The sequence below is a fragment of the Zingiber officinale genome, chromosome 2B (genome assembly GCF_018446385.1).
Source record: "Zingiber officinale cultivar Zhangliang chromosome 2B, Zo_v1.1, whole genome shotgun sequence".
Taxonomy (NCBI): domain Eukaryota; kingdom Viridiplantae; phylum Streptophyta; class Magnoliopsida; order Zingiberales; family Zingiberaceae; genus Zingiber; species Zingiber officinale.
In genome coordinates, this window is record NC_055989.1 from 104,882,894 (window position 1) to 104,954,982 (window position 72,089).

At 39.0% G+C, this 72,089-nt stretch overlaps 1 protein-coding gene and 1 long non-coding RNA gene across 2 annotated transcripts; both read right to left on the reverse strand.

Moving 5' to 3' along the window:
- Positions 1-31,603: 31,603 nt before the first annotated feature.
- LOC122049375 lies at positions 31,604-32,657 on the reverse strand. The gene is made up of 3 exons (XR_006130940.1): positions 32,309-32,657; positions 31,980-32,224; positions 31,604-31,663 (listed from the first exon to the last, which is right to left on the reverse strand). It is a non-coding gene; the product is annotated as an uncharacterized LOC122049375 (long non-coding RNA).
- Positions 32,658-66,529: 33,872 nt separating this feature from the next.
- Positions 66,530-67,577, reverse strand: LOC122049376 (transcription factor MYB93-like). Its single transcript, XM_042610764.1, has 3 exons — positions 67,429-67,577; positions 67,226-67,355; positions 66,530-67,148 (listed from the first exon to the last, which is right to left on the reverse strand). Exons 1-3 carry the CDS (start codon positions 67,559-67,561, stop codon positions 66,611-66,613), a joined length of 801 nt encoding a protein of 266 aa, XP_042466698.1. The 5' UTR covers positions 67,562-67,577; the 3' UTR covers positions 66,530-66,610.
- Between the last annotated feature and the right edge of the window lie 4,512 nt (positions 67,578-72,089).

The following is a 72,089-nucleotide window of genomic DNA, read 5'->3' on the forward strand; positions in this document are numbered from 1 at the left end:
AGGGCTATTTTTTTATCTTGTCAAATCTCATGATATTCCAAATTTCAATTCATTGAAGACTTGATCCAAGGCACAGAATTCCAGCAACAAACTAACTTTTGAAATGCCAATTCCTGAACATATAGACTCCCCAACAGCTTCAATTAGGAAATCCACATTTTAACTCTTTTTAGAATAGATATGAACCTTCTGTACTAAGTTTCAGACTTCAGATCCAAAAAGCCAATTCAGAAATAGAGTTCTGTTTCTTGATCTCCTATCAATTTCTGAATTCAAAGACTTAAATTCAGCTGGATCTTACAGCATTGAAGCTCCATAGGTTTCAGGATTTCAGAAATCAAATTTAAAGTTTCAGGTTCTATAGCTTAAAAAATTTCTGCATTGCTATGGTTCATTTATTTAATAGGTTTACAAATTCCACAATGGCTACAACACAGAAACAACAATTACTAGAAAATAGAAGCCCATCAGTATCTGGAATACTAATTCTGATAAACTGCATGACAGAATTCTGCAACTGCATTCCTAGTATAGTTCTTTGTACAATCTTTCACACCAATGATATACATTGAGCTTCTCACTGATTAGGAACAAGTTCAGAATTACCACTCCTGCTTTGATCACAGAGTTCAGCAATATCTGAATTCTGAGATTTTTCTCTTATTCATTTTGTTTGCTTTCCTTAGTTTCTTTTTTATTCCAAAGTAATTTTAGCTTAGGTCATGTACAGTTAAGTTTGTAAGAAGCTATCATTTATCACTGAATCAATAAGGAATCAAATTCAAAGTATTATTAAAAGCTTGGCACTTTGTTAGTTTTGCTTTTCTGCTGATTCAATTTTAGAATACATTGTCGAATTCTTTTTTCTGTTGTTCCTTTATATTCCACTGTCAAAGAACTCACTTCACTTCTTCTATCAAAAATCCAGAACCTATCATAATGTTTCACTCAAATTTCAATAACTATGATGTCCTATCAAACTCTTTGAGTTGCAACTTTCACATTGGTTGCAGTCAACATTCCTACATCTCAACAGCCTCTAACATGTGCCAAATTTTTTTTCTCTACAATTCTCTGATCCGATTTTTTAGCAACATATTTTTTTTCCTGCCATCTTGAAATTCCATGTCATTCAAGAAATCAGAATTAGGATTTAAGCTTAATAGAGTTCCAAAATCCTCTTAACATACCCAAATTTAGTTCAAGTATATCTCTTTGTGTGCCACTCAACTTCTGCAATTTTTCACAGCCCCTAATTTTTTTCTATTCTTTACTGAGTTCACTAGTCAAAATGATCATTGCACAACCTCTTCAATTTCCTCTTAATCCTTCAGATGCTTAGAGTTACATTGTTGTTCAAATGAAGAAATTTCTGACTGAAAACAAGATGCTGTAAATTTAGTTTAAGAATGCAGCATCCAGTGAACTATTGGGTTTGCCACTGATTAGAACTATGTAACCACTTGGCACGCAATATATCAATAGAGATGTGGATCTCTATTGCATTGGTGGAAAACCAAATCAAGCTTCATTGATCTCCTATAACAGCCTTGATCACAGAATTCAGCTTCAATCAACACAACTCCAAAATCAGCAATTTAAATCTATTTCTGCAACTCACAGTTTTTCAGAGTTCACCTACTGCAGTAACCATCTTCTCTATTTGAATTCAAATTCTTAACCAACAGCTCTTTAATTCAGAATTGATTTTAGAATTCTGGTTTTCCATAATTCCCAATTTCAGTGTTTGTACAGTTAACTTCAGCAAACTACAGCTTACTGCAGCTACCAGTTGGCACTTTCAGAAATCCAGAACCTAGTCTTAAGTTTCGGAATTGTGATTCTAAGATAGCTCCAGTTTAAATTATACAGAATTCATCTTAGACAAGGATAGTATTTGATACTAGGCTAAAAGGATTCAAACTCGAAGTTGTTGCTGGTAAGGAACTTCAAAATAATTGGCATAAAGCAGTAGCTCTGAGAATTGAAAATTCAGTATAAAGCAGTAGCAGAAACCTACTCAGATGCACGTCTTCAACTTGATTCCAAATGTCAATGATAGATATAACACTTAACTGTGACATAAGACTGAATCTTCATAGGAGCACATAACCGAAACTTCCAAGTTTAGCATTGTATTCAAAAATCATCTTCAATTCCTGTGCAATTTTATTACTATCCAGATTATGTATCAGTGCAAATTTTTGGTACACACATTGCCACATAATGCTGTCTTGGTTACTCCCTTCCAGATACTAAACAACAATCTAATTCTAATCAGCTTTTATGTTACTTCTTCTCTATTATTTCAGAGTTCATTGCTAATGACCTAATGCTACAACTCTAGTTATCAATTCTAAAATTGACAGGAAGACAATTTCATGTTGTTATTGGTCAAAATCAACATTTAAAATTGGCACAGTGCATGTGTGTTGAGGTAAATACAGACTTTACTAATCCAAAAACTAATTGCTAGAATTTGATTCAGAATTCAGCAGGAAATTAAAGAGTTGCAGCTCCCAAAATTCCAGGGTTTTTGTCTTCATATTAAGGCTTCAGCTCAAAGAATTAATGCTGCCAATTTGTATCTTATGCAATGAGTTGAGGATCTTATTTCTTTTAATTCATCATCACAGACCCTTGTAACACATTCCCAGTATCACTCTTCTTTCCTTTCTTATAGTGCTCTTCTATCAATTTTAGAGTTCATCATTTTGATGAACTCTTTCAACTATAAAATCTGACCAGGAGCAGATAATGAATTGCTTAAAGCACCACATTTTTTTTTTGAAATTTAGAATCCAATACAAGCTTCCAATTTCAGAGCTTTGGTTTCTGAATTTGTAAACACAAGAATCTTGCCTTGAACCATGAAGAGTTAAGCTTGGTTAAGGTTTTCATTAAGCATTGAAATGACAGAAATTAAAATTCATGTTGCTCCTAATTAAAGAGTGCATGAATATTTGGCACAAAATGTTTAATGGCTTAATCTGTAAGTAGTCTCTTTTTTTTATCCTTGGACTTAGGTTTTAGAATTCAAGAGCTAAGGTAGCTCAAGCTAAAGTTGTGAAGATTTCAGATTAGCAACCTTGAGGATTGACATTAAACAAAGGTTCTTCAATGGCCCAAGTGATACCATCTACATGTCCATAGTCTTATGATCTTCATATGTAGATCATGATAATTTAGTTTGGTTCTCAAATGCTACATTGCCATCAAACAGAATACATTTATGAGGAAATCATAATGTGATTTGTTAAAACATTTCAGTACCAACTGCTTCTTTGTTTCTCAGATACATGAGTTACTGAATTAAAGCCAACTTCCATATTTTAGCTTCAAAAATCAGCTGCCAGAATTCCCACATGATAACATCTTTAATTGCTGATACATTACACAATTTCTTCCATAATCTCAGCTCTTGTGAATATAGCACTGTAGTAATTAGCAGTACCTCTAACCCAAACAAAACCAAAGAACAAAACCTTCAAATTCCAGCCTTAATTACTACACATTATATGCATCAAACATCAATAGCAAGGGCATGAAATCATCTAAAATCATCAAAATCTCCAAACACATGCCATTCTCTGAACATACTCTTGCAACTGATACTTGGCACAAAATAGTTCAATCTAATGCATTTTTAACAGCACTTCTGAGATTTCAATCAACCTGAAATAAGAAATGAAAATTCTGCTCAAAATTGTTCAACATCCTTTAACCTCAAGCAATGCGACCATCAACTTGAATTCACAACTTCAGAATTTCCAAACAAATTGAAGTAGGAAACCTCATGATTCTCAAGCATATACAATTCTCCCCCACACTTAAATCTTTGTTCATCTAGTCAATCCAACTCATCAAGAATTCAACCAAAACTCCCAATGAAAAGAAGGCAGAGCAAAGTGATCAAGAGTTAGAATGCTAGATGAAAAATGTTTTAAGAAAATTATGGGGAAAGAAATTGGAAATTATGACGGAACAAGAATGACAAATATCCTTTATTTCCACGCATACATATGCTATTATGATTTTAAAAAGAAACAAAGCAAGTTCTAGAGTTCAATTGTTATGAGTGCATGCCACACAAAAAGAAACAGAGTATATGCTTAAGGTAGTTCTCACTAGGTAATTTTTTGGCAATCAAACTTAATTAATCAAAATGGAATCCACCACCACAGTAACCAATATCATGTAAGTAGAGCATCCAATCATGTCAAATGACCTAAAATTGATGGTCAAATTTAAGAAGTTTTTACCATCTTAAAAATATTACTAGAACAATTCCATGTCGAATTTATTCAAAATGTCATGCTATGTAGACTAAACAAAATGCAAATGTAAAGTTTGAAACTAAAGAAATGTATAAAGCAACAAGAAAAACAAAGAACAAACTCCCCTTATTCCAGACGGTTGCAAACGATTTAGAAGTAGCATCCACATCGGTAATGGAGTAATCGTGGTTACAATCAAATTCTTCTTATTAATCACTTTTCCCTTGAAAACTCTTTCTGGAGGTATGAGGTGGTTCAGTTTAAGCATCCACTCTGGAAGCTTATATTCTCCTACAAAATCAATAAAAGACAACACCTCCCACACGCATATGGGATAAGAAGAAAATAGGAGAATATTGTTTTAACAGAAAATTTCTCAAGAAATGAATCACATCTAATAAAGTCAATGAATGATACCTCTATTAAATTTTCTGATAAATCACAAGAAATACTAACCTTGTCATACTGAAAGGTACCTGTGAGTTTTAAATTAGTGATTGTTACCTCCTCATCATCAAGTAATCTCTCAGGCTCTGGTTCGGGTGAATGTACAACCACAGGTAGTGATCCTTGGGTCCTTGCCTCTATAGCACAAGTCCCTACACTCTCATCATCAACATCTAGTTCAGGTGATTCTTGAGGTATTGCTTCCAATGTGTAATCCCCTACACTTAAATCATCTTCAAGTAAATTTTCAATTCCTGCATCATAAACATGTACAGCAATAATATCAGTAGACTCATCATCACAAAAAATACTAGAGAAATTTTGTGAAGTAATGGAAGTAGGGTAAAGCCTGATAGAATCTCTACTTTCCATCTTTCCACTAGAGTTTTGTGTTTATAGATGATTGATATATGATGTAATTTGATTTAATTGAATCTGTATATTCTATATCCTTGCAAATTGTTGCTCTTGATCCTCTTTCATTTGTTGCATAATCTCATTGACTCTCCATGTTGACTCTTTAATTTGAGAATAGTTCTGTTGAAACCCATATGAATTTTGGTCGGCTAGATTTGGCTCAAAAAATAACCCTTGTGCATTTTCATACCTGAAATGTGAATGATCCACCCAATTAGAATTGTAAGCATTAGGAAATGACTCATACCTATTATGCTGCTCCATAGGTGGGTAGTACTGAAATTCAGGCTAATAGAACTGAGTTTGAGGCTGATAGTAATGACTCTCCCTCCTACCTCCAAAATGTTGATAATATGGATCCATGGTCAAAGAAATTTCCTATTCTTAAACTGACAATTAGCAAATAAAATCAGAAGACTCAGGAATATATAAAATCAAACACATGGATATACGAACATGAAAACAATTGAAACATTTTTTTTAAGTTTTCAAAATAAAGAACAATCTTAAGATTATCAAACACCGCTATAGTCCCCGGCAACAACACTAATTTTTTATAAGCCCTAATTTTGTCGCACAATGAGTATCAAAAGAATTAAATGATTGAATTCATTCTACACTAATGTAGCACAGAAATAACTCGAGTCGTCTCCCAACGAATGTAAAAATAGGATGATATCTTAGGATTGATTTGTTATTGCTTTTGGATTTTTAATATGGAATTGGGGTTTTAATTTTGATTCTAAATTTAACAAATTTAAAGCATAACAAGTAGGAAACTAATCTAATGCTTGAATTAAATCTAACTAAGTGCCGACAATTAATCCACAACGCATTGTCACTCTACGCTATGAGTTTCACCATCAACACATTTAAACTAAAATATAAAACAATAAGAAAATTAAATCTAATCTAAAGCAGTGATTAATCTATGGAATGAAAGAGCAAGACATATAAGAAATCTAACTATGTAATTAAATACAACAAACACTAAAAGTAATCTGTTCTAAGCTACAAAAGTAGTGAAATAAACCGATCCAATCACAACCAACTACACAAACAACACTTCTTACCGTCACACAAGAAGTCAAAGGCGAGAATGCCCAACTCCGGTTGTTAGTGAAGAACCCTCAGCCGCAAATCAGTTCCAGAATTGCTCAGCAACACCGGTGGAACGCCTCCATCAAGCTAGAAACACTTTAGAACCTGTAAATGACTGAAAATCTAGATTTCTTCAAACCATCATCTCTGAATCTGGATGGGAGCTACGGATGGTGGATGATCATCGGATGGAGCTCAGTAACATCGGAGGAATGCCACCAAATGTTGCTGATGGGAACTGGAATCGCAGATCGGAGGAACGCCGCCTCATCTATGGCGAAAACAGAGAATCGCAGAAAACAGAAATGCGCCGGAAAGAACGCTTGCCGGCGGCTCCAGATGATTGGGATCTTGGTCTAGTAGCTGCATTGAAGATCTCCACTGAGGACGTCACCTGAGAAGATGATCGAAGTTGGAATCAGGGTCGGAATCATCGGAGAGGCTCGCGCCTCCCTACTGCTTGACGCAAACACTGTGGAGATTTGATGAATGAAGCCAACACTATAGCTTCTCAATTTAAATCAGATCAAATCTGTGATGGATGGCTCAGAATGATTTGGATCTTGATCAATGGTGAAAAATTGCTTAAAATCCGATTCGAAGGTGTTGATCTTGATCAAGGGTCTTGATCTACTCTTCCTTAGGTTAGATGGACCAAATATTCAATGGATGGTTCAGATCTCTCTTGTTCTTGATGAATGGTCCAAATTGGTTCTAGATTGGTTATCCTTGATTAGCCCTAGATTTGAGCCCAAATTTGATTTGATCGATCGGGTCCATGATCCTTTTGATGCCCATAAATAATATATCGAATATTAGCTTCAAATACCATGATAATAAATAATTTGCAATTAAGTCCAAGATAATTGTAATGCATGAAATGTGATGTAAATATAGGTTTCATCTATGAAAATAACATCAAACCATGCATGTATGAATCAAAATTGTAACGACCCGCCTTCTACTGGCTAGGCTGTAAGGCCGGACCGTCACATTATGCTGTGCTAAGCTATATCCATGACCATTACTAAGTCTAGGTGCGGAAAGCTGTACCAATTTAAAACTTTGCTAAGCTAATACAAGTTCTTGGTCCTACATGTGCTAAGGGATGCAATCTAAGGTATTCATGGCATACCCTACATCCTCTATGGTCAAGGAGCTGAATTACAAGGTCTCTTGGTCGAAACCCAGCTTCCTAATCGATCCAGATTGAACTCAATCGATTGCAAGCTGTTGAATCGATCCCTGGATCGATTCCGATGGCTACTGTGCTCGGGTTAATATTCTGGATCGATCGGCTGATCGATCCAGACTGGTCAATCGATCCAGTGATCGATTCCAGCGCTCTCTGTTCGTGGGAGCGATTTCCCGATCGATCGAAGGATCGATCCCCGGACTCACTGTTTGCGACAGAATACGACTGGATCGATCGGCTGATCGATCCAGAAGCTTACTGTTCGCGGAACCAGGCTCCCAATCGATCCACTGATCGATTGAGGGCCCCCAATCGATCCGCTGATCGATTGGGGTTTCTGATTTCGCAGCAAACTCTGATTTCAGCACTGATTCGTACCAAACACACCTACAAGAGTTCTATAATAGATGAAAACATACTAATAGCAAACAACTAGCATCCTAAACATGGTCACTGACAATCTAAGCAGATTTTCTATAATTCCATGTGTTGGTGCAGCGGAGACTGGCAAGAGGGGGGTGAATTGCTGAAAACAAAAACAAACTATACCCTCCTCGGATTTCCAACTCAGTTAGTGCAATAGTTAACAAAATAATAAAACAGTAAAAGAAAGACACAGAAGAATTAACCTGGTTACAACCAAGGAGGTTGTTAATCCAGGGCAGTAGAAGCGCACTAAAAGAAACTCTCCTTTGCTGAAGGCAGAGAAGCCTTTTACACTTTCAAAAGCTCAGAACTATTGCTAGGAAACACTGCCTTTATATAGCCCCTGAAAATTCTATCCTGAGGGTCCAAGGCGCCTCCAACAAGGTCCAAGGCGCATCCAGCTCGGTGAGTGGATAGAATTCTATCCGGTGCTTAAACGGTCATTCTGACCTGGCTCAAGGCGCCTTCAACAAGCAATGAAGGCGCCTTCAATGCATGTTTAAGGCGCCTTCAAGTTCCTACTACAGTAACTTCCTGCTACAGTAATTTTCAGCCTCTTTTGACTCCTTTTCTTCTTTGCTTTGGCTTCCGAAGCTCCGTTCTTTTGGGTGATTGCGGCCAAACGGAATAGGGCTCACCCGAACCCAATTCCCGGCCTTCTCCTCGATCAGCCTTCTGTCCCGGCTTAACGTCCCTCGAACGCCGCACACGCTCTTCACGCACACCGGAGTACTCTTCCGCAGCTCTCTCGTCCTTCGGACGCACCGAGCCCGTCGGCTCCCTTCCCGTGCCGTCCTTCTCGCTAGCTGCGTCTTCCGCTCGACTTCCTGTGCTCCTAAGCTCCTGCACACTCAGACACAGGGATCAAACACAGCAGGACCTAACCAACTTGGTTGATCACATCAAAACTACCACGGGGTCCAACAATCTCTCCCTTTTTGATGTGCATCAACCCAAGTTCAAGTTAGGGTTAAAAATAGACAAAAAAATAGTAATTTTAAAGAGAAATTACTAAACTAACAAGTTAAGAATAATTTTTGCAATTAGTAAAATTGCAACACTTTTTTAAAAAAATAAATTTTAAGTTTTCTCTAACTCCCCCTAAACTTGTACTGTACTTTTCTCTCCCCCTTTGATCACAGCAAAAATGGGGTCTTAAGAATATTCAAGTAATTTTCTAAGTTAAAAATGAATTTTTGAAAAAAATTGCTAAGTTAAAATAAATTTTCAAAAAAAAATTCTAAGTATAAAAAAATCCTAAGTAAATATTCAAATGTTCCCAAAAACAATTTCTAAGTCAAGTGAATGAACTTTTAGAATTTTCCAGAAGAAAATTTCTAACCCAAAAAATTAAGTTAGAATTTTTTAAAAAAATTATAAGGAATTTTTGTTTATTTTAACAAATATTTGATAAACTTTCAAAGCATTATTTAATTTTTATTTAATGCTTTTTCAGAAAGTTAATTAAACATTTTCTTTCAATATTTTAGCTTCCAGGTCGTGGCGAGGCACTAGGCCTTCTTGGTTATTGGAGCAACAACCACTTCCTTAGACAAAGCTTCCATAAAGAATTTCAATGTTTAATTTTCTCATTGTAAGCTTTTAATTTTTGAAAAATTAATTAAGCACAGATTTTGGAACCCAATAGAGGTTCCTACCTACAGGGTTATTCAGATACTTAGGGGTACATAATTTTTGGGTATTCTTCTAAGTTGACCCTGATGGTTTCTAATGTACCAGTTCAATTTTCCATAAACTTTAATTTTTGAATTTGGAAATCTATTTAAACATGTATTATTTCTTAACTTCTCAATTTCTAATTTTAGATTTTTATTTTCATATTTTAAATTTTCATTTTCTTTTTCTAATTGAGCTAATTCTTTAGACAAAGTTTTAATAAACTCAAAAGACTGTTTAGAGTTTAGGGAACGTACCTTACTTACCTCATCTTGCGATGCTCCCCCTTCATTATTGCTTTCTCCTTCTGATGTTCCTCCCCCTTCATCTATGCTCATTTCTGAGCTGGACATTTCTTCTAGCTGATGGTTGGCCATCAGTGCTAGTCCCAAGAATTCTTCGACTTCGGAGTCGGAGGACAACGAATCATCCCACGTGGCCTTTAGATTGTGTTTGGGTCGAGTGGGCTTCTTGCTCCTTTCCTTACTTTTGCTCTTCAGTTTTGGACAGTCATCTTTGATATGTCCTTCTTCGTTGCAATTGTAGCAACGAACCACCCTTTTCTTTCGCTGGAGCTTTTTTGACTGCAATCTAAATTTGTTAGAATTTACAAATTTATTAAACCGTCTTACCAGTAATGCCGCTTCGGATTCGTCGATCAAAGCTTCGGAATCGGGATCGTCCCTCCTTGCTTATAGGGCGACGTCGAGGTTTGACTTCACTACTTCTTTAGGCTCTGCAATCCGAGACTCGTGAAATTCAAAGGTAGAAAACAAACTTTCTAAGGTACTTACCTCAAGGTCCTTAGAGATGTAGTAAGCATCTACTAAGGACGCCCATTCCGGAGTCCTCGGGAAGGCGTTGAGTGCGTATCGGATGGAGTCTCGGTTCATTACCATTTCACCGAGATTCGTCAGTTGTGTTATCAGCTCCTTGATCCGTGCTTAGAGTTGCGCTACCTTCTCGTCGGTGTTCATTCGGAGATTCGTTAGTTGTGTTCGAAGAATGTCGCGCCTCGCTAGCTTTGCTTCCGAGGTGCCTTCGTGGAGCTCTAGGAATTTCTCCCAGAGGTCTTTTGCGGAGTCGTAGCTTCCGATCCGACTTACCTCTTGGGGCGGAAGAACGCTGAGCAAGTGAATCTCAGCTTTTTCGTTCGCCACAAAATCCACCTGCTCCTTCTTCGTCCATTAGAAGTCTTCTTTGTCTTTAGGAGCTGAAAAACCGTATTTCATTGTTAGTAAGATATCGAACTTGGTTTTGAAGAATACCTCCATTTTTCGCTTCCATGTAGCGAAATCTCCGTCAAACTTCGGGGGATGGATGTTCGCATCGGCCATTGTCTTGATCGTAGTGCTTCAGTTGGCGGTTAGTCCTTCTGAGGCGATCAGACTCTGATACCACTTGTTGGTGCAGCGAAGACCGGTAAGAGGGGGGTGAATTGCTGAAAACAGAAACAAACTATACCCTCCTCGGATTTCCAACTCAGTTAGTGCAATAGTTAACAAAATAATAAAACAGTAAAAGAAAGACACAGAAGAATTAACCTGGTTACAACCAAGGAGGTTGTTAATCCAAAGAAACTCTCCTTTGCTGAAGGCAGAGAAGCTTTTTACACTTTCAAAAGCTCAGAACTATTGCTAGGAAACACTACAGGTTGACTGCTAGAGTTGTTGTTGAATTCCTAGCTCCAGGGGCCTTTATATAGGCCCTGGAAATCTTATCCCGAGAGTCCAAGGCGCCTCCAACTCGATCTGCAGATAAAACTTTATCCGCAGCGCAAACGGTCAGGCGCCTTCCATGAAGCTTGAAGGCGCCTTCAAGCTTGTTTAAGCGCCTTGACATAACTTCGCACTTTCCTTTTTTGACTTTTTCTTCGCGGGTTACGTTCTTTTGGGTGATTAACCCAATAGGGCTCACCCAACCCACCCCGCCTTCTCCTCGAGCAGCCTTCCGTCGGCTTAACTTCCCTCGAACACCGCGCACGCTCTTCACGCCCACCGGAGTACTCTTCCGCAGCTCTCTCGTCCTTCGGACGCACCGAGCCCGTCGGCTCCCTTCCCGTGCCGTCCTTCTCGCTAGCTGCGTCTTCCGCTCGACTTCCTGTGCTCCTAACCTCCTGCACACTTAGACACAGGGATCAAACATAGCAGGACCTAACCAATTTTGTTTATCACATCAAAACTACCACGGGGTCCAACATCATGCATTTAGATAACTAACTAAGCAAAAGTAACATGGTAAGAAACACTAAGTTCTTAAATGTTCTAGTTCTTCCAAGGTCTTTATTCCAGGTTCCATCCACACACATCTTCATCGCATTAACCTCCAGCCTCCGCTAATCCATCTTTCCTTTACCTTTATCTGCAGTATAAGGAAAGAAGTATCTGTAAGCTTTACGCTTAGTAAGAAACTATCTACCTCACTAAAACATGCATACGATGTAATTTATGTTTTTAAAACATGCTATTTGAAATATATGCTGAACAGGTAAAAGCATAGCATGGCATACAAACAAACTGGTCATGGCAACAAGTGCTAACATAAGCTATCATATTGTATCAATAGAAAACTAAACCGATACAAAAACTGAGCTGAGCAAATTCTAAACTATGCTAAAGCTATATTGAATTCACATAACTATTTGTGAGAGTTCGAAAACCATATATATAATAGATGAAAATACTAATCATGCTGCTGATGGGCTCGACAACTGTACTTGCTGTGCGCGCATCCCTAACTAAACCCGGGGTTGCAAATTCCGAATCTATTAGGGTTTACTAGGTTAGCTGAACCTAGGGACGACTATGGGAGTCCAACCCAATGGATATCTAATCCAGTACAGTGCCACTGATAAAATAAAATACTGGTTATAGCTGAATTTTACTGTTCTTGCTATTTTTAGGTTATCTGGACCCAGAGCTAGGTTATCTGAACCTAGAGGCGACTATGGGAGCCCACCCATTGGACCGTAGTCCCATATAAGCTGTAATAAAGCTAAACATACTGAATGAATGCTTCTATCGCATTTAGCTAAGCTAGTAAAATACTTAAGTTGCATTTTAACCGTGCTAATAATTTAATCGAACACTTGGTATGCGCTAATTCGCATCCTTTGTGCCGAAAATATACATACTACTAAATTGAAGCATAAAATTCACACGGAAGCTACTTATACTGCAGGTGAGGGGTTTCTTACATCCTGCGCTAGATTTCCTTACGATCTGATCGCTAGATTTCAGACGATCTTCTCGACAATTTTCTCGCGTCCACACGTTCTTCTTGCGGAGAGAAACGTCCTCGTGTCGGAGTCGTCGCCGGAAGGTGCTCCTGGAACCCTTGAGACGGAACCCTAGCCCTTGGGGCTTGGTGCGCCGAGAGAAAGAAGAGGAGAAGGGGGCGGCGTGACTAGGGTGAGGAGAAGAGGTAAGTCACGGTAAAATTAAAACTCCTCACTTAATTCCCTATTTATATTAAGGAGTTAATTCACCCAACTCTAACTTAAATAAAATTGTTCCCCTTTCCTTTCAGCACGGCCCTGCTGGGTTCACTTGGTTACTAGAGTCCACTATAAGTCGTAGGACCCAATAGGTCTCGGATTCGATTCCCGCTTAAGCTATTTTACATTTCTATTTATTTTTGCTACTTCCGCTACTCTAACAATTCTATAAAAATATTCTAAAATTCCAGAAAAATCATAGAATATTTCTAAAATAATTTTGAGAATTTTTGGACGTTACAATCCCTCATACCTTATAAAAAGTTCATCCTCGAACTTAGAACAATTCTGGGTACTTCTGTCTCATACTAGCTTCTGTCTCCCAAGTTGCCTCTTCTGCTGTGTAATTTTGCCAAATGACTTTTACTAATGGTACCTCCTTGTTCCGTAATTTCTTAACTGCTCGGTCTATTATCTGAAAAGGCCGACTATCATAGCTAAGGTCTTCGCGGACTGGTACCGATTGGGGCTCAATCACCTGGGTGGCATCTGGGATATGCTTCTTCAGCATAGAGACATGAAATACATTATGGATGGCTGACATCTCCTGTGGTAGCTCTAGCTCATATGCTACCTTGCCAACTCTTCTAGTGATAAGGTATGGTCCCACATATCTGGGACTCAATTTGCCCTTCTTCCCAAAACGCATTACTCCCTTCATGGGAGCTACTCTGAGAAACACTGAATCCCCACTGAAAAACAAACCTCATACAAGTATTTCTTCCCTCAAAATGAACTGATCAATTAGCCCTGCCGTGCTAGACCACTTAGATTCTTATGTAGAACCGATTCTAATAGCTCTATTCATATCCAATTGACTAGTACAAGCTCGAGTCAACTGTTTAGGCAATTCTAGTCATTGAGCAACCAATGACTTTCTGGACAATCAACTAGAGCACAAGTCCAGTCTCAACCTGATCAACTGGATTCAATTCCAATCGACCAATGTCCAAGGATGAAGGTTATTTTCTATGAACTTAGTGCCCAATCGACTATACACTCCAAGTGACGGAGACTCACCTCCAATCGGAGATAGTCCGTGGAGAGATCCGAACGATCTCCTTGAGATACAACTGAGCTAACTGCTTCATGGAGTAGGATATCCTGATAGCTAAGAAGTGGGCTGATTTAGTTAACCTATCGACTATCACCCAGATGGCATCAAAACCATTCGTGGTTCTGGGTAGTCCCACTATGAAATCCATAGAAATATCCTCCCACTTCCACTCTGGAATCTGAATAGGCTGCAGAACTCTCTGCCTTGACCCTCTGGCAGGTCAGACATGTGCTAACATATCTAGCGATGTCTCTCTTCATCCCGGCCCACCAAAATCGTTTCTTTAGATCTTGGTACATCTTGGTGGAACCTGGATGCATCGCATAAGGAGTCCTGTGAGCCTCATCTAAAATCTTCCTCTTTAGTTCCTCCTGATCGGGAACACAAAGTCTGTCACCGAAGTATAACACCCCACTATCGGACACTCTGAATTCTCTACTTTCTGATTCTGCTAACCCTTGCTTGATTTTCTAAATTTCAGGATCCGGTTCCTGAGCTGTTTGGATGTCACCAAGCAGGGTAGATGCTAATGTCATAGTAGAGAGCTGTCCCACTATAAGTTCGAGACCGAAATCCGTGATCTCCCTCTGTAGGGGCGGTGACATGGCTGCTAATGATAATAAGGTAGCACTGGATTTCCTGCTAAGTGCATCTGCTACCTTATTGGCTTTTTCTGGGTGGTAGAGGATATCTATATCGTAGTCTTTGACCAGCTCAATCCATCTGCGCTGTCGCATATCCAGATCCTTCTGAGTGAAGAAGTACTTCAAACTCTGATGATCTATATACACTCTACACTGAGCTCCATACAAGTAGTGTCTCCAAATTTTGAGAGCGAATACTACTGCTGCAAGCTCAAGGTCATGAGTAGGGTAATTCTTCTCATATTCCTTGAGTTGTCTTGAGGCATAGGCGATCACCTTACCATTTTGCATCAGTACTGCTCCTAGTCCCAATTTAGAGGCGTCACTATAAATATCAAAGTTGTCTGTGTTTTCTGGTAGAGCTAAAATGGGAGCACTGGTCAATCACCTCTTTAGCTCACTGAAGCTGTTCTCGCAGTCCTCTGTCCACTGAAATTTTCTGTTCTTCCTGGTGAGAGTCTGTAATAACCTGCTAGTCCCAAAAGGCTTCTGATCTCACTGGCGTTCTTGGGTCTTTTCCAGTTACTCACAGCTTCTATTTTACTAGGGTCTACCATGATACCATCCTTTGAGATGATGTGACCCAGGAATGACACCTGAGCTAACCAAAATTCACATTTCATGAATTTGGCGTACAGCTGGTTTTGCTGAAGAGTCTGCAATACTATTTTCAGGTGCTCTGCGTGTTCTTCTTGCGTTCTTGAATAGATAAGAATGTCATCGATAAATACAATAACAAATCTATCTAGGTAGTCCCTGAATACTCTGTTCATGAGGTCCATGAAAGTAGTTGGAGCATTTGTCACGCCAAAGGGCATGACTACGAACTCGTAATGTCCATATCTAGTCCTGAATGTTGTCTTGGGTATATCCCTTTCTTTAACTTTCACCTGATGATAACCTGACCTGAGGTCTATCTTAGAGAACACCGCTCTCCTTTAGCGATCGAATGTGTCATCTATTCGGGAAGAGGATACCGTTTAATCGTAACTTGGTTGCTCGTAATCTATACATAGCGCATGCTCCCTCCTTCTTCTTCACAAACAATACAAAGCGCCCCCATGGTGAGTGACTAGGACGTATGAAGCCCTAGCAGCTCCTGTGGTTGCTCATGAAGTTCCTTCAGCTCAGCTGGAGCCATGCGGTAGGGTGCCTTAGAGATAGGATTTGTACCGAATGAGGTCTATCTCAAATTCAATCTCCCTATCTGGTGCTAGACCGTAACTCCTCGGGGAAGATTGTTGGTAGTCACATACGACTCGGACCTCTGCTAGCTTTGTCCTGACCGGCATTGACTACATGTGCTAGGAATCCGTACATCCCGAATCCATTAATTTCGTGCTTTTAGAGCTGAGAGAAACTTCTTCTTTGGTTCTCCGATGTACTCGAACAATACGACTTTCTATTTACGGCACTCTATAGAGGCACCGTATCTGATCAAGAAGTTCATTCCAAAGATGACATCATAATCAGTCATATCTAGCACTAGCAGATCAAAAAAGAGTTATCTGCCTGCTATAATATACCTCTGGAGGCATTGCCAACTCTTCGGTGAACGCCCTGGATATATATGAATGGGTTGCCCCAGTATCGAATAAGACAGTTGTACTTTGCTGTAAAATACTGATCTGACCTGTAACAACTGTCGAGGCATTTGCTACGTCCTCTCTGGTGAGTGAGTAGATCCTCGCATTGGTCGTAACTGGAGGGGCCTCTAATCTGCCCTAGCTGATGTGTGGACCATCTAGAACGGCCTACATCTGATGTAGCTGTGCTGGCTGGCCTCCGTACTGAATCGGCTGTGGTTGAGGAAGAACTATCTTGTTTGGGCACTGCTTAGCCATATGCCCTTCCTGTCCACATTCAAAGCATCCTCGTGTGCCCTTACGACAAATTCCAGGGTGGAATTTCCCACAAGTAGCACATTTGGGATAACTAGGCTGTTTACTAGCTGGTCCTCCTTTCGGGTAACTCCCTGATTTGTGCTGGAGTTCCTTTCCGCTAGAGTCTGGCTCTGTTTCGAGTACCGAACCTCCTTGTCCTCGTGACTCGAGAGGACTTGCACGCTTGATATTGTTCTCGTAGTGCTCGGTCAAAGCATCGCTAACTAGTTCTTGGTGGTTTTGCCCATGAACGCCACCACGCTCATTGCTATTTCGGCCTCAACATCTTGAGCATCAACCGAACTCGTTCTTTTCGTGCCGACTAGTTCAGGCATGGCGAGCCAACTGCTGAATTTATTCACGCCTCCACCGAAAGGTTACCCGGCGAAACTCGTGAACTCGTCGTAGTGGCGGTTTGTGACCCGCATGTGAAAGAACTCCTCAAGAATTCTTTCTCAAGTCGCCCATGTCATCTCGGTTTATCGCCGCCTAATTCTCCCACCACATACGGCGCCTCCGTTAGGCGTAATGAGGCGCACTTCACCTTCTCGTGTTTTGGCCAGCTCCAGTGTTTTGAACCAGGCTTGAGCATCCCATGGTTCACTGGTGCAGAAGTTCTCGCTTGAGTCTCCCATCGATCGATAGGCTTTCTCTTTGCCTCGCTGTCGTGCCGAGGGTCGGATCGGTGGAACCTCTATAACCACTGGGGTTTGGTTCCGGGTGACAGTGGGAGTATTCTGATTAGCCTTTAAGGTGGCTATGTCTGTTGTTGTTCACCAATCGAGCCACTAATGTAAGGTCCGGGGAGGCAGAATCACCTCGTCTTGGGGCTCAGTAGCTGGTGCCCTTCTAGCTGGGCATCCTCTTGCCATTTCTAAAGGAAGAGAGGACATACATAACTAATACTATCACATTTAACTAATTACTATAATCAACCATGTTAAACACTATCATATATCAACATGCTTTAGCTATCTATAAACATGACAGTAAGAGAACATAAGTAAGAGGAGAGGTGTTCTTACTTGGAAGCTGCAGGTTCAATGCTGATGTGTGTGAAGGAAGTATGGAGCCTTCTACTGGCTAGGCTGTAAGGCCGGACCGTCACATTATGTTGTGCAAAGCTATATCCATGACCATTACTAAGTCTAGGTGCGAAAAGCTGTACCAATTTAAAACTTTGCTAAGCTAATACAAGTTCTTGGTCCTACATGTGCTAAGGGATGCAATCTAAAGTATTCATAGCATACCCTACATCCTCTATGGTCAAGGAGCTGAATTACAAGGTCTCTTGGTCGAAACCCAGCTTCCCAATTGATCCAGATTGAACTCAATCGATTGCAAGCTGTTGAATTGATCCATGGATCGATTCCGATGGCTATTGTGCTCGGGTTAATATTCTGGATCGATCGGCTGATCGATCGGCTGATTGATCCAGACTGGTCAATCGATCCAGTGATCGATTCCAGCGCTCTCTGTTCGCGGGAGCGATTTCCCGATCGATCGAAGGATCGATCCCCGGACTCACTGTTTGCGACAGAATACGGCTGGATCGATCAGTTGATCGATCCAGAAGCTTACTGTTCGCGGAACCAGGCTCCCAATCGATCCACTGATCGATTGAGGGCCCCCAATCGATCCGCTAATCGATTGGGGTTTATGATTTCGCAGCAATCTCTGATTTCAGCACTGATTATTGCCAAACACACCTACAAGAGTTCTATAATAGCTGAAAACATACTAATAGCAAACAACTAGCATCCTAAACATGGTCACTGACAATCTAAGCAGATTTTCTATAATTCTATGCATTTAGATAACTAAATAAACAAAAGTAACATGGTAAGAAACACTAAGTTCTTAAATGTTCTAGTTCTTCCAAGGTCTTTATTCCAGGTTCCATCCACACACATCTTCATCGCATTAACCTCCAGCCTCCGCTAATCCATCTTTCCTTTACCTTTATCTGCAGTATAAGGAAAGAAGTATCTGTAAGCTTTACGCTTAGTAAGAAACCATCTACCTCACTAAAACATGCATACGATGCAATTTATGTTTTTAAAACATGCTATTTGAAATATATGCTGAACAGGTAAAAGCATAGCATGGCATACAAACAAGCTGGTCATGGCAACAAGTGCTAACATAAGCTATCATATTGTATCAATAGAAAACTAAATCGATACAAAAACTGAGCTGAGCAAATTCTAAACTATGCTAAAGCTATACTGAATTCACATAACTATTTGTGAGAGTTCAAAAACCATATATATAAAAGATGAAAATACTAATCATGCTGTTGATGGGCCCAGCAACTGTACTTGCTGTGCGCGCATCCCTAACTAAACCCGGGGTTGCAAATTCCGAATCTAGTAGGGTTTACTAGGTTAGCTAAACCTAGGGATGACTATGGGAGTCCAACCCAATGGATATCTAATCCAGTACAGTGCCACTGATAAAATAAAATACTGGTTATAGCTGAATTTTGCTGTTCTTGCTATTTTTAGGTTATCTGGACCCAGAGCTAGGTTATCTGAACCTAGAGGCGACTATGGGAGCCCACCCATTGGACCGTAGTCCCATATAAGCTGTACTAAAGCTAAACATACTGAATGAATGCTTCTATCGCATTTAGCTAAGCTAGTAAAATGCTTAAGTTGCATTTTAACCGTGCTAATAATTTAATCAAACACTTGGTATGCGCTAATTCGCATCCTTTGTGCCGAAAATCTACATCCTACTAAACTGAAGCATAAAATTCACACGGAAGCTACTTATACTGCAGGTGAGGGGTTTCTTACATCCTGCGCTAGATTTCCTTACGATCTGATCGCTAGATTTCCGGTGGAGACGATCTTCTCGACGATTTTCTCGCGTCCACGTGTTCTTCTTGCGGAGAGAAACGTCCTCGTGTCGGAGTCGTCGCCGGAAGGTGCTCCTGGAACCCTTGAGACGGAACCCTAGCCCTTGGGGCTTGGTGCGCCGAGAGAAAGAAGAGGAGAAGGGGGCGGCGTGACTAGGGTTAGGAGAAGAGGTAAGTCACGGTAAAATTAAAACTCCTCACTTAATTCCCTATTTATATTAAGGAGTTAATTCACCCAACTCTAACTTAAATAAAATTGTTCCCCTTTCCTTTCAGCATGGCCCTGCTGGGTTCACTTGGTTACTAGAGTCCACTATAAGTCGTAGGACCCAATAGGTCTCGGGTTCGATTCCCGCTTAAGTTATTTTACATTTCTATTTATTTTTGCTACTTCCGCTACTCTAACAATTCCATAAAAATATTCTAAAATTTCAGAAAAATCATAGAATATTTCTAAAATAATTTTGAGAATTTTCGGGCGTTACAATCCCCTATACCTTATAAAAAGTTCATCCTCGAACTTAGAACAATTCTGGGTACTTCTGTCTCATACTAGCTTCTGTCTCCCCAAGTTGCCTCTTCTGCTGTGTGATTTTGCCAAATGACTTTTACTAATGGTACCTCCTTGTTCCGCAATTTCTTAACTGCTCGGTCTATTATCTGAATAGGTCGACTATCATAGCTGAGGTCTTCGCGGACTGGTACCTCATTTACCTATTTGCCATCTGGAGATGTCCTTTCGCTGCTTAGCCCCAAACAGAACCTCGTCAAAATACCTCGGAATTCCGAATCGAAAAATCAACGGAATCTGTACAAATCTGAAAACACCCATATAAACTCGTAAACTCCAGAACACGAGAAACAAGTATCAGAAATCTGCTCTGATACCAAATAAATTGGTATCAGATAAAATCCCAAAAATCCAGAATGCCTAGCAAGTATCATAACCTGCTCTGATACCAAATAAATTGGTATCAGATAAAAAGAAAATACAGAGCATCGAAACCCATGCTCTAATACCAAATAAATTAGTATCAGATAAACCTCGAAAATCTAAAACGAAGAGCAAGTATCGTGAGCCTGGCTCTGATACCAAATAAATTGTCACGGCCCAGGTAATCTCTGCCAGAAGAAATTTCGGCAGCATCTCCCCTGTACGGCGGACAATATGAATCTCAGTATATATATATCTATACCTCAGCCACACACGGCCGAAACAATACAATCAAAAGTAAACAAACCACACAGTTACATTCAACATTTCCACACAGATATAATAGGAAAACAATATGAAAATCCTAAACGATATATGTAAAACATCCTCCTCCACTACAACGAAGAAAACCAAATCCACGAAGTAATGAAAATATCCGCAGTCGAAAACCAAAAGTAGTAAACCCAATGTTCGTCATAAAGTCCACAATACAACCCCACATCACAAGTGTACGTATAAAAGCGAATACAGAAAACGATATCTAGAAATCCTCGCGACCAAGGGGCTAGCGACTCGAATCTCTCCGACGGCCTCAACCTGAAAAATAGTAACAACGGGGTGAGTTCAAAGAACTCAGCAGATAAACCAATAGACATGTACAGCAATATATATCCACTAGTAATAACCTAAGGTACAGTCTCCTAAACCATAGGATCAATAGTATAGTTCTCTAACCATACAACCTACGGTATAGTCTCCCAACAGTTCAACAGATATGCAGAGCTGAAATAAACTGTAATAACCAACAATAGGCATAAAGCACAATCTATAGCAAGAATAATAAGAAAATGCATAACTGTAATAAACTGTACTCACCTGCGAGGCTTGGGCAAATGACTGTGGACATACATAGACAAAGATAGTCAAAGCAAATAAGCATGTATCCTGTATGCATGTCAATCATATGCAGTCACCCAAGTGCATCATCCAATATGCAACAATCACAATAAATGCAATATGTGCATATGATGCAATATGACATGGTCACCCCTGACGCTAGTCAGCCGTCTCACACGCGATGGCGACACCGAGTAGGTAGGGTTGTGACCCCATGCACTTTGTCGTCACTAACCCTGATGAGTGACCGAATTGACGGGATGCTGTCGGAGTACACCTATCCTCCTACCTCAAACATAGTGAGGGAGCGTAACGCTCTTAACTCCCGGTACACAATGACGGGGAGGGATCCCTGTCTGCTACCACGCTGCAGTCACACTACCCATGAGCGGATCAGCGGAGCACTACAGAGCTACTGCCATACACACCCTACTGTGCTATGCCACTACCCATGCAGTGAAACACGTTGTGTGCAGGCCTATGTAGCCGGCCGATGAGCTCAACAATAATGGAGTCGTCAATCGCCCAGCATGCAATCATGCAGGATGGTGCATGATGCTACAATATGTCATACCTGAACATAGCCTCCTCCATATATGTGTGTGCCCAAAAAGGTAAACGCATATATATAACCATGATATAAACAGCATAAATCCAAAGACATCACATATAACAATGATGTTGTTGGTTGCTACTCGGAAAACCTAGAGGTTCCACTGTACAAAAATTTTGTACAAAGGTCTGAACCTTTTCCTAGCTACCATGTGTTCTTTTAAATTAAATTTTGGATCGCCTGCGGAACTTAACATGTTTGATCCAAAACTTAATCTATATGTTCTTTTAGGTTTTGACTTGGATCTCCTGCGGAACTTAACACGTTCGACCCAAGTCACCTTAAGTTATTAATTTCATTAAATATTAATTTCCATAATTGGTTCCCAGTACTGACGTGGCGAGGCACATGGCCTTCTTAGATATGGGAGCAACCACCACCGACTAGACAAAACCTTTTATAGAAAGCTAATATTTAATTTCCTAAAATAACTTTAGGTTAACCGAAAGGAACAATCAAATCACAAGGAAAAGAAAAAATAAAAGAACACAACATCGAAAAATATATTCGAAATTCTAGAATCGTAAGCCTCTTGTATTTGGTATTATTTCCATAAATAACTAGTATGATGCGGAAAGGAAAAATTACTAGTTATACCTTCTAGAAAGACCTCTTGATCTTCTACCGTATTCCTCTTCTAACCTCGGACGTTGTGTGGGTAACGATCTTCCAAGATAAGAAACCACCAATCACCTTCTTCTCCTCCTAGCTAGGTTCGGCCAAAACAAAATAGCTTCACCAAGGAAGAAGAAAAACACCAACCAAGCTCCAAGGGATGCAAGCTTTCTCTCCTTCTTCTTCTTCTTCTCCAAGTAGTATCCGACCAACACAAGAACTCCAAGCAAGAGGGAAGTTTCGGCCACCACAAAGAGGAAGAGAGGGAGAGGATGTTGGCCGGCCACACCAAGGAATAGGAGAGGGAGAATAATAGAGGTTGTCTCCCATGAAGGCATCCCTACCCATTCTTTTATATTCCTTGGCTTTAGCAAATAAGGAAATTTATAATAAAATTTCCTTAACTTTCTTTGACAATAATTAATTAAGAAAAATTTAATAAAATTTCTTAATGAACTAATCATGGCCGGCCACCTCAAATAGAAAAATTAGGAGAGTTTCAATCAACAATTAAAACTTCCTTATTTGTCTTTGGAAATTTTAAAAAATAAAATTTCCTTTTAAAATCCCTTCATGGTTGATAAAAAGAAATTTCTATAATTTTAATTTTCTACATGTGAATAATTTTCAAAGAGAAAAAATAAAATATCTTTCCAATCTACAAATAAGGAAAGAGATCTAATCTCTTTCTTTTAATCTTTTGTAGATCTTTTAAAGAGAGATGTTTTAATTTTAATTCTCTGTAATAAATTATATCTTCCACATAATAAAAATTAAAATTAAAATTCTTTTTTAATTTAATGTGGTTGGCCCCCTCTAGCTTGGGTTCAAGCTAGGGCCGGCCACCCTAAACCATGCTTAGGCCGACCCTAGCTTGGTTCCCAAGCTAGCTTGGCCGGCCCCTTTAGGTGGGTATAGAAGGTGGGTATAGGTGGGTATAGTACTCTATAAATAAAAGGCTACGATATGGACCGAGAGGAGGAATTGGTTTTGGTCTCCCGATAAAATTAAGCATCCCGTGTTCGCCCCGAACACACAACTTAATTTTATCAATAATAATTCATTCCACTGGAGAACTATTATTGAACTATCGCACCAATCCCAAATTACATTTTTGGGCTCCTTCTTATTATGAGTGTGTTAGTCTCCCTGTGTTTAAGATGTCGAATGCCCACTAATTAAGTGAGTTACTAATAACTCATTTAATTAATATCTTAATCCAAGAGTAGTACCACTCAACCTTATCATCATGTCGGACTAAGTCCACCTGCAGGGTTTAACATGACAATCCTTATGAGCTCCTCTTGGGGACATTATCAACCTAGTATCTCTAGGACACAGTTTCCTTCTATAATCAACAACACACACTATAAGTGATATCATTTCCCAACTTATCGGGCTTATTGATTCATCGAACTAAATCTCACCCATTGATAAATTAAAGAAATAAATATCAAATATATGTGCTTGTTATTATATTAGGATTAAGAGCACACACTTCCATAATAACTGAGGTCTTTGTTTCTTTATAAAGTCAGTATAAAAGAAACGACCTCTAATGGTCCTACTCAATACACTCTAAGTGTACTAGTGTAATTATATAGTTAAGATAAACTGATTCCTAATTACACTACGACCTTACAATGGTTTGTTCCTTTCCATTTTGGTCGTGAGCTACTGTTTATAATTTATAAGGTACTGATAACATGATCCTCTGTGTGTGACACCACACACCATGTTATCTACAATATAAATTAATTGAATAACTACATTTATCATAAATGTAGACATTTGACCAATGTGATTCTTATTTCTAGATAAATGTTTATACCAAAAGCTAGGCTTTTAGTATACATCCTAACAATCTCCCACTTATACTAAAAGACTAAGCTGCCATATCTGCTACCATACATCTGATTCCCAACCCTTCAACATGCCCATCAAAAGCTCTTGCCTTAAGGACCTTAGTGAAAGGATCTATAGATCATCACCTGATGCAATCTAGGGGGTAACAACTTCTCCTCGTTTATACGATTTCTCGTATTGGGTGGTACTTGCGCTCTATTGTGTTTACTTGCCTTATAGACTTATGGTTTCTTCGAGTTTGCTACTGCACCAATATCATTACAATAAATTGTAATAATCTTTGGACAAACCAGAAATCATATCTAAGTCTATCTTGAGGTTATTGAGTCATGCAGCTTTTATGGCTACCTCAGAGGCTTGCCATATACTAAACTTCTATGGTAGAGTCCAGAAAAACACCTATGCTTATCACTCTTCCATAGTTATGACTTTACCTCCTTAAGTAAACACAAAACCCCGAGGTCGACTTATTATTGTCCCTATCCAATTGGAAGTCAAAATCCGTGTAACCCACAGGGACCAAATTAACTGCCTTGTAAGCTAGCATATAATCTCTAGCGCCTTTAAGGTACTTTAATATATGCTTTACTGCAGTCCAATGTCCTTGTCTAGGGTTACTTTGATATCTGCTAACTATGCCCTTGGCAAAACAGATATCTGATCTCGTGCATAGCATACATTAGGTTGTCTAACTACCGAAGCATAAAGAACTGCCTACATGTCCTCAATCTCCTTTGATGTCATCAGAGACATCTCTTTAGATAAAGACACTCCATGCTTAAAAGGTAAGAAACCTTTCGAGGAGTTTTGCATGCTTAAAACGAGCAAGGATTTTCCGATGTATCAAGCTTGGGATAAGTAAAATATATTTTTTCTTTCGATCCCTTATTACTTTGATCTCAAAAATATATAGATTCTCCCAAGTCCTTTATATCGAATTATTTGGACAACCATACTCTTACTTCTGACAACATTTTGATATTGTTTCCAACTACCAAAAATGTTATCTACGTATAGTACAAGAAATACCACCACGTTTCCATCACACCTTTTGTATACACAAGACTTATCCGTTTACTCAATAAATCCATAGGTCTGGATTACTTTGATAAACTGGATGTTCCAAGACCTTAAAGCTTTGCATCAGTCCATAGACTGATTGATCTTGCACACAAGATGCTCTTAGCCCTTTGCAATGAACCCTTCTGGTTGTTTTATATGGATGCTTTCTTCAAGACTTCCATTAAGGAATGTTGTCTTGACATCCACTTACCAAATAGATGAAAGAATCCGGATAGACTTAAGCATGGCTACCGGAAAAGTTTCCTTTTCATCAAGCCTTGCTTTGAAAGTTACTACCTTCCTTTCTATCCTCTTTCCTATTATAGACCTTTTACACCCTAAGGCTTTTACACCATTTGGTGGTTCTACAAGCTTCAGATTTTATTAGAATACATATATTCTAATTTCGTTATTCATTACTCTTTGCCAAGATGTTGCATCTTTATCTTGGAGTGTTTCATTATATGTCCGGAGATCATTCATGTCCTCCGGGATCGAGTCCAAAACTCTCCCATAAACATGAATCTTTTAGGTTGCCTAACAACCTCCCACTACGACAAGGCACTTTCGCAATTGTGTATCATTTGTGATACGTGTTGCGCTTGTGGTATCTCATCTTGTACTTGGTACTAGATTATACATGCCTTTATTATTTCCTTAAGAACAAATTTTCTTATGGGCACATGGTTTATTACATAGTCCTTTTCTAAAAATCTCATTGATGCTAACAATGACCTTCCGATTTTTAAGACTATAAACCTACTTTCATTTTACTAGATAACCCACAAACAAGTGAATTCTGTCCAACTTATCATTGTCTCTCTTCATCATATGTGCTGATCCGAATATGCTTCAAATAGGCTTACGCCTATTCAGCAATTCTATATGAGTAGAGAGTTCTGACTTTAGAAGGTACTATATTCACTCCCGTTTCCAGAGTATATCCTTAAAATGATTTTGATAATATTCTTAATAACTCATTAATCTACTTATTTCCATAAGAGTCCTATACCTTCCTTTTCCTACACCATTCTGTTGGAGTGTACCAGGTGCAGTTAGTTTGGATTGAATCCCTACTTCTGATAAATGACTCCTAAATTCTCCCAAGAGGTACTTGCCACTACGATCTTACCGTAGTGTCTTGATACTTTTACTTTGTCGTTTCTCCACATCAGTCTCGTACTCTTTGAACTAATCAAAGCACTTAGACTTGAGGCACATCAAGTAAATATATCCGTATCTCAAATAGTTGTCTATAAAATAGATGAAATATTTGAAACAACCTCTTGCCTGGATGCTCATAGGATCACACAAATCAGAATGAACCAATTCCAATATATCTTTGACTCCATACCCCTTAGACTTAAAAGCTTCTTGGTTATTTTTCCTTCCAAGTAAGACTCGTAGGTTGGAAAGATTTCCACTACTAATGAACCCAAAAGTTCATCAGCTACCAATGAATCCTACTCAAGTTAATATAACCTAGCCTTAGAAGCCAAAGATATAATTGGTTCATTTTCGAAGGTTATTTTCTCTTAAAGTTAGAAGATGTGTTAATAATTTCCATTTGTTGCATCGTGAGAGTTATTGGATTTATAAATTGCCAACCAACGTACTAGAACAGATAACTTCCCTCTTTTTCTTAATAACAACTTTGTTATTAAAAGAGGCAGAATATCAAGTTCTTTGAATAGTTTAGAAACTGAAAACTAGTTCTTTCTAAACTTGGTGCGTAAAGACAATTACTCAAAAATCCATGTTTTATTCTTATCAAAAGATAAACATCTCCCACTGCAACAGCTACCATTTTTACAATAGTGCCCATGTAGACAGTGTTTTAATTTTCATTTAGTTGCCGGGTTTCCTGGAACCCTGCAATGAATTACGGACATGATTAATGGCATCTGTATCTACACTCCAGGTTCTGGTAGATAGCACCACTAAACATGTTTCAACTAATGAATTAAATACACCTATATTGCTCTTAGTTCTAAGAAGACAGTTTACCTTAATGTCCAAGTCCTTATTTGCAATCATTACAATTGGGATTACTAAGTCTTTCTTATAGTATGACTACTAGGGGATTGACAAACATTTTAAATCCTAAGAATCACAAAAATACTTGGTCAAGATCAACTCCTTAAAAATCCCCATGAATTTTGTATGCCATGATAGTGTGGACGTATACAAAATCGAAGAGGAGATTTTATTCATTAATTTTATTATCTCGTCAACTTTACTTTATGACGAATAAAATTAATAGTTGATCTGTCTTTGATCAAATATTTGGTCAAAAACTTTTGAATTTAAAAAATATTGATTCCTCAAACAATATTATTTAAATTCACCAACACCTCAAACACCGTGAATTTTGCATGCCACGTTAGTGTAGACGTATACAAATTCAACATTTGTAAAAGGAGGGTTTTAACCCATTAATTTTATTATCTTGTCAACCTAACTTTTTGACAAATAAAATTAATAGTTGGTATCATTTGGTCACACAAATAATAGTAGTGACTCCGATGGGGAGGATACTATTAGATGTGTCTAAGTGTATACCATTACTTGACACTAAGTCCATTAATAAGATTATGCCCCTTCCGTTGGGGAAGATCACACGCTCTTAATTAACTTCCTATAGTCATCCAAAAATGGAAGTCTGTTCTAGTGATCCACAAACAAGCTCATCCATTATGGAGGAAGGCACTCAGAGCCAACGCGCAAGCTTGTTTGCATCACTTACAAGCCAGTAATGGAGACCATGGGATTTACTTAAAAATCTCTCTCCCACTTAGTTATTTATAAATGAGGAATTTTAACTATGCTAGCCTACTAAATATGTAAACTAACATGCACACACAGCACAATATAAAAGCAATAAATAGAAAATCTAATTTTCAACTATTATGGCTTTTATCTCTTGTTGTCCTCCGTGTGTTGTCATCCCAAGCTGCTGCCATATTTGGTCACTGCCACCGGGTCTAGCTGTCGCATCCATCTTGTTCCGCTGCGCCTCGGTCCTTAGAAGGTTCCACGCTTTGCAAGATTCGATCCGCGACATAAATAGAATTTTACATTTTGATCCTATATTCCTCGAAGGAATGTACATGTAAACTAGATAGAACATAAAATAAAATTTACATCCATCGATCCTATATTCCATAAAAGGAATGTACATGTAACTAGATCAAAAATAAAATCCTAATAAAACTAAATACAGCTCCTGCAGAATTTTATAATACAATCATGCACACACAATAAAATTCCCTTGACATGTCCAAGGGTCCAATCACACACATAATAACTATAAGCCATAATAGTTGGATCCTGCATCCACAAAGTTAGCACATCCTACTATTAACCTGCCTAAATTATGTATGACATGTGCATAATTAAACTAATAACAAATACACAGAGGCAAAACCCTAGCTCTGATACCAATTGTTGGTTGCTACTCGGAAAACCTAGAGGTTCCACTGTACAAAAAATTTATACAAAGGTCTGAACCTTTTCTTAGCTACCATGTGTTCTTTTAAATTAAATTTTGGATCGCCTGCGGAACTTAACATGTTTGATCCAAAACTTAATCTATATGTTCTTTTAGGTTTTGACTTGGATCTCCTGCTGAACTTAACACGTTCGACCCAAGTCACCTTAAGTTATTAATTTCATTAAATATTAATTTCCATAATTGGTTCCCAGTACTAACGTGGCGAGGCACATGGCCTTCTTGGATATGGGAGCAACCACCACCGACTAGACAAAACCTTTTATAGAAAGCTAATATTTAATTTCCTAAAATAACTTTAGGTTAACCGAAAGGAACAATCAAATCACAAGGAAAAGAAAAAACAAAAAAACACAACATCGAAAAACATATTTGAAATTCTAGAATCGTAAGCCTCTTGTATTTGGTATTATTTCCATAAATAACTAGTATGATACGGAAAGGAAAAATTACTAGTTATACCTTCTAGAAAGACCTCTTGATCTTCTACCGTATTCCTCTTCTAACCTCGGACGTTGTGTGGGCAACGATCTTCCAAGATAAGAAACCACTAATCACCTTCTTCTCCTCCTAGCTAGGTTCGGCCAAAACAAAAGAGCTTCACCAAGGAAGAAGAAAAACACCAACCAAGCTCCAAGGGATGCAAGCTTTCTCTCCTTCTTCTTCTTCTTCTCCAAGTAGTATCCGGCCAACACAAGAACTCCAAGCAAGAGGGAAGTTTTGGCCACCACAAAGAGGAAGAGAGGGAGAGGATGTTGGTCGGCCACACCAAGGAATAGGAGAGGGAGAATAATAGAGGTTGTCTCCCATGAAGGCATCCCTACCCATTTTTTTATATTCCTTGGCTTTAGCAAATAAGGAAATTTATAATAAAATTTCCTTAACTTTCTTTGACAATAATTAATTAAGAAAATTTTAATAAAATTTCTTAATCAACTAATCATGGCCGGCCACCTCAAATAGAAAAATTAGGAGAGTTTCAATCAACAATTAAAACTTCCTTATTTGTCTTTGGAAATTTTAAAAAATAAAATTTCCTTTTAAAATCCCTTCATGGTTGATAAAAAAAAATTTCTATAATTTTAATTTTCTACATGTGAATAATTTTCAAAGAGAAAAAATAAAATATCTTTCCAATCTACAAATAAGGAAAGAGATCTAATATCTTTCTTTTAATCTTTTGTAGATCTTTTAAAGAGAGATATTTTAATTTTAATTCTCTTTAATAAATTATTTCTTCCACATAATAAAAATTAAAATTAAAATTCCTTTTTAATTTAATCTGGCTGGCCCCACTAGCTTGGGGTCAAGCTAGGGCCAACCACCCCAATTTATACCTAGGCCAGCCCTAGCTTGGTTCCCAAGCTAGCTTGGCCGGCCCCCTTTAGGTGGGTATAGAAGGTGGGTATAGGTGGGTATAGTACTCTATAAATAAAAGGCTACGATAGGGACCGAGAGGAGGAATTGGTTTTGGTCTCCCGATAAAATTAAGCATCCCGTGTTCGCCCCGAACACACAACTTAATTTTATCAATAATAATTCATTCCACTATAGAACTATTATTGAACTACCGCACCAATCCCAAATTACATTTTTGGGCTCCTTCTTATTATGAGTGTGTTAGTCTCCCTGTGTTTAAGATGTCGAATGCCCACTAATTAAGTGAGTTACTAACAACTCATTTAATTAATATCTTAATCCAAGAGTAGTACCACTCAACCTTATCATCATGTCGGACTAAGTCCACCTGCAGGGTTTAACATGACAATCCTTATGAGCTCCTCTTGGGGACATTATCAACCTAGTATCTCTAGTACACAGTTTCCTTCTATAATCAACAACACACACTATAAGTGATATCATTTCCCAACTTATCGGGCTTATTGATTCATCGAACTAAATCTCACCCATTGATAAATTAAAGAAATAAATATCAAATATATGTGCTTGTTATTATATTAGGATTAAGAGCACACACTTCCATAATAACTGAGGTCTTTGTTTCTTTATAAAGTCAGTATAAAAGAAACGACCTCTAATGGTCCTACTCAATACACTCTAAGTGTACTAGTGTAATTATATAGTTAAGATAAACTGATTCCTAATTACACTACGACCTTACAATGGTTTGTTCCTTTCCATTTTGGTCGTGAGCTACTGTTTATAATTTATAAGGTACTGATAACATGATCCTCTGTGTGTGACACCACACACCATGTTATCTACAATATAAATTAATTGAATAACTACATTTATCATAAATGTAGACATTTGACCAATGTGATTCTTATTTCTAGATAAATGTTTATACCAAAAGCTAGACTTTTAGTATACATCCTAACAGATGTAAGTATCATGAATCCAAGAGCATGTATCACACATGTAAAGCAACTAATCCAGTAGAGTAGAGTACTATAGATATGCATCTCTATGAACATATATACACATGGCAAGAGATAAAATATCCAATCTTGAAGTAAAGCAACTAGCAGATAAAGCATGTGATAGGTATCAACTAGCTAAGACCAAGAGGGAGAATAATCTACTATCTACCACTAGTAAGTATATATAAGCTACACATATCATAAGACATTATCAAAAGATAAGTCAGAGGGTACCCGCCTCAAATAGAAGGTACGATCAAGCAATCCAAGGTCGAGACGCCTGTCTCGAATCAAAGTCCTGTGTCAATCAAACAATATATATTTTATTTAGCTAAATCCAAATGAATAGCTAAATAAAATCCCTAAAACTATATTAGGGCAAAACCCTAATCAATATAATCCCAATTTACCTAATTAATCTACACAACCTAACAGATATCAAATTTCGAAACATGATCTATATCATGTTCCAACCAAAATTCAATTCAAACCTAACCCTAATTCCAAGCTACGCACGATCATGTAAATCAAACCCTACATATGATCATGAAATCAAAATTTTACTATGACCCCCAACCAAGTAGTTTACAGAGAGAAGAACTCTTTCACCTTACCTTAATTCCAGTTGTTGTTGCTGTTGAAACAAGGTAATCTGCTAGATGAGGTTGCTTCCGAAACTAGCAAAATTCACAGCACAACCACCTACTGGATTCCACTCCACTCAACTTCTCTAATCCCATGCACTTGATCAATAAACCTCAGAAATGGAATTAGGTGCTTGTCTTTGCTTCCAGTGAGCACTTGGTGATCTCAGCCAAGAATCTGTATCCGGCACCAAGATCCCTTTCTGATGATGTCTCTAACATACAGATCAGAGAAAGAGAGGGTCAGTACCGGGAAGAACCCTAATCTAGCTACGCATATATATCCGGCGATGCCTTACCTCCAAGATCAATCCTCGGTGGCGCCCCTCGATCTAAATCCAACCGTGAAGAGGTGGATCACACAGTAAGCAGTGCGAGGAGAGGAGAGGGAAGGCCTACCAGTTGGAGACGAAGCGAGATTCGACCCTCACCGTGCCCTAGCCGTGACGCCGTCGACGATCGGCCGCAGGAACCACCAGAGAAGCGACCGCTGGACCGAAGATGGCCTGGAGAGGAAGAACACCAGTCGGATCTGATCTTAGGGTGTCGATGGCGGCAGAGGGAGATCGCCGGAGCTCTCGGCTTGCTTCGTCCGTGAGAGAGGGAACAGAGAAGAAGGGGGATTGGGAAATCACAGGGAAAAGGGAAAGAGGGGTTCGGGAATAAAAGGATCGGCGTTTGGGGAAGAAAGGAATTTATAAATAAAATAATTCCTCACTTAAATGGGTATCCCAAACAGACTTTATCCGTACCCACCGATCAATCCCCTCAAAACCCTCCGTACGAGTGATAACCATGATTTTACTGCATTATTTTAATTCATATATGCATGGTTTGATGTTGATTTTATAGGTTTAAATCATGGTTACATCATATTTTGTGCATTGCATCTATTTTGGACCTAATTGCAAATTATTTTATTTTTGGTGTTGTTTGATGCTAATATTTGATTCTTATTTTGTAGGCATCAAAGGATCTTGAATTTGGATCTATTTGGACCGAAATTGGGCACAAATCGGAGTTCAAACAAGAAGATCAAGCTTTGGAGCATTATGGGCCGTTCATCAAGAATAGGACAGATCCTGACCATCTGTTGAAGATCTGGCCGATCCAACTTAATGGGGAGCAGATCTGATCCATTGATGAAGATCCATAAGTTTTGATCCAGATCTGAGTTCATCCAGCCATTGATCCAGCCGGAGTAATTTGGGTCGTTCATTGAAGATAAGCAGATCTGGGCCATCCAGTGATGATCTGATCGATCCGACTTACGGGAGGGTAGATCCAGACCCTAGATCAACATCAGTACCTTCGGATCAGATTTTGGATGACTTTTCACCGTTGATTTAGCCCGGAATCATCTCAACCGTCCATTCCAGATCCAGATCTGATTCAAAACAGAAGCTACAGTGTTCTTTCTTCTTCGTCGAATCCTCCACGCACAGCAGCTTCGTCCCCGCGGCATTTCTCTGGATTCCGGCCCCTTTCCTTCTCCAATCATTCTCTCAAGTTTCAACCTCGGTGGATAACCTCTACATCAGCTCATCCCGATTCTCTGGAGCCTCCGGTGGGTGTTTCCGCCGGTGGAAGTCTTCTCTCGGCATTCCCCTGTTTCCGCTAGATTTGGAGGTGGTCTTCCAAATCTGAGTGCCGATTCTCATCAGAAGCGTTCGGCGTTGGTCCTCCGACGTTGCTGAGCCTCATCCATCCACAATCCGCAATCCACTGCCTCCATCCAGATTCCGAGACCAGATTTCCAGATTTTCGGCACTTGAGTGGGTTTTGGGATGTTCTTAGCTCGCCGGGGGTGGTCCGTCGGCGTTCTTGAGCAATCCTGGAACTGATACGCTGTAGATATGCTCCACTGAGGTCCAAAGTTGGGTGGTCTCGACTTTGGCACTCTTGTGTGACGGCAAGAGTGTGAGCTTGTTAGATTGGTTGAGAGATTGGATTGGTTTACCTTTTCAGTTCATTTCATTTCTGTTTTATAGCTTAGATTGGATTCATTAATTGTTTGTTATGTTTTTAGCAGTAATTTAGTATTTCATTACTTAATTGAAGCTTAGTTTAAGTTAATTTGATGCTTGGTTAAGTGTTTAGAGTTTAAGTTCCAAATTAGGGTTTAAATCATGCTTTAGATTAAATTTTATTTCTGTCTTGTATTTCATTCCTTAGTTTAAGAGTGTGTCAATGATTTAATCTCAATGTAGGAGTGACAATGCGTTAAGGTTTGATTGTTGGCACATAGGTAGGTTTTAGTTATGCTTTAGATTAATTTCTTTACTGCTGTGTTTTCCTTTGTAGATTTATATTCAAAGCTTTAAAACCCCCAACTCCATTTTTATATCGAAAACCCCAAAAATAAGAATAAAAATACGATCCTAAGATTACATCATATTGTTGGTTCCTCGAGAGCGATCCTGGGCTCGTTACTACGACATTATTGTTTAATTAAGGGGTTCAGTGAAATATACATTTATACAATTTGATTAGCGGATGTGACAGATTCGCCTTATCAAATTTTGGCGCCGTTGCTGGGGACTTTATAAGCATTGTAGTAATTTTAGGATTGTTGTTTGATTGTTTTCATGTTTATATATCCATGTGTTTGATTTTATTTGTTCCTGAGTCTTCTGATTTTATTTGCTAGTGTTTCAGTGTAAGAACAGGAAATTCATGTGACCATGGATCCATATCAGTATTTTGGAGATGAGATGGAGAATTATTTTTATCAGCCTCAGACTCAGTTCTATCAGTCCTACCTACCTATGGAGCAGCGGAATAGGTATGAGGATGCACAAGAACAAATTGAAGAATCAATGTGGAAATGCAATGAAGTTATGCAACAAATGAGAGAGCATCAAGAGCAACAATTTGTAAGGATACAGAATATACAGAGTCAGTTAGATCAGATAGCATCATCTATTAATCAGTTACAAGCACAAAGAGCCAGTGAGGAGATGGATTGTGGAGTGCTTGTCAGGCCTGACACTACTTCTATTTCTTCACAACAATTTTCTAATATTATTTGTGATGATGATGTAGTTGTTCAAAATTTTGTTTCTACTAACGATGTTGCTCTAGATGTTGTGAATGATGCAGGTATTGTTTTTGAAGATGATTTAAGTGTAGGGGAATGCTTACTGGAAGCATTACCTCAAGAATCACCAAGAATTGAAGATGTGAGTGTAGGGACTTGTGCTATAGAGCCAAGCACCCAAGAATCACTACATGAAGTTGTACATTTACCAGAACTAGAGTCTGAGCATTTTCTTGATGAAAAAGAGGTAACAAACATCACTCCAGGTACCTCTCAAGATGACAAGGTGAGTATTTTGTGTAATTTTTCAGAGAATTTTATAGAGGTACCATTTGTTGATTTTATTAGTTGTGATTCATTTCTTGAAATATCTTTAAACCACACTGATATTCTCCTATTTTCTTCTTATCCCATATGTGTATGAGAGGTGTTTTCTTTTATTGATTGTGTAGGAGAAGTTGAGCTTCCGGAGTGGGTGCTTAAACTGAACCGACTTCGACCTCCGGAAAGAATGGTGAAAGGAAAAATGATTAATAAGAAGAATTCGAGTGGAACCATGATTACTCCACTTCCGGGGTGGATTCTACTTCTAAACCTTCTTCAACCACCGAGAATTTAAAGGGGAGTTGGTTTCAATTTTATTTTCTCTTGCATTTTAATTCATGCTTTGTTAATAAATTCGTTATACGTTTCTTTGGTTTAATACTTTGCATTTGCACTTTGTTTTTACATTTTGCATTTTATTTCCATATTTGCTTCCATACTTTGCATTTTGTTTAGTACATAGCGTGTCTTTTTGGAATAAAAATCTCCATGGGAATTTGCTTAAGTAATACTTTTAAGATGGTAAAAGTCTCTTAAATTTGATCATCAATTTTAGGTCATTTGACATGATTGAATACTCTACTTACATGATTTTGGTTAAAATGGTAGCGGATATCAATTTGATTAATTGAGCTTGATTGCATAATATTACCTAGTGAGGACCATTTTAAGACTATACACGATTATATTCTTTTGTGTGGTATGCACTTACAACAATTGAAACTCTAGAACTTGCTTAGTTTCTTTTCAAAGTCACAATAGCATATGTATCCATGAAAAGAAAGGATATTTGTCATTTTTATTCCATCATAAATTCTAATTTCTTTCTCCACAATTTTCTTGAAGCATTTTCATCTAGAATTCGAATTCTTTATTATCTTTGCTTGTCATTATTTCATTGAGAGTATTGGTTGAATTCTTGATGAGTTAGATTTTGCAAGATGACAAAAGAATTAAGTGTGGGGGAGATGTATAAAGCTTTTGAATGTTTGGATTCATTTGTTAATGGATGGGATTCAAATTCAAGCTAAAGATGAAGTTTTGGGAAGATGTAATGGAGTTAAATGCTTAAAGGTTTTATGGTTGTGGTGCTACTGTTCTAGAAAAGTAAATGCTGAAATATGTTGTTATGAATAAAGTGCTCTTAAGATTGTATGCTAAATGTATCCATTTCTTGAGTATTATCATGTCAAGAGCAAGCTCCAATTGTTTGAAGTGTAAGACTTGATACTATGTTGATGCATTCAAAATTGTAAGAGACATATGTGGTAAGAAGGTTTTGGAAATGCTGAAATCTTAACTTTCTGTTAGAGTTGCTGTGCTGTGTTGTGCTGCATTCTGCAGAAATTGAATATTGCAGGAATTCTATAGAAACAGTGTAGTGCAGAGCTGGAATATGGAGGTGTGTTTTGTATCAGTTTTGTATCAAAAATTAGAATGCAATATCCAAACGAGTGGAAGCTTAGTTGAATTTAAGAGTTGCTGAAAACAAATGGTATGCTTACCTTGTATGGCATTTGCAAGATGAGAAAAGATGAATTCAGGGATTTATCTGGACACAAAACAATGCAAGAACAGTGAGTTGTATAGCCACTGGAATGTGATTTAAATGGATCAAAATTCGGAATTCAATGGGTGATTATTATTTCATCAACGAAGCATTCAAATGGAGTATCATTTACTTGGAAAAGTTGAAGAAAAGGGCAACAATTGGTACATTTAACAGTGAAGTAAAAATGTAGAAACAGAATTCATAAACAAATGAAAACAGATGTGTGCAACTCTTCATTATCAGCCCTTGGAACCTTTGGAGAATAAATTGAACCTCTTGAATGATCAGCAGCATTTGTTGTTTATCTTCTTTCTATTCTTTCCAAACCTGCTGGATATAATTCGGATGGTATCAAAAGTGCAGAATTCTGAAATTGTGATAGCTTTCTAAGTGATGTTATTGGCTGAATTCTAGACATTGTATTGTGCAGAAATGCAGAAATGCAGAAAAGATGAAATGGAACCATTATTATCAAGTAGGAATTGCAGTGAGTTGCAGCAGTGAGAGCTTCCACTAAACAGACTTGCAAAATCAGAGCTGAATTCAGCAAGTTAGAATTCCTGCTTAAAGTACCAATTGCGTGCCAAGATCCTTATACAATTTTGCTATCAATGTAAAGACTAAGCAAAACTCATGCTTACTCCTTATCAAATGGTGTTTTCTATTTGACCAAGTTTTCTACAGATTGAAACTTGAATCAACTCAAAATCTGAAATCTGGAAACTGTAACTAAGTTAAATGGCCTGTTGGATTGTTGGTTCTGCCATCAAGTATTCGAACCTTATTAATTTTGTATCCTAAATTCTGATTCTTGCAATTTAAACTGCATATTCAAAGCTAGATTCTCAATATATGATGTTCTGAATATGGAATAGAATTGGTACCAGAACTATATTAGAATTTCTGAATCAGAATTGAATTGCTTGATGGATGGACACCTGCTGTAGCACACTATAGATTCATATTCATCCAGAATTCAATAACACACCAAATTCATCTTGATTCCTTTCCAGTCCTCTCCTGTATCTGAGCAAAAAGAAGGCATTATGATAGCAAATCAGAACTGTAATTGATTCCTGGTTTCTGAAAATTATAATTCAATTGCGATAAAGATCAGTTCTGAAATTATTGTTACAACTCTATAAATTCCTGGACTTGGGAAATGTCCTGCTGAAATCAAATTGTGGGAAATTTGAAGCTGGAAATTGTGTACACTGGTTTGTGCCACTTTTGTGCCAACTTTCTCTTTAAACTCTCAAATCATTGAGAAATTCAAGCAAATGTATTGTATGCTCAATGGCAAATGGTGTGTCATTCCTTCCAAGCTTTCACTGAGTTAAAAAAAAAAAAAAATTGGAAATCTAATCAATGAAACAAGCTGAAAACTGAAATTGAAGAATCTGTAGCTTGGGTTTTGGAAATGTTATTGCAGCAGAAGGAAGTCAAAATTTGAGCTGAAATTTTGAGTTATTGCTTTAATTCTAAGACTGAAAACTGGATGGAAACAAATACATAGAGCTGGAATCTAGAACCTGAAACAGTTTTGCAGCTTGGATTTTGGGTTGCTATTTCAGTAGGTGAAAATTTAAATTCGAGCTGAAATTGTGTGTTATTGAAAGATAAGAGGTTAAGTATGAATGTAAGTTAAGCCATTTTGATGCAGTGTCAAATGAGCTATCTTTTAAGGCTTACTAGCTAGAAAATTTTGGCTGAAATGTGCAGGTTTATCAGAGGAAATGCAGAAACTGTGCAGATTTGTAAAAGCTGAGAGCTGTCCAGTTGAAGGAATTAGCTGGGAACTGAAATCGGAAACCAATTCTGCAGTTTGGGTTTTTAACTGATTCTGTTTTTGCAATAAGCTGTAAATTGCTGAAATGGCTGCAGTTTTGTGAAATCTGCAGATATGGGTTTCCTGTAACTTGCTGATTTGTGTGTATCAAGACCTGAAACTTGAGCCAGGAGGTTATACATTTTCTTCTTGCTGTAATTCTGGAAGTGAATACAACAGCCAATAAATTCAGAATAATATACAAATTGTTGTAGTTGTCCTAATCAACATTGTTTCGAACTTAAGCATGTAGCTACAAAGGTTGTGAATGTTGGTATAAAGGTGGAAATGCAGAATGCTGCAAAATGATGAATTTGGCATTTCTGTGCCAATTTGGGAATTGAATTTCTATGAGCTAGAACTGATTAAACCTGGAAAACTTTTTAGTATTCATTGAGAGCGATTTTAAGGAGAAAGATGAAAGAAGTATTGAGATTTTTAGTGGCTAAACAAGGCAATCTTGATACAAAGTCATTATTCTGTACAAATTGCAGATCCTGGTGGGCAGTGGTAACAAACATGGACAGATCTGATTTCTGATCTGCATATCCAAGTTAGAATTGAACTGCTTGGAAAGATTTGTATTGTTGGTGGTTTTCTCTTAGCATTCTGTGATTATCTATTAGTGTCTATTTTACTCAATTAGTGGATATAATTGCCTGTTTAACCTCTGAGTTCGGAATCTGACCTGTAAATTTCTGATATTGTGTTGATGAGATACATTGTTATGGGCCAGGTGTTATTTGAGGTTATAAATTCAGAAACTTGGAAGAATGCAGGAACCTGCAGACATGGAATTTATTTCTGATAAGTGAGAAAGCAGAGTGCAGTTTTATTTCTGACCAAGCTTGATTCCTGAAATTGGTCTTGAACTCTTACATTGAAGAGATCAATTCTATATTAGAGTGTTCACATATGATGTTGGTGGAGATGCTTAAATCATTAAAGGAGTATTAAGTAGCCAGATCAAGAACAGAAAAAAATAGAGAAGCTGAATCATAATTTTGTGAAGCTTGTTCTTTAACTGTGATCTAGAGCAATTTGGTTATTTTGTGTAAAAAGTCTTCTTCACAGTGTGATCAGTGAAACCCCAATTGAAGTTCCTGTTTTGTGCCAAATATTCTTGCTGTTATGACATGTACCAATCTGCATTCGTCTCAGTGCTTAATGATTCCTACTTTCCAACTTAAGTTGTAATGAATTGAGTTGAAGTTACAATTGAATTCCAATTATGAAATTGAAGACTAAAGTTTTAGCATTTAAATATTGACCTCATTTGGTTTGAATCCTGTAATGGCAGATATTTGATAATCATGATTTTCAGTTCTGATTTCTGTGCTGATTTTTAGAGGTTGTTGCAAATCGAGTTTGAACTTGCAATTCCTGGAATCGAGTTTTGAAATTCAGTCCAGCAACTGAAATTTTCTGTTGTAATTCTGCAATTGTTGGGATACACATTATTTTCAGTTGGAATGGAGTAGATGTGAACCAGAAATGTTGTTCAGAAATGCAGAATCAGTTTCATTTCTATTTTTTTTTTGTTGACAACTTGGAATTATGTAAGAGAAAGACATAAAGGATTTGAGGAGTTGTTGAAGTTTAACAGAATGTGGAATTGCTGGATTGTTGACAATCTGTAGAACCAGAATCTGGAAAGAAGTTCTGAATATGTCAATTTAAGCATGGATCCCTTCAATGTCTTGTGAGAAAGCTAGGTACCAATTCTTGTCAGTGATATCTTTGAACTCTAGCTGTACCATTATTGAGAGTATTCTCTTGAAACAAAACTTCCCATGGGTAAAATATCTACAGAATGAAATCAAGATCAGTACATAGAAGAGTATCAAGTCATGTTATACATATGGTATTGAATTGTCCGAGACGAACAATACTTTAAGTGTGGGGGAGGGAACTCTTCTTGGCTAGTTGATGTGAGATTATTTTTGTTTTGAAGTGATGGAATGAAGTGGAAAAAACAGTAAAAACAGTGAAGAAAGAAAAAATGGTACATTCAAGAGAGTATCAAAGTTGGAGATAGAGTATTAAGATTCTATGTTTGTATTCAAATTGAAGGAGAGGTTAGCTTGATACTTTGAAGTGGTAATGGCAAATGGTATTCATCTCTTTTAACATCAAAATGGTCAACTCATCAAGTATATTCCCCCAATACTCTAATCTCCTCAATTTTTCATTGAATTATTTTCTTTTGCCTATTTCATCCACTTTAATTGTTCTTTTTGATTCCATTTCAACTCTTCATGATAAAATCCTTTTGATTCATGTATGCTATGTTCTATAGTGGTGGAGAATTAGAAAATAAGCAAGCTTATGGTAGTGAAATGTTGTGAGTTACATTGAGTGAGCTCCACTTATACATATTTTTGAGTGGGAGAGCTAGAATAGGTAAATCCCTTGTGAGATTGCATCTTGCTTAACTTTTCAATTGGATTGAAACTACCATACCTACTGATTTTTGTTTGGATTGTATTCATGATTGTTTGTGATCTTTAGATGATCTTAGTTAAATTCTTTTTACTATCTTTTAGGTATTGCTAGGGAAATTTCTATGGAGATGATTTTTTGAGTTTTCTTTACTTTCACGGGACATTCAAGACTAAGTGTGGGGGATTTGATAACCATGATTTTACTGCATTATTTTGATTCATATATGCATGGTTTGATGTTGATTTTATAGGTTTAAATCATGGTTACATCATATTTTGTGCATTGTATCTATTTTGGACCTAATTGCAAATTATTATATTTTTGGTGTTATTTGATGCTAATATTTGATTCTTATTTTGTAGGCATCAAAGGATCTTGAATTTGGATCTATTTGGACCGAAATTGGGCTCGAATCGGAGTTCAAACAAGAAGATCAAGCTTTGGAGCATTATGGGCCGTTCATCAAGAATAGGACAGATCCGGACCATCCGTTGAAGATCTGGCCGATCCAACTTAATGGGGAGCAGATCTGATCCATTGATGAAGATCCATAAGTTTTGATCCAGATCTGAGTTCATCCAGCCATTGATCCAGCCGGAGTAATTTGGGCCGTTCATTGAAGATCAGCAGATCTGGGCCATCCAGTGATGATCTGATCGATCCGACTTACGGGAGGGTAGATCCAGACCCTAGATCAACATCAGTACCTTCGGATCGGAATTTGGATGACTTTTCACCGTTGATTTAGCTCGGAATCATCTCAACCGTCCATTCCAGATCCAGATCTGATTCAAAACAGAAGCTACAGTATTCTTTCTTCTTCGTCGAATCCTCCACGCACAGCAGCTTCGTCCCCGCGGCATTTCTCTGGATTCCGGCCCCTTTTCTTCTCCAATCATTCTCTCAAGTTTCAACCTCGGTGGATAACCTCTACATCAGTTCATCCCGATTCTCTGGAGCCTCCGGTGGGTGTTTCCGCCGGTGGAAGTCTTCTCTCGGCATTCCCCTGTTTCCGCTAGATTTGGAGGTGGTCTTCCAAATCTGAGTGTCGATTCTCATCAGAAGCGTTCGGCGGTGGTCCTCCGACGTTGCTGAGCCTCATCCATCCACAATCTGCAATCCACAGCCTCCATCCAGATTCCGAGACCAGATTTCCAGATTTTCGGCACTTGAGTGGGTTTTGGGATGTTCTTAGCTCGCCGGGGGTGGTCCGTCGGTGTTCTTGAGCAATCCTGGAACTGATACGCTGTAGAGATGCTCCACTGAGGTCCAAAGTTGGGTGGTCTCGACTTTGGCACTCTTGTGTGACGGCAAGAGTGTGAGCTTGTTAGATTGGTTGAGAGATTGGATTGATTTACCTTTTCAGTTCATTTCATTTCTGTTTTATAGCTTAGATTGGATTCATTAATTGTTTGTTATGTTTTTAGCAGTAATTTAGTATTTCATTACTTAATTGAAGCTTAGTTTAAGTTAATTTGATGCTTGGTTAAGTGTTTAGAGTTTAAGTTCCAAATTAGGGTTTAAATCATGCTTTAGATTAAATTTTATTTCTGTCTTGTATTTCATTCCTTAGTTTAAGAGTGTGTCAATGATTTAATCTCAATGTAGGAGTGACAATGCGTTAAGGTTTGATTGTTGGCACATAGGTAGGTTTTAGTTATGCTTTAGATTAATTTCTTTACTGCTGTGTTTTCCTTTGTAGATTTATATTCAAAGCTTTAAAACCCCCAACTCCATTTTTATATCCAAAATCCCAAAAATAAGAATAAAAATACGATCCTAAGATTACATCATATTGTTGGTTCCTCGAGAGCGATCCTGGGCTCGTTACTACGACATTATTGTTTAATTAAGGGGTTCAGTGAAATATACATTTATACAATTTGATAAGCGGATGTGACAGATTCACCTTATCAACGAGCTCCGAAATTTTCCCGGAAAATTCCTAAAAATTCCGAAAAAATTTTATAAGGTTATTTCTCAGTTAACCCTATTTATTTAAATCTTTTGAGATCTCACATCCTCCCCTTCTAATAAAAATTTGGTCCCCAAATTTCGCTATAACCAACAGCAAACACTAGAATATAACCAAATAGTAAAAATGCTGAAGAAACCCTAACCCACATACCTCAAGTAAACAAATGAGGGTATCGAGCTCGGATCGTATCCTCCAGCTCCCAAGTAGCCTCCTCATCAGAATGATGCTGCCAACCGACTCTAACCAGTCGGACTGTCTTGTTCTGCAACTGACGTTCTCTACGGTCCAGAATCCGTACCGAAACCTCCTCGTAAGTAACATCAGGCTGAATAGGAACAGATATATCTGACAGAACATGTGCCGAATCGGATACGTATCTCCTCAGCATAGATACATGGAATACATCATAAATGCCGACTAGAGATGGTGGTAGCGCCATACGGTAAGCTACTGCTCCAATCATCTCCAAGATCTGGAATGGCCCAATATATCGTGGAGCTAACTTACCTCGAAGACCAAATCTCTTCACCCCTTTCGTGGGTGAAACTCTCAGAAATACATGATTACCAATAGAGAACTCCAGGGGTCTCCGTCTCTGATCAGCATAACTCTTCTGACGGTCCTGAGCCTCTGACATCCTCCGTCTGATAGTGCGAACTAACTCTGCCTCCTGCTGAGCTCTCTGAGGTCCTAACAGCTGGGCCTCCCCAACCTCTTCCCAGAGAATGGGTGTCCGACACGGTCTACCATACAACGCCTCAAACGGTGCCATCTGGATAGTCGAATGATAGCTGTTGTTGTAGGCAAACTCCACCAAGGGCAGGTGGTCCTCCCAACTGCCTCCGAAGTCCATAACACAAGACCTCAGCAAGTCCTTCAAAGTCTGAATGGTCCGCTTTGACTGTCCATCTGTCTGCGGATGGAATGTCGTACTGAAACGGAGCTGTGTGCCCAAGGCCTGCTGCAGACTCTGCCAAAACCGGGACGTAAACCGTGGGTCTCTATCCGATATAATGCTCAACGGTACACCATGTAATCTGATAACCTCACGACAGTATAGCTCTGCTAATCGATCCAGCGAATCAGTCTTCCGGATCGCTATAAAATGTGCGGATTTGGTTAATCGGTCAACGATTACCCAAATCGCATCATGGCCTCGTTGAGTCCTAGGCAATCCTACCACGAAATTCATAGTAATATGCTCCCACTTCCACTCTGGAATAGGGATCCTCTGAAGTAACCCAGCAGGTCTCTGGTGCTCAGCCTTCACCTGCTGACAGATAAGACATCTAGCAACAAACTCCGCGATGTCCTTCTTCATACCGTTCCACCAATAGGAACGCCTCAAATCACGATACATACGGGTCCCGCCTGGGTGGATAGCAAATCTAGAGCGATGAGCCTCCTGAAGTAACTCCTCCATGACCGGGTGAGACTGAGGCACACATAATCTGCCTCGGAAGTAAACAATACCCTCGTCATCTCGTACAAAATCGGTCTGCTGTCCGGAAGCTATCTGGCTGCTAATGAACTGTAAATGCTGATCTCCGGCCTGAGCCTCTCGAATCCTCATCCTGATCGACGACTGAGCAACCATGGTAACAAGAATACCCTGCTCTGTCCGTCCCTGCTCCTCAAGGCCCAACTCGGCGAATCCCTAAATAAAGTCTGTGACTGTAACTCGATGACAAGCTAAAGTCCCTCTGGACTTCCTGCTCAGTGCATCAGCAACCACATTAGCTTTACCCGGATGGTAGCTAATAGTACAATCATAATCCTTCAGGAACTCCATCCATCTCCTCTGTCGGAGATTGAGTTCCTTCTGGGTGAAAATATATTTGAGACTCTTATAATCAGTAAGAATCTCAAAAGTAATACCATAAAGATGATGTCGCCAAATCTTCAAAGCAAAGATAATAGCAGCTAGCTCTAAATCATGTACTGGGTAGTTCTTCTCATGCTCCTTCAACTGACGAGAAGCATAGGAGACTACCCTGTCATGCTGCATCAAAACAGCGCTCAAGCCCTGAAGAGATGCGTCTGTGTAAAGTACGAATCCGTCATCACCAGAAGGTAAAACCAAGACTGGTGCTGATACTAATCTCTGCTTCAACTCCTAGAAGCTAGTCTCGTAAGCCTCTGACCACGTGAACTTCACGCCTTTCTTGGTCAGACGTGTCAACGGCATAGCAATACTAGAGAAACCCTCAACGAATCGTCGGTAATATCCAGCCAATCCCAAGAAACTGCGGATCTCCTGGACTGACTTCGGCTGCTCCCAGCTGGTGATAGCCTCGATCTTCTGAGGATCTACTGAAATACCTCGGCTAGACACCACATGTCCCAGAAAACCAACTGAGGATAGCCAAAATGCACATTTGCTGAACTTCGCATACAGATGATGTCGTCGAAGAGTCTCCAAGACTATGCGAAGGTGCTGCGCATGTTCCTCCTCGGAACGTGAATAGATCAATATGTCATCGATAAACACAATCACAAACTGATCTAAATACTCCAAAAAGATACGGTTCATCAAATCCATAAATACTGCGGGAGCATTGGTAAGCCCAAATGGCATTACCAAAAACTCGTAATGTCCGTATCTGGTGCGGAAAGCTGTCTTCTGAATATCAGAATCTTTGACTCTCAGCTGATGATATCCAGATCGCAGATCAATCTTAGAATATACTAATGTATCTCTGAGCTGATCAAATAAATCCTCAATCCGCGGCAAGGGGTACTTATTTCTGATAGTCACTGCATTCAGCTGCCTATAATCGATGCACAACCTCAGAGTACCATCCTTCTTCTTGACGAATAGTACAGGAGAACCCCACGGAGATACACTAGGGCGAATAAATCCCCTATCTAATAACTCCTGGAGTTGAACCTTCAGTTCGTCCAACTCTTTCGGTGCCATACGATACGGAGCTTTCGATGCTGGTGCAGTCCCTGGAATCAGCTCAATAGCAAACTCCACTTGCCTTCGAGGAGGCAAACCTGGAAGCTCGTCTGGAAATACGTCTGGATACTCTCGGACCACTGGAACGTCTGAGAGCTGAGGGCTACTGCTGTCGTCAATATTAATCAAGGATAATAGAAATCCCTGACATCCATGGTGCCTGTATCGCAGAAATGGTCGATATCCCATCGTCTCTGATGCTAGTGAAATCCCAAGAGGGTTGGTTCGGAGGTCGGAAAGTGACAACCCTCTTCTGGCAATCAACTGTGGCATGTATGCTGATAGTCAATCCATGCCAAGGATAATATCGAATTCGACCATTTCCAATACCAACAAATCTACAGTGAGTATAACGTCACCAAAGTCTAATGGGCAACCTCTGACCTCCTGGGTGACATCCAAAGTATCACCGGATGGTAAGGAGACGGTCAGTCGCCGCGGTCTATGAGAAGGTAGTCTACCAATCTCTCTCATAAATGCACAAGATATAAAAGAATGTTAACTACCTGTATCAATTAGCATATCAGCAGAAAATGCATAAAGCAAAACCGTACCACGGAAAACAGATCCGTCGGCCCGCTGTGCATCCTCTCGGGTGACCGCGTGAACTCGTCCAGTATCTGACGGTGGTAGAGGCGGTAGCACTAACAAAGGCTGCTGTGTCGGAGTCTGAGCCTGCCACTGAGTCGGTACTGGATACTGAGTCAGAGCTGGGGCTATGGGCTGCAGTATGTACTGAACTGGTGGCTGGGGCCGAAATAGAACCCTGGGACTCCATCAGAACACTGGAATGCTCCTGACCGTGCATGCCATATGCAGTTGTCGCAGGGGGAGCTGTCCTCTGCTGACGGTGTGAAGATTGGGCTTTCGGCCCGCCTTGCTGAGTCCCGGACTGACCAAACTGTCCTTTCGGGACAGAGATCCCAGATGCTGTATGCTGAGCCTTCAGTGAACAATCTCGGCTCAAGTGCCCAGGCAGTTTGCAATAATAGAAAACTGACTGTCCCAAGGCGCACGCAGAGGTGATGTGATCTCGGGATCCACATCTGGTGCAGTAAGAGTCACCAGTGGACTGTTTCCGCTTCTGCTGAGCAGAGCGGGAACGTCCTGATCGTCCTGACTTCTGGCATCGGTCAGATGACCCAAAAGTACCCTGACCCGTCTGAGTGCGACTGCTCTGCTGCTGTCCAGTAGTCTGAGGCTGCTGGATCTGTCCCGCAGTCCGATCAGTCTGCTTCCTCTTCTTATCAGCATTTACCCTATGATGAGTAGACTCAATCATGAGAGCTCTATCCAGTTTCTCGGTGTATGATGAAGTACCAAAACCAGACATCTTCAGCTGAAGATGCCCGTCCAGCCCCTGGACAAACTGAAGCATACGAGATCTGTCATCGGCAACTAACTCAGGACTGAATCTGGCCAGCCGATTAAATTCGGCATTATAATCCATCACTGAGCGGTTATTCTGTCGAAGACAAAGAAAATCCTGCCGAAGAGCCATCTGATATGCTCGGGGAAAATACTGACTCTCGAATGCCTCCCTAAATCTCGTCCAGGTAATATGCTGGTAGCCTATGATAGAGCGCTGTGTGTCCCACCAGATCTCTGCCCCATCTCGCAGGTGGTAAGCAGCTAGCTCGGCCTTCTCCCACTCGGAGCAGGCCATGTAAAAGAATGTCCGCTCCATAGTCTCATTCCAGGACTGAGCTATGCTCGGATCAGTCTCCCCGCGGAATACTGTGAATAGGCTCTTCACCGACTCTGCTAAAGCTGGGATCCGTGCTCGTGCCGCAACTATATCAGTAGGAATCGCTGCGGAACTAGGTTGAACCACTGGAGCTGATCCTATGGGTGGTACTGAGGGATAGGTCGGAAGAGGTACCACTGGTGCTGCCGTATAACCTGGGGTGGGTACTGCTGGTGGAACTGCTGATTTGGCATAAGTAGGGGCGACTGGAGGTACGGTGGGCGGTACCGGATAAGGAGTAACCGGTACTGCTGGTGCGGGTGCCGGGTATGTAGTAACCGGCGCAGGTATCTGGGGTGCCAAGTACGTAGAAGCAGGCGCGGCTAGAGGGGCTGCCGGGTATACTGCAGGTACTACTGCTGGGGAAGGTGCTGAATATGCCGACGGTGGTACCACTGGTGGTACAGTCGAGGTAGGAACCTCGAAAGTTGGAGCTATCGGGGTCTGATAAGCACCCGTACCCACAATGACCTGAGGAGTCTGCCCCTGACGGACAGGCTCAACCCTAATAGACCTCTCTGAAGACTCTGTCTCAGGAGAATCTAACGGCCTCTTACGTGTGCGACCACGTCTAAGTACCGGAACACGTGTATGTGTCATATCAGTAAATAAAATATTACCCAGATATCACTACATATATAAGAACTATAAAATTACCTCATTTACCTATTTGCCGTCTGGAGATGTCCTGTCGCTGCTTAGCCCCAAACAGAACCTCGTCAAAATACCTCGGAATTCCGAATCGAAAAATCAACGGAATCCGTACAAATCTGAAAACACCCAGATAAACTCGTAAACTCCAGAACACGAGAAACAAGTATCAGAAATCTGCTCTAATACCAAATAAATTGGTATCAGATAAAATACCAAAAATTCAGAATGCCTAGCAAGTATCATAACCTACTCTGATACCAAATAAATTGGTATCAGATAAAAAGAAAATACAGAGCATCGAAACCCATGCTCTGATACCAAATAAAGTAGTATCAGATAAACCTCGAAAATCTAAAACGAAGAGCAAGTATCGTGAGCCTGGCTCTGATACCAAATAAATTGTCACGGCCCAGGTAATCTCTGCCAGAAGAAATTTCGGCAGCATCTCCCCTGTACGGCGGACAATATGAATCTCAGTATATATATATCTATACCTCAGCCACACACGGCCGAAACAATACAATCAAAAGTAAACAAACCACACAGTTACATTCAACATTTCCACACAGATATAATAGGAAAACAATATGAAAATCCTAAACGATATATGTAAAACATCCTCCTCCACTACAACGAAGAAAACCAAATCCACGAAGTAATGAAAATATCCGCAGTCGAAAACCAAAAGTAGTAAACCCAATGTTCGTCATAAAGTCCACAATACAACCCCACATCACAAGTGTACGTATAAAAGCGAATACAGAAAACGATATCTAGAAATCCTCGCGACCAAGGGGCTAGCGACTGGAATCTCTCCTGACGGCCTCAACCTGAAAAATAGTAACAACGGGGTGAGTTCAAAGAACTCAGCAGATAAACCAATAGACATGTACAGCAATATATATCCACTAGTAATAACCTAAGGTACAGTCTCCTAAACCATAGGATCAATAGTATAGTTCTCTAACCATACAACCTACGGTATAGTCTCCCAACAGTTCAACAGATATGCAGAGCTGAAATAAACTGTAATAACCAACAATAGGCATAAAGCACAATCTATAGCAAGAATAATAAGAAAATGCATAACTGTAATAAACTGTACTCACCTGCGAGGCTTGGGCAAATGACTGTGGACATACATAGACAAAGATAGTCAAAGCAAATAAGCATGTATCCTGTATGCATGTCAATCATATGCAGTCACCCAAGTGCATCATCCAATATGCAACAATCACAATAAATGCAATATGTGCATATGATGCAATATGACATGGTCACCCCTGACGCTAGTCAGCCGTCTCACACGCGATGGCGACACCGAGTAGGTAGGGTTGTGACCCCATGCACTCTATTGTCACTACCCCTGATGAGTGACCGAATGGACGGGATGCTGTCGGAGTACACCTATCCTCCTACCTCAAACGTAGTGAGGGAGCGTAACGCTCTCAACTCTCGGTACGCAATGACGGGGAGGGATCCCTGTCTGCTACCACGCTGCAGTCACACTACCCATGAGCGGACCAGCGGAGCACTACAGACTACTTCCATACACACCCTACTGTGCTGTGCCACTACCCATGCAGTGAAACACGTTATGTGCAGGCCTATGTAGCCGGTCGATGAGCTCAACAATAATGGAGTCGTCAATCGCCCAGCATGCAATCATGCAGGATGGTGAATGATGCTACAGTATGTCATACCTGAACATAGTTTCCTCCATATATGTGTGTGCCCAAAAGGTAAACACATATATATAACCATGATATAAAGAGAATAAATCCAAAGATATCACATATAACAATGATGTAAGTATCATGAATCCAAGAGCATGTATCACACATGTAAAGCAACTAATCCACTAGAGTAGAGCACTATAGATATGCATCTCTATGAACATATATACACATGGCAAGAGATAAAATATCCAATCCTGAAGTAAAGTAACTAGCAGATGAAGCATGTGATAGGTATCAACTAGCTAAGACCAAGAGGGAGAATAATCTACTATCTACCACTAGTAAGTATATATAAGCTACACATATCATAAGACATTATCAAAAGATAAGTCAGAGGGTACCCGCCTCAAATAGAAGGTACGATCAAGCAATCCAAGGTCGAGACGCCTGTCTCGAATCAGAGTCCTATGTCAATCAAACAATATATATTTTATTTAGATAAATCCAAATGAATAGCTAAATAAAATCCCTAAAACTATATTAGGGCAAAACCTTAATCAATATAATCCCAATTTACCTAATTAATCTACACAACCTAACAGATATCCAATTTCGAAACATGATCTATATCATGTTCCAACCAAAATTCAATTCAAACCTAACCCTAATTCCAAGCTACACACGATCATGTAAATCAAACCCTACATATGATCATGAAATCAAAATTATACTATGACCCCCAACCAAGTAGATTACAGAGAGAAGAACTCTTTCACCTTACCTTAATTCCAGTTCTTGTTGCTGTTGAAACAAGGTAATCTGCTAGATGAGGTTGCTTCCGAAACTAGCAAAATTCACAGCACAACCACCTACTGGATTCCACTCCACTCAACTTCTCTAATCCCATGCACTTGATCAATAAACCTGAGAAATGGAATTAGGTGCTTGTCTTTGCTCCCAGTGAGCACTTGGTGATCTCGGCCAAGAATCTGTATCCGGCACCAAGATCCCTTTCCGATGATGTCTCTAACACACAGATCAGAGAAAGAGAGGGTCAGTACCGGGAAGAACCCTAATCTAGCTACGCATATAGATCCGGCGATGCCTTACCTCCAAGATCAATCCTTGATGGCGCCCCTCGATCTAAATCCAGTCGTGAAGAGGTGGATCACACAGTAAGCAGTGCGAGGAGAGGAGAGGGAAGGCCTACAAGTTGGAGACGAAGCGAGATCCGACCCTCACCGTGCCCTAGCCGCGACGCCGTCGACGATCGGCCGCAGGAACCACCAGAGAAGCGACCGTTGGACCAAAGATGGTCTGGAGAGGAAGAACACCAGTCGGATATGATCTTAGGGTGTCGATGGCGGCAGAGGGAGATCGCCGGAGCTCTCGGCTTGCTTCGTCCGTGAGAGAGGGAACAGAGAAGAAGGGGGATTGGGAAATCACAGGGAAAAGGGAAAGAGAGGTTCGGGAATAAAAGGATCAGCGTTTGGGGAAGAAAGGAATTTATAAATAAAACAATTCCTCACTTAAATGGGTATCCCAAACAGACTTTATCCGTACCCACCGATCAATCCCCTCAAAACCCTCCGTACGAGCTCCGAAATTTTCCCGGAAAATTCCTAAAAATTCCGGAAAAAATTTATAAGGTTATTTCTCAGCTAACCCTATTTATTTAAATCTTCTGAGATCTCACACAATTTGCCCTTCTTCTCAAAACGCATTACTCCCTTCATGGGAGCTACTCTGAGAAACACTGAATCCCCAGCTGAAAACCCTAAGGGTCTGCGTCGTGTATCAGCATAGCTTTTCTGGCCGCTCTGAGCTGTCTCTATCCTCTGGCGGATCTGCTGTATAGCTGCTGTGGTGTCTGCTACTAGATCTGTCTGGAGTTCTAGTTCCTTCTGCTCACCACTCTCATACCAGCAGATTGGAGATCTACACCTCTGCCCATAGAGAGCCTCATAAGGTGTCATACCGATAGTGGCCTGATAGCTGTTGTTGTATGTAAATTCTGCTAAACTCAGATATTTGCACCAACTTCCCTTGAAGTCTAGGGCACATGCTCGGAGCATATCTTCGAGTACCTGATTTACTCGCTCCGTCTGACCATCTGTCTGAGGATGGAAGGTTGTGCTGAATTTTAACTTAGTGCCCAATGCTGACTGTACACACTCCCAGAAGTGTGACGTGAACCTACTGTCTCTGTCTGAGATGATAGTCTGTGGAACTCCATGCAGTCTGACGATCTCCTTGAGATACAACTGAGTTAACTGCTCCATGGAGTAGGATATCCTGATAGCTAAGAAGTGGGCTGATTTAGTTAACCTGTCGACTATCACCCAGATGGCATCAAAACCATTCGTGGTTCTGGGTAGTCTCACTATGAAATCCATAGAAATATCCTCCCACTTCCACTCTGGAATCTGAATAGGCTGCAGAACTCCTCCTGGTCTCTGGTGTTCTGCCTTGACCCTCTGACAGGTCAGACAGGTGCTAACATATCTAGCAATGTCTCTCTTCATCCTGGCCCACCAAAATCGTTTCTTTAGATCTTGGTACATCTTGGTGGAACCTGGATGCATCGCATAAGGAGTCCTGTGAGCCTCATCTAAAATCTTCCTCTTTAGTTCCTCCTGATCGGGAACACAAAGTCTGTCACCGAAGTATAACACCCCACTATCGGACACTTTGAATTCTCTACTTTCTGATTCTGCTAACCCTTGCTTGATTTTCTGAATTTCAGGATCCTGTTCCTGAGCTGTCTGGATGTCACCAAGCAGGGTAGATGCTAATGTCATAGTAGAGAGCTGCCCCACTATAAGTTCGAGACCGAAATCCTTGATCTCCCTCTGTAGGAGCGGTGACATGGCTGCTAATGATAATAAGGTAGCACTGGATTTCCTGCTAAGCGCATCTGCTACCTTATTGGCTTTTCCTGGGTGGTAGAGGATATCTATATCGTAGTCTTTGACCAGCTCAATCCATCTGCGTTGTCGCATATTCAGATCCTTCTGAGTGAAGAAGTACTTCAAACTCTGATGATCTGTATACACTCTACACTGAGATCCATACAAGTAGTGTCTCCAAATTTCTTGGAGAGTCCTAGCTGCCAGTCCCACTACACTCTCGATGACGGATTTCTTTTCAGTCTTGTCTTTGTTTGGTTGTATATTGATTTTGCGTTTTTTTGTTTTTTTTATAAGTTGATGTGGGTTTGGAGTCTAGTCCCGTGGTTACAGGTTTTGTGGTTAATGACTTTGTTAGTCGTACATTCGTATTTCTTTACGATTTTCGTTGTGTTTAGTTTCAACCGTGTGAGCTGTTATTAACTGCATGGTTGTTTTTATTTTGTCCAGCCGGGTAGGCTGAGTATATTAACTGCGTGGTTGTTTCTATTTTATTCCAGCCGAGTGGGTTGAATATATATAACTGCGTGTCTGTGAATGTATTCCAGCCGTATGTGGCTGATGCATTTTTTATGTATGTATACTTCAGATTATCACCGGTACAGGGGAGATGCTGCCAGATTTTTGTCTGGCAGGGACTCCTCTGTGGACGTGACAAGTAGCTAAAGGTTAGACATTTGTTTAAGGAAAGTAGATATCTGTTTTGAAGATTCTTACTTTGAACTCTCATGTCGGACTCTAGGAACCTAAAAATTAAAACATTTAATTATTTTTTTAGGATATTATTCAAGGGGGAGGACTTAAGATCAGTTAAATATTTTTTATTGTTTTCCAAAAGATCAAAATTAAATGTATCTTTAAGTAAAAGTATTTTTTTTAATTTCAAAGTCATTTTTTAAAGTATTTTTTAAAATGGAAGTTAAGTTTTTAATGTTTAACTATTTAAAAAAAAATTAAATAACATAATTTTTTAACTATTTTTGAAAAGAAACTTTAAATATTTGAAAAAGAAAGTTTGACTGAGTACTTTGTTAAATCTTTTTAAAGTTATGTATTTAGTTAAATTTTTTAGAAAAAGAAAAATCTTTCTAAAGCTAAGTACTTAGTCAAATTTTTAATCTTTCCAAAGCTAAGTATTTAGTCAAATTGTTTTAAAGAATATCTTTCAAAAGCTAAGTACTTAGTCAAAATTTTATTTCTAAAGCTATATATTTAGTTAAATTGTTTTAAAGAATATCTTTTGAAGTCAAGTTTTCAAAGTTAAGTATTTAGCTAAGTAATTAACCAAGCTTTTATTAAATTTTAATCCAAGTTTTTATCAAATTTTTTCCAAAACCTAATTAAGATGTATCAAATTTTTTTTAAAGTACTTAACTAAAAGGTTTATCAAATTTTTCTCCATTTTCTTCTAAAAGCTAAGTGTCTTTCAAAGCTTTCAAAACATAGTCTGTTTGAAATTATTTTTAACTCTCTTGAAATTATATTTTGATATATGTCAAAGAGGGAGAGAAGCTAGGATATTCTAAAGTTAAGGAGAAGAGATAGTTAAGTGATTAAGGGGGAGCTAACAAATTTAATGAATGAATCAAAACTTTAATGAATCCCTTAACTTGTCTCTTAACTTGTTGCATTTCTTTCGTAATTATTGCTATATATTTTGCTTAACTTTGAATTATGTTGTCATAATCAAAAAGAGGGAGATTGTTAGTGCAAGAAGCACCAGATGATCAAACCTATAGTTTGATAATGACAAAGAGTTCAAAGTTAATTTGTCTTGTGATCTAACAAGTGTTGAACCAACTGTACAAGAAAGTCCTAAGTGTACTTAGGAAAAAGTCCTAGTGGATTCTAGGCAGGTGGGATATCCTAAGGAGTGGTAACCCTAGGTGGAAAGTCTTGACAGGTCGTGAACTTTGGATAAAATCCTAGAGTCGGGGACTCTAGGTGAAAATCCTAGTGGTCATGGACCAGGTGAAAGTCTGTATGGGTCATGGAGTGGACGCCCAACATGAAGACCTGAAGTCTCAGACTCTGAGCAAAAATCCAGTCAGTCTGGAGGACTGGTTTGGTAATAGATAACTTCTCTTGAGAGGAGTAGGTGAGGACGCGTTCTCTGTTGAGGGAACAATAGGCGTTAGTTCGACCTAGGGTTTTCGGAGAAAATCTGAAAGTCAGAACTGGATAGTCCAGAGGCTGTCAAAAGTTATTCTTTCATATTGCTTTATTTGCTATTTGTCTAACTCTATTTTGCAAGAGACTAACACTTTTTGTAGGGTTAGATTTGGCCTTGATCGGTCGATCGAACGTCCAGATTGATTGATAGAACCTTGAAACAAAAGGATCAGATTTCTAGCGAGCTGATTGGGTTTGACGAAGGGATCGGTTGACCGTACCTGGGGTTCAGTCGACATGGTTGAGCCGAGTTGATCGGACCAGATAAGCTGGGGATCGGTCGATCGAACGGCGAGATCGGTTAATCGAACGAAGATTTCTATCTGAGCAACGAAACTTGGATGGGAAGTCGGGCCGATTCAGCTAGGATCAGTCGACCGATCCGAGGGATCAATTGACTGATCAGAGTTGGGTCAAACCTAATCCTGAGATCAGTGGATCTGGATTAGGTTTGAGATGGCAATACAGAGGGGTCTCAGCCAGCACTTCAAGACAACCGAATTCTGAAGAACCTCTGCTTCCGTGTATGCTACTCCGAGATGATTCAATGACGTCCAAACGCTCTGTAACAATCAACGACCAGCTACTAATCCTCTATTGTCAGTGTACTTTTGTTTTAATAGTACTTGTATATCTGTAAAGATTTTACGAATTGATAGTGGATTGTCCAACGTAAGTGATCAACAATTACAGGCCTTGGAGTAGGAGTCGTCATAGGCTCCGAACCAAGTAAAACCAAAGGTGTCAACTTGGTTTTTGTTCTCTTACTCTTTGCTCTTTAATTTCCGCTGCATGAACTCTTACACGATCGAGTTTTTCGAAACGAGTGAAAAAGCCACGAGTACTATTCCCCCCTTAACATGCATTGATCCTACACTTATCTATCCTAATCTAGCATAAATAATGAAAGAGGTAAATCAAACATCAAACAAGTCTATCTAATAATGAAGATGATTTTTCTATTGGCTTCCCTTAGATCATATCCTCGATAAGATCAATCAAGGTCGTAGATTTGATCCTTGGGGATCCATATTGATTAAGTTCAACTTGATTAGTCAAGTTAAACTTTGGAACTCATGCTTGGACTAGGTTTTTATTTGATCGATTCACTAAAGATAAGTATGATTTTGAACCGTTGTTTAGTCTTGTATTCGAGTCCAGATCATTGTATATAACTCTTTATTTTCTAAGAATCAGATCAAGGTTCTTGGAACCCAAGGTGAACCATTCCAATGTGTCCTTAAGTTCCTTAACTTGACTTTTCAAAGTGGAATTCTCTTCCTCAAGTAGTTTAACTTGAGTGTAGGTTCCATCTTTAACTTAGTTAGTGAAGGAACTTAGGTTAGTCACTTCCATAAGGGTTGTTACCTCCTTTTGGAGTGACTTGACCTAGATATTGGATTGTTAAACTTTTTTAATAAGTATGAAATTAAATTTTCTAATTTATCAACTTGAGGAGAACATTCAGTATTGTTTGGTCCTTCAGAAATAGATATAGATCCGTGGCTTCTTTCGGACTCGATTTCTAATTCAGGTTCAGTTTCAGACTCAGACTCAGTTTCAACAATGTAAGCTTGTACTGGTAGAGAAAGGAAGCTTGCTTGCTCATGCTCTTCATTGGAGTCTTCTGATCCTGATGGAATCTCATGAAGCTCGATCAATTTTTCCCTAAGCTCCTTAGTGTTGTTGAATTTTCCAACTCGATGAAGATCTGCATTTGTTAGTCCACATAGGAGAGTACATGTCGCTTTTGCATCTGCCTCGATCTTCCTCTTTGTTGGTGCGTCCCACTTGTCGCAAGGGATGAGTACTCCGTCTTCAGTGAGAAATGTGAATCCGATTTGGATTATGATCCACATTTCTACTTGCATCTTCAAGTGGTTCTCCATTCATCCTTTCCAGTATTCAAAGTCCTCGTCGGATAAAAGGGGTAGGTGTGCGGTACTCTAACCTTCTTGATGGGCTATTTAGTGAAGATCTTGCAAAGATAAAAATAATAAAACTTGTTACAAGACTTAGTCTTGGATTAGTAGTGTGGTAGGAAAATAAGGCAAAAAACTGGCTCGAGTGGTGTTTGATAAGCATATTATTTATTGCGTGTCACGATTGGGCTTATCAAATTAATAAAATGTATTTTCCACTGAACCCCTTAATTAAACAATAATGTTGTAGTAACGAGCCCAGGATCGCTCTCGAGGAACCAACGATGATATGTAATCTAGGATTGTCTTTTATTCCTATTTTTGGGGTTTTCGATATAAAAATAGAGTTGGGGGTTTAAGCTTTAAATCTAAATCTAACAGAGGAAAAACACAGCAATTAAGAAATTATTCTAATGCATAAATAAAACCTACCTACGTGCCAACAATCAAACCTTAACGCATTGTCACTCCTACATTGAGATTAAATCATTGACACACTCTTAAACTAAGCATAAACAACAAGACTTGAATGAATACGTTCTAAAGCAGAAATTAAACCTTAACTATAGAAACTAAAATATTTAACCAAGCACAAATAAAACTTAAACTAAGCTTCAACAAGGAAAGAAATGCTAACTACTTGCATAAAAATATAACGAACATTAAAAGAAATATGTCTTAGCTATAAAACAGTAAGAAAATGAACTAAAATGAAACAAAATGGTAAACCAATCCATTCTCACAACCAATTCCACAAATTTCACACTCAAGCCGTCACACAAGAGTGCCAAAGTCGAAACCACCCAACTTTGGACCTCAATGGATCGTCTCAGCTGCGTATCAGCTCAAGGAAGGTCAACACCGACGGACCACCCCCGACGAGCTGAAACAACCCTAAACCCAAGAAAATGTCGAAAATCTAGAAATCTGCCATCCTTGACCTCTGAATCTGGAATGGGAGCTACGGATTGCGAATTGTGGTCGGATGAAGCTCAACAACGCCGGAGGACCACCGCCTAGCGTTTCTGATGGGAATCGGAGCTCAGATTTGGAAGAACACCTCCAAATCTGAGGTGAACAGAGGTATCGAAGAAATGGAGATTGCGCCGGAGGGAACACCCAAATCGGTTCCAGAGAATCGGGATGAAGCTGCTGGGATGTCCTTCACCGAGGTTGAAGCTCGGGAGAATGATCGGAGAAGAGAAAGGGGCCGAAATTTGAAGAAAACCGCGCCGGGACGAAGCTAATGTGCGTGGAGGAATCGACGAAGATGCTGGAACACTGTAGCTTCTCATTTAAACAGATCTGGATCTGATCGGACGGCTGATATCATTCCGAGCTAAATCAACGGTGAAAAGTCATCCAAAATCCGATCCGAAGGTACTGATGTTGATCTAGGATCTGGATCTACCCTCCCGTAGGTCGGATCGATCAGATCATCACTGGATGGCCCGGATCTGCACAGTCTTCAATGAACGGCCCAGATTAATTAAACTGGATCAATGGCTGGATGAACTCAGATCTGGATCAAAACTTCTGGATCTTCATCAATGGCTTAGATCTTCTACCCATTAAGTTGGATCGGCCAGATCTTCAACGGATGGTCCAGATCTGTCCTATTCTTGATGAACGGCCCATAATGCTCCAAAGCTTGATCTTCTTGTTTGAACTCCGATTCGAGCCCAATTTCGGTCCAAATAGATCCAAATCTAAGATCCTTTGATGCCTGAAAAATAAGAATCAAATATTAGCATCAAATAATATCAAAAATAAGATAATTTGTAATTAGGTTCAAAAATACACACAATGCACAAAATGTAATGAAACCATGATTTAAACTATGAAACCAACATCAAAACCATGCATAAATTAATCAAAATAATACAGTAAAATCGTGGTTATCAGTGCTGCATCAATTTCAAGAAAAAATTTAATGAATTGACAAATTTTTCATGAGAGGTTATGAGACGAATTCTGACTTATGAAAAAAATTTAAAAATGAAAAAAATGTGTAAGAATTTATTTTTATCAAAAAATGGACAAAAAAGAATGCTCGAACGGTAGTTGTACTAATTTAGAGCGCCACCACTCTGATACCAATTGTAAGTTTGAAAGTGCTGGGGGAGGGGGGGGGCGGGGGAGGAATATCACTCGTGGCATTCATGTTCATTTAAAACATGATTGAGTAAAAGGTAGCGAAATAAAGATAGAATAGAAAGAAAACATAACACTAACACGGTTAAGTTTTTACTTGGTTCGGAGCTTGTGGCGACTCCTACTCCAAGACCCGCACATGAGAGTGTTTTCGTTGGACAATCAATAATCAATCAAAGAATATAAATACAAATTTCAATTAATTAGAAGTAATTTGAACAATAAAAAATGCTAACGACTTTAGAGAAAGAGATATTTAGAGTGGTTGTCGTCAGAGCAGCTTTTGTGCGTCGTAGAGACATTTTCAGAGCAGCGTGTAGGAGTGGAAGTTATTTCAATTGATGTGTTTGAGACCTTTTATAGCCCTATTCGGGCTCCTAGATCCCCTCCCGGGCGCTTGGATTGTGTTGACGTGGCATGCTCTCATCAAAACTTCATCCTCGAAGTTTATCCACGTCTGGACGCTCGAACCCTCTCCGGGAGCCTAGACTGTTAACATGAGTTGACTAGTCATTGCACTCCAACTCAACTTCTAGATGAATTTTCACCTGTCTGGGCGCCTAGAGTTACTTCGGGTACTTGGATCACCCAAGTGCCTAGCCAGGCAATCTCCCGAGGGCACTCCCTCGTCGAGGTTTACCTGGGTGCCTAGAGCAACTCTGGGCACCCAGAGCCCTTCCAGGTGCCTATACCACCTTTTTTTTTCTAACTTTGTCTTTCTGTAAAAAAAAGAGTTAGTCCAGGTAATAATATATAAAGAATAATAAATTTTGACAGCCTCCAGACTGTCTGATCCTGACTTTGAGTTTCGTTGAAACTCTAGGTCAGATCGATGCCTACTGTTCCTTCTTCTGAAAACGCATCCTCACCTACTTCTCTTAGGAGAGATTACCTTTTACCAGACTGGTCCTCCAGACCGTCTGTGTAAGTACCCCATGGTAGTTTTGATGTGATCAACCAAGTCAAGTTAGATCCTGCTATATTTTGATGTCCTGTGTCTAAGTGTTCAAGAACTTAGGAGCATAGGAAGTCGAGCAAAAGACACAGCTAGTGAGAAGGATGACGCGGGAGAGAGTCGACGGGCTCGGTGCATTTGAGGGACGAGGCACTGTGGAAGAGTGTGCTGGCCTCCAGACTATCTTATCTTGACTTTGAGTTTCACTAAAACTCTAGGTCAGATCGATGCCTGCTATTCACTTTTCGAGAAATGCATCCTCACCTACTTCTCTCAAGAGAGATTACCTTTTGCCAGACTGGTCCTCTAGACTGTTTGTGCAAGTACCTCATGGTAGTTTTGATGTGATCAACTAAGTCAAGTTAGTTATGTTTTGATGCCCTGTGTCTAAGTGTGTAGGAACTTAGGAGCATAAGAAGTCTAACAAAAGATACAGCTAGCGAGAAGGATGGCAGGGGAGAGAGTTGACAGGCTCGATGCGTTCGAGGGATGAGGTGCTGTAGAAGAGTACGCTGACGGACGAGAAGGAAGCGTGTAGCGGTTCCGAGAGACGAGAAGCCGGAGTGGAAGGTTGCTCGAGAAGGTCGAAAAATGGGTTCAGGTGATCCCTATTCCGGTGGCCGAAATCACCCAAGCAAGCGAAGCTGGAGCGAAAGACCATGACAAAAAGTCAATTAGATGTTGACTGTGGTCTGGGCACCTGGAGCAATTCCAAGCGCCCAGACTCAGGGTACCCGGACTATCACGGGTGCCAAGGGTGCCCTTGGACGTGTCCTCGAATGCGGATCGGGTTTAAGCGGGGCTGGGCTCCCAGAGTGGTCCAGGTACCCAGACCAGAAAGTTTATCACAAAGTCATCTGTCACGATTCGTTACGATGGGGATAAAATTTTATCCCCCTCCAATCCCCCTGATCTCAGTAACTTAGAACAACACTTATAATCAATTCTTTTCCTGTTTTACTTTGTAATTCAGTACTTTAACTGCTATAAGAGGTTTCTCCACCCAAAGGAGATTTTAGTGAACTTTCAACGTCTTGGATTAGCAATCTTTTGATTATAAATCAAGTAAACCTCGGTGCCTCTTTCTCTCTTTAATTAGTTGTTTAAATTATGTTTATGCGAGTGTTAGTTTTAATCAAGCTGTAAAGATCGAGAAGGGTGTTCATTTTTTTTGTGCAGGGCAATTCACCCCTCTTTCCGGCCTCCAAGGGACTAACAATTGGTATCAGAGCGTAGACGTTTCAGAAGGACTAACTGCCGATCGAAGTACAAGAGATGGCTGGACCAAGCATCTACCCGCCTAAGTTCAAGTGAGAATTCGCGATTTGGAAAAGAAAGATGGAGGTATTTTTCAAAATGGACTTTGAGTTATTATTAAGATTAAAATATGGTTTTGTAGCTCTAAAAGATAAAGAAGAATGTCAATGGACCAAGGAGCAAGCAGATTTCATAGCTAATGGACGAGCCGAATTTCATCTGCTGAGCATGCTACCTCCATAAGAAGTCAACAGAATCAGGGCCTACAAATCAGAAATTGAAGCCTACGTTGGATTTGCATTGATGGCAAGTCACCAAGAAGACAATGGAGCAAGTTCATCGGAGATGAGTATCAAGAGCATCGATGAAGGGGGAGGAACATCGGAAGAAAGCAGCTCTACAAGGGGAGCATCAGATTCTGAGGTTGACAAGGTAAGTCAGGTACGATCTCTACCTCCGAATAAATTGTTTAAATTTATAAAAATGTTATCAAAAAGTTCTTGCAAATTAGAAATAGAAAATAAAAAATTATTAAAATAAAATAATGAGTTAAAAGGAACTTTAGCAACGTCTTGTCGATTAAAGGATTTCGACAAGATTAAAATGGAAAATGAAAATTTGAAAATAGAAATAAAAAATCTTGTATGCTCACATGTTCAACAAGCTTAAATTTATAATAGATTAAATTGACATTTTAGGTATATCAGGGCTAAATTAGAAAATTATCACCAAAGTATATTTCTAAAAAAAAATTAATTAACCTGTCTGGAAAGAACCTATTTTGGATTCCAAAATCATACATAAATTATTTTTTAGCATATCATACTTTTTATTTGCTTAGAATTATCAAATAAATTTCTTTGCATGATATCGGTTAGAAATTAATTAGAATTTAATTTTTTCGAGAAAGAAAATTTTATTACTCATATATGGATTTTTTTTTTAATATTTTGACCATTGTACTATTTTTCTATGATTTCTTTTAGTAAAATTAATATTTTTAATTTAAAAATATCTTGTAGTGCTACTTTTTGCAAAATTTATTTTTGTATAAAACTTTATCATTTTCTCTATTTAATAAAATATTTTTAATTTTTTATTATTGGTGAATTTTCTATGAATTATTTATTCAAATATAAAATTTTAATATTAAAAATTCTTGAAAATTAAATTTTTAAAAGTTCATTTTTTTTTTTGTATAAATACATCTTCTATTCCATTATCAGAAAATTTCTTATGATTTTTTTAGCTAAGAAAATTTTAGCGAAAATAAATCTTTATATAGAAAATAATTTATTACTGTTTAAATTTAATTCAATTTTTCTTGAAAATTTCATTTCAGCATTGGATATTTAGGTTTAATTGTTAGAAAAATTCTCAAAATTTTTAAATAATTAAAAATAATATTAAAAATATTTTTTAAAAATAGTTTATAAATTATAAAAAATCTAGATTTTTTAAATTTAAAAAAATTCATGATTTAAATTTGTTTTAAAATTATTTTTATGGAATATCCCATTTTTATATGATCAAAGGGGGAGAACTAAAGGAGTCTAGGGGGAGGGTGTATTAATTTTTGCACATTTTTTTTAAATGCAACATATCTAGTTGTCATTTGTATTACTATTTATTTTTGATTTACCCTAACTTAACTTGGGTTTGCTCACGTCAAAAGGGGGAGATTGTAAATGACTCATGGTAGTTTTGATGTGATCAACCAAGTCAAGTTAGGTCCTACTATATTTTGATATCCTGTGTCTAAGTGTGTAGGAACTTAAGAGTACAAGAAGTCGAGCAAATAACGCAGCTAGCGAGAAGGACAGTACGGGAGAGAGTCGACGGACTCGGTGCGTCCGAGGGATGAGGTGCTGCTGAAGAGTACACTGGCAGACGAGAAGGAAGCGCGCGGTGGTTTTGAGGGATGAGAAGCCGGAGCGGAAAGTTGCTCGAGAAGGCCGGAAAATGGGTTCGAGTGAGCCCTATTCCGGTGGCTGAAATCACCCAAGCAAGCTGAGCTGAAGCGGAAGACCCGGACGAAAAGTCAATTGGATATTGATTATGGTCCGGGCGCCTGGATCTAGTCCAGGAGCCTGGACCACCTCCGGAGGCACCCTCGAATGTGGATCGGGTTTAAGTGGGTTCGAGCGCCCAGAGCGGTCCAGGCGTCCAGACCAGAAAGTTATTCATAAAGTCAGTCGTTGCGATTCATTGCGACGGTGATAAAATTTTATTCCCCTCCAGGTACCTAGACCCTTCCAGGTGTGCCAATCAAGTATAAATACAACCCTGATCCCAATATCTTAGAACAACACTTATAATCAATTCTTTTCCTATTTTGCTTTACAATTTAGTACTTCAACTGCTGTAAGAGGCTTCTCCGCCCGAAGGATACTTTAGTGAGCTTTCAACGTCTTGGATTAGCAATCTCTTGATTGCAAATCAAGTAAACGTCGATGCCTCTTTCTCTATTTAATTAGTTGTTTAAATTCGGTTTATGCAAGTGTTAGTTTTAATCAAGCTGTAAAGATCGAGAAGGATGTTCATTTTTTTGTACAGAGCAATTCACCCCCTCTTGCCGACCTCCAAGGGACCAACAGTATGGACTTTTGCTTAGCGTCCGAGATATCAGGACTTCTCGCTGGATGTTCAAACCCCAACCCGTCCAGTTTTCCACTTGGTGTCCGCGACCTCCAAGATTTTCACCTAGCGTTCTCAACCCTAAGATTTTGTCCAACGTCCTCAACTCACCAAGACTTTCCCCGTTCCCTCGAACTAGGACTTTGTTGCCTAACTATAGCTAGAACTTTCCACCTACCTAGTATCCATTAGGACTTTCTTTGCCTAGCCTCAACTAGGACTTTTACCTTGCATAAGATCACTTAGGACTCTCATGCACACTCAGTCAAACATGATAGAACAACAAGAAACCGTAAGTTTGAACTCTTTTCCATAATCAAAACTTAGGTTCAATCATTTGGTGTTTCCTACACTAACAGGCTCGCCTCGCCAAATAATTTAAGTGGGTTGGGTTAGAATTCTATCAACTCAAGCCTGTAGCGGGCCGACCTGCCTTAGCCCGCGACTCGTACGGGTTGACCTGCGACAGGCATGGGTTGGCTCGCGGGTTGAGAAACACATGTAAGCCAAATTTTATGACAATGTATTATCTCTCTTTGTTATAATTTTAAAATAAAAATAGTACTTTTTATCAAACATGAGTCCTCGATCATTTGCGTCCATTTAAATTTAAAATACATGTTTCTGAATATATTTGACTGATGAAACCTTTCCGAACTAAAACGTCGAAGATATGAAACCTTTTTTTTATTTTAAAAATATTTTTGATGGGCTCGTGGGTTGATCCTCTTACCCCGTAACCCGCTTTGAATTGGGTTAGATTGGAAATTTTCTAACCTGCCAAAATGATGGGTCGGCCCGCCCCGCCCCGCTAAATAACTGGCCCTCCATGGACGAACCTGCCCTGCCATGGATTGGCTCGTTTGATAGCTCCACCGAATGTCCAAGCGCCCTAAATGGGTCTAGGCGCCCCAATTGCGCAAAATCCATCTCGCATCTAGATGAGGTGGCACATCGTGATTGTAGGATGCATGTTGACTTCCAAGCACCCAAAAGGGATCCAGGCGCTCGGAAAAGTATAAAGTCGACGCTGATAGAGTTTCGTCCAAATGCAGTCATGTTAGCAGTACAGGCGCTTAGAAAGGATCTAGGTGCCAGAAGTTGGAAATCACCGATGGATGTAAGATCGAATAAGTCATGCTGGAGCCCCTGGGGTTGGTTCAGGTGCCCAGAACCTCCTTTAAAAAGGCCTTCAAATAACAACTTCATATATACTTTTGCACCGCTTCCACTCAGTGCCAAAGCTCTGATGACAACGACATCATTCCTGCACTTCTTCAAATTCAAGACTCTACTATGCTCAAACTTCAATGATGCAATAACGATGCGACGCCGCTACGAGCCCAAATGAGCCTAACCTTTGGTAATGCATAGTTGGTTGCTTCTTTTCATACTATTGTTTCTTTTGTACGCTTTTATTGCAAGGGTTGGTAAACTTGTTACCAAACCCTATCTTTGTAAAACGAGCTTTGTTAATAGTGATTGTCTAATAAAAGTGATCAAACTAACTACGAGCCTTGGAGTAGTGGCCACGAGACTGCGAACCAAAAACCAACATGTCTATTTTCAATTCAGTCTTTATCTTTCCGTTGCACAACTTTATTTTTCAAATGATTCCTGAATGCATACAAAGTGCACTATTCACCATCGCTCTAACGCTTTCTCAATCCAACACTCGATCCTTAGATAACTGAGAAATTGAGAAGACGTTCTGTCGTTGCACTATTGTCCCAGGATAAAAATAAATAAATGGTATTAGATGAATTATTGCAGGTATGAATTATCAATGGTATTAGATGTGGCTGTTATAATTCATACCTCAACAAAGTTAGTAGAGTGGAACAAGAGAGATAAATGATTTTCTTTGGAATTTATCGAATGAAATCTCCACCATCGAGTTTGAAAGTCCCCAAAACAAAATCTAACAACCCGATTAGTCTCAGCTTTTAGGTTGGAATTGCCTGTGATTATTCTTGACTTTCCTTCTATTCGTGTGCTCTCTCCACCATTGAAGTCATACTTTTTGTATGAACCTTCATACTTAATGTTCTTCTCTGATGTGCTATTCAATCTCTAGCCATGATTTCCTTCTTTCAGTCACCAACTTTTCTATCTTATTATTAAGTATCATTCTTTATTCAACAGAGGTGACATAGGAAACTTACTGCACTTTCCCAAACGATCTTTTTCTTTATGGTTTGTTTGTTTGTGAAAGCTTTCCTATTAAATCTTTGTCGGAAAAGGCACTGAAAATGAACTTGCAGGAAGTAATTATCAGAGAAATCGTCAGGACTCAGGAGGAACAGAACACAAAATTTCCAGGTTTTTGATAAATATCAAACTATGCATAAATTTACAAGTGTGAAGAAGGAAAACACGACGACCTTCAGGCGAATTCAGCCATGAATTGGTTATCAAGCAAGAGCTCAGGCCAGATATTGTAGCTAGAAATGATACGATCATCGCCATGGTTGACAACGGAGACTTCAGTCGGTGGAGGAGGAAGAAGAAGTGGATGAGGCGGTTCTTCCTGGCCAAATCCTGCCATGGAATAGCACTCTCTGTTCTCCTGGTTCGCAGGCGGCGGATGGTTATCAAGGACGGCGCAAGGCATCGTCGGAGGGAAGGACGACGGCATCATCTGAGAGCCAAGCATGTTCATGGCCTCCAAGTCGGCGGCGGCGGCGGCGGCTCCATTCGCCATGGTCTGGACTGCCTCTGCCTGCAGGCGACCGTCGAGGATCAGCTCGCGAAGGTTGGCGAGGGCGATGAGCTGCGGGAGGGTGGAGAAGAAGTCGGTCCTCGGGCGGTGAGTCATGGGGTCGAAACCCATCTGGATGAGCTTCTTCTTCAGGTGGGTGTTCCAGAAGTTCTTGATCTCGTTGTCGGTCCGTCCAGGGAGGTGCGAGGCGATTGCAGACCACCTGAAGAACGAATCAAACTCACGTCAACGAGCTGCGCGTGCATGGATTCAATTCGAAAATTAATGCAAGATTCGTACTTGTTCCCTAAGATCGCGTGCAGGCTGAGGATGGTTTCCTCTTCCTCCAGCGAGAATTTGCCTCTCTTAATGTCCGGCCTCAAGTAATTCGTCCATCTCAGCCTGCAGCTCTTGCCACAACGATTGAGCCCTGAAACTCATCCGAATGAGAAGAAGAAGAAGATAGGCGAATGCACAGAGGGAGAGAGAGAGAGACAGAATACCGGCGAGTTTGGGGAGGGCTCTCCAGCTTCCATGGCCATGCTTCTTGATGTAGTGGATAAGCTTTTGGTCCTCCTCAGGAGTCCACGGCCCTTTCTTGAGGCCATTCTCGTCGCAGCAGGGCGATCTCCCCATTTCAGCAGCAGCGACTGATGATAACTTTCTCAACCAGAAGATGGCTGCTTATTTATACACGACAGCTTCGAGCATTCCACTACTTGCCATGCAATCGGCTCACCAAAACTTTGCTATACCTACTGACTCCACTACTAAAATTTAAAATCCAACAATTCTGAGTTATTCATATCAATTTCTTTATCACTATATCTAAAATTTAAGATAAACAACTCATTATATTAAATTTAGACAATCACTTCTCATTATATATTACATCAATTATCCTAAAATTTTAATTATCTTCAATTTTTTATTATTTTATTCTCTTTCTTCTATTTGTTATTATTATATTTATAGAATAAGTGGAAGGAGAGAAAATGAGTGAAAGGAAAGAGATTGAAAAGAAATATTATTATATATTTAGGATAGAGTTTTCATTTTTAAAATTTAAAAAATTATTATTCATCAAATTTAAATTTAAAAAATAAATAGAATAATTGATATAAAGATTTTTTAATTATTTTATTTAAAATTTAAGATAAAATTTTTAATAAGATAATTAATATAGATGCACTTAAACGCGACAACTGTGATGTAGATCTTTCAGATTTGCTGATAGGAAGGTGAATAGGGGATCTAAACAATGCGTTTACCAGCTACTCACTCGACAATATTAGGGAGTGAAAGTCAAAATGATAGGTCGCACGTGCAGTATATATATATACAAAACAAAATCCAAATTTAGATCGCATGTGCAATATTAATATCACAAAATCCTGGCGTGAATCTCTAGCAGGGCATCTACTCTGATTTTGCCATATATTTGAAGGGATCGAAGACAACAAACTTCAGATTAGCAATGGAGAGAGTTGGTGTGGCAGATTCTAATGATTAATCAGACACACTGACACACTAAGCATCTGCAGCAGATCCTGTCTGCTCTCTTTCGTTTCTGTTCAGGTTTTGTATTTTAACAGAGTATCTGAGGGATTAATTATAGGAATGAGCTATCCATACCCAACATTCAATAAACACATTTCATTTTCTAAATACCCTCATCAATATTTTTTTTATCATAAAATTTTCTAAATACATCCCATAATATTTCTATTTTACCCTTTCTAAAAACCCTACAAGAAATATAGCATCAAAAATCTACATCTCCAACTTTCCTCCTCTTCATCTCTCTCGTCTCTTCAGCATACGAACTGAGCAACTCGATTTCTAGTAATACTATGAAACAACGATGCTCAAAATTTACAAGTACTATCTCGTTCAGCCTTTCATTGTGTTATACATTATTATCACATAGTAATTTTTTTTGTTATATTTGTGTTTAGTTTTGATTTATAATTATAGAAACTTAGTTGAATATGATATTTTTTACCTGAAAAGACTTTAAGGTGTTGGGTTGTTGAAATTGCAAAATATATAGTAGAGATACAGTCGTACGTCGTTCAGCCTTGGTCCACTGAAATATTGTTGCTTATTCGGCTACCATCGGCTGAACACACTAGAATATGTTCAGCCATGGTCCATCGAACGCAACACAAAGTGTTGGATCGATGACCACCAAACGTAACTGAATGTGTTCGATTTCTGTCTACTGAACAAAATATAAAACGTTCGGCCTTTAGAAGCTGAACACCGATGGATTTATTTGGTTGTGTTTTTCCGAACACATTGTGTTTTGTTCTATTTTGAGTAGCCAAATAACTCCGTTTCATTTCAACAATACATGTTGGTAGTATATCTAATTCACTTATTTCTTATGTGCAGTAAAAATGATGAAGACATTTTCAAGGAGAAATAGACAAACAACTTATGAAATAAAGTGTCAAGAAGAAAGATTTGCACGAGAGGTACAATCATCACAAGTACCCCAAGAAGAGGTACTACCATAAGTACCACAACAAGAAGATATGCATGAAGAGGTACCTCCACAAGGAAAGTTACCTTCAGGAATGAATGAGAGTGAAGAAGAGCAAGCTCCCGTTGGAGGGAACAATGAAGATGATGAAATATTACGCAAACCATTTCTAGGTGGTCCACATGATCCATCACTGTTGTGGGGTTTTAAAACACACATAACGTCAAAAATTTAGTTTGGTGAAGAGCAAGATATGCTCAAATGTCTATGCATGTCATACAGCTAAATTACTACAATGAGACTTCAACTCAGGAGTAGTCTAAACATGAAGGAGTCTCTTGGATATATTTTGTTGTTATTTAATGTTATATGTATACATTTTAAACTCTATGTAGTTTTTTGGATTATTAATATAGTTTTTGTATGTTTAATGCTATTTTAACAATATGAGTAATTTTTTGCAAAGAATTGTTATTTAGAGTTTGTTATTTTGGATTTTAAAATTGTTTCTTCACATGTCAGAATGTTGAGTTCATTTTTTTAGCCATAGTTGCTATATTTTTTGGTTGTCTTTAATGGGAAAGAACACTCATGCTTTGTCAAAGTGTATATATTTTTAGATCTTTTGTGATTCAATGACATATGAAGCTCCAAATCAGTGGATGACAAATGGGTGCCTAAATACTTAATCTACCACAAAGTCATAATACGTGCTCTTTAAAATGCTTAATCTACTGTCTAGAATTATTTTCATGTTGTAGCAGCTACGATTACGTAGCTACTACAACTATGACCTTCGAAAGTTTACTACATAGTTGTAGTAGCTATGAACCCATAGCTGCTACACAATTGTAGCAGTTACGGTTTCGTAGCTGCTACAACTGTATATCAAACTTTCGAATTTGTAACTACTACAACTATATAGTTGCTACAATTGTGTAGCAAACTTTTAAAAAAAATCATAACTTTTGACTTAGATATTAGAATAAGATGATTTTTTTTAATTATAGATCTGTAAACGTGTTTCAATTAAAAAAAATGATCACAAAATTCTGATATCTAAGTCAAAAGTTATGATATTTAGAAGTTTACTACACAATTATAGCAGCTATACAGTTATAGCAGCTATGATTTCGTAGCTGCTACAACTGTGTAGCAGCTACGAAACCAAAGCTACTACATATAAAAAATAATTGTAGTTGTAGCAGCATCGAAACTGTAAATGCTACAATGTGAAAAACAATTATAGTTGTAGCAGCTACGAAACCGTAACTGTTATAACTATGTAGTAAACTTCTAAAAATTATAACTTTTGACACAAATATCAGAATGAGACAATCTTTCTTTAAATTATAGATCTTTGATCATGATTTGATTAAAAAATCATCAAATTTTGATATCTGAGTTAAAAGTTATGGTATTCAGAAGTTTGTTATACAATTGTAGCAACTACACAATTATAACTGTTACAACTGTGTAGTAGCTATGAAATCATAACTACTATAACATAAAAAATAATTATAGTTGTAGCAACTATAAAACCGTAGCTGCTATAACATGAAAAACAATTATAGTTGTAGCAGCTACGAAATCATAGCTGCTACAACTATGTAGCAGCTATGAAACTGTAGCTGCTACAACTATGTAATAAACTTTCGAAAATCATAACTTTTGAATTTTATATTAGAATGAAAAGATATTCTTTTTTAATTATAGATCTCACAACGAACTTTGATTAAAAAAAAAGATTGTCAATTCGGATATTCAAGTCAAAAGTTATGGTATTCAAAAGTTTGTTATATAATTGTAGCTGCTACAAATGTTGTAGTAGCTACATAGTTGTAGCAGCTATGATTTCATAGCTGCTACAACCGTATAGTAGTTATGAAACTGTAGCTGCTACAATATGAAAAATCATTGTAGTTGTAGCCTCTATGAAACCATTGTTGCTACAAAATGAAAAATAATTGTAGTTGTAGTAGCTATGAAACAGTATCTGCTACAACTGTGTAGTAAATTTCTAAAAATCATAACTTTGACTCAGATATCATAATGAGATGATTTTTTTTTAATTATAGATCTCTAAACGAGTTTCGATTAAAAACATGACTGTTTAATTCGGATACCCAAATAGTTATAGTATTTGGAAATTTGTTATACAATTGTAGCAGCTACACATGTTGTACATATGTTATAGCAGCTATATAATTGTAACAATTATGATTTTGTAGCTGTTACAATTGTATAGAACTACTAAACCATAGCTTCTACAACATGAAAAATAATTGTAGTTGTAGCAACTACGAAACCATAGCTACTACAATTGTGTAGTAAACTTTCAAAAATTATAACTTTTGACTCAAATATTAGAATGAGTCGATATTTTTTTTTTTGAATTATAGATCTCTGAACAAGGTTCGATTAAAAATAAAGATTGTCTAATTCTGATATTTGAATCAAAAGTTATGGTGTTCAAAAATTTACTATAGAATTGTAACAGCTACACAGTTGTAGCAGCTATGGTTTCATAGTTGCTACAATTATATAATAGCTACGAAACCATAACTACTATAACATAAACAATAATTATAATTCTAGCTGCTACATTAATTTAATCATTCTTTTCATTCAACTTCTTGAAGTTATTTATGTTCAAAGGAACCTATTGCACTCACT

Bases quoted from the DNA above. Each gene is read 5' to 3' on its own strand.
- LOC122049376 (XM_042610764.1), bottom strand. From the start codon at position 67,561: ATGGGGAGATCGCCCTGCTGCGACGAGAATGGCCTCAAGAAAGGGCCG. The intron at 67,356-67,428 runs GTATTCTGTCTC...GATGAGTTTCAG, and splicing joins AGCCCTCCCCAAACTCGCCG to GGCTCAATCGTTGTGGCAAG. The intron at 67,149-67,225 runs GTACGAATCTTG...TTCGTTCTTCAG, and splicing joins CACGCGATCTTAGGGAACAA to GTGGTCTGCAATCGCCTCGC.